General features: G+C 57.9%; 3 protein-coding genes across 12 annotated transcripts in view; all 3 read right to left on the reverse strand.

The window, feature by feature from the left end:
• The window catches only part of IFI30 (IFI30 lysosomal thiol reductase), a 3625-nt gene extending 1314 nt beyond the window's left edge, over nucleotides 1-2311 (reverse strand). The window contains exons 1-4 of the mRNA XM_034997122.1: nucleotides 2115-2311; nucleotides 748-918; nucleotides 592-666; nucleotides 246-338 (exon numbers count right to left, since the gene is read on the reverse strand). Of these exons, the coding sequence (XP_034853013.1) occupies nucleotides 246-338; nucleotides 592-666; nucleotides 748-918; nucleotides 2115-2240 (465 nt within the window). The 5' untranslated portion in view covers nucleotides 2241-2311. The remainder of the gene's footprint in view (nucleotides 1-245; nucleotides 339-591; nucleotides 667-747; nucleotides 919-2114) is intronic.
• A 2663-nt stretch (nucleotides 2312-4974) lies between these two features.
• PIK3R2 (phosphoinositide-3-kinase regulatory subunit 2) lies at nucleotides 4975-17611 on the reverse strand. The gene is made up of 16 exons (XM_034998620.1): nucleotides 17489-17611; nucleotides 14935-15678; nucleotides 12120-12212; nucleotides 11706-11756; nucleotides 11492-11623; nucleotides 11192-11402; nucleotides 10591-10676; nucleotides 10329-10437; nucleotides 10142-10240; nucleotides 9799-9979; nucleotides 9578-9703; nucleotides 8359-8501; nucleotides 7948-8124; nucleotides 6795-6866; nucleotides 6446-6616; nucleotides 4975-6076 (listed from the first exon to the last, which is right to left on the reverse strand). Exons 2-16 carry the CDS (start codon nucleotides 15254-15256, stop codon nucleotides 5869-5871), a joined length of 2181 nt encoding a protein of 726 aa, XP_034854511.1. The 5' UTR covers nucleotides 15257-15678; nucleotides 17489-17611; the 3' UTR covers nucleotides 4975-5868.
• Nucleotides 17612-17878: 267 nt separating this feature from the next.
• On the reverse strand, nucleotides 17879-56996 carry MAST3 (microtubule associated serine/threonine kinase 3). 10 transcript variants are annotated; one of them, XM_034998614.1, is made up of 28 exons: nucleotides 48901-49279; nucleotides 48511-48600; nucleotides 40412-40500; nucleotides 40260-40332; nucleotides 40059-40079; nucleotides 39454-39532; nucleotides 38847-39007; nucleotides 38590-38665; nucleotides 38091-38300; nucleotides 37907-38008; nucleotides 37519-37651; nucleotides 35910-35971; nucleotides 35429-35514; nucleotides 34381-34589; nucleotides 33567-33705; nucleotides 29288-29420; nucleotides 28894-29059; nucleotides 28224-28325; nucleotides 27423-27545; nucleotides 26436-26545; nucleotides 25399-25535; nucleotides 24449-24690; nucleotides 23742-23948; nucleotides 23223-23449; nucleotides 22640-22762; nucleotides 21892-22028; nucleotides 21602-21783; nucleotides 17880-20797 (listed from the first exon to the last, which is right to left on the reverse strand). In XM_034998614.1, exons 1-28 carry the CDS (start codon nucleotides 48945-48947, stop codon nucleotides 20265-20267), a joined length of 3999 nt encoding a protein of 1332 aa, XP_034854505.1. In that variant the 5' UTR covers nucleotides 48948-49279; the 3' UTR covers nucleotides 17880-20264. The 10 variants fall into 10 exon arrangements, with proteins under 10 accessions (XP_034854507.1, XP_034854510.1, XP_034854505.1 ...); XM_034998613.1 differs by lacking the exons at nucleotides 40059-40079; nucleotides 48901-49279 and adding exons at nucleotides 51097-51128; nucleotides 56935-56996 and having other exon boundaries at nucleotides 20265-20797; XM_034998616.1 differs by lacking the exons at nucleotides 48511-48600; nucleotides 48901-49279 and adding an exon at nucleotides 42972-43302 and having other exon boundaries at nucleotides 17879-20797; nucleotides 40260-40329.
• Nucleotides 56997-60948: the final 3952 nt, after the last annotated feature.

The raw sequence follows: 60948 nt of genomic DNA on the forward strand, positions 1-60948 counted from the left end.
TGAACATTTCTGTCCATCCAAGACCAGCTCAGAGGCACCTCCTCCAGGAAGCCCTCCTTGATCTACCCATGCTCCCCCAAAGATCTCTGTTCCCTTCCTTCAGAGATTTGAGGCGTCCAGAGGGAAGGCCATTTTTCTGGGGCTACACAGAGTGGTGGTCAGGCCAGGACCTGAACCTGGGTCTGTCTGGGAACAGGGAAGGCCAGGGTCTCCCAACCTGGGGCCAAGTGAGGGGTGTTGCTCACCGGTTTCAGATTTTTCTCCATGTCATCCATTTCCTCCATGCAGACAATGGTCAGGATGGCCAAGTTCTTCTCTAGCTGGTCCCACAGGCAGGCCTGTGGGATAGGGGGTGGACAGGCAAGGGCATGAAGCGGGCCCAGAGCAGCCCTAGGCCACTCTGCGAGTGATCACGGGTGTTCACCTAATGAAGCGGTGAACGGAGATGTGATTACAAAGGCACACAGGCAGAGGATGGAGCTGCTTCCAATCCCTTCTGAGCCTGGCTTTTTGCCTTCCTTACGATGGGCAGTCTCCCTCCCCCCCCCACCTCTGTGCTCCCACCACTCAGGTACCTTGGGGGCTGCTCACCTCCACCTTGTTCAGCTTGCATTCCTGCTCACCGTGCTGGCATGTGAACTCCCACCTGCTGCTGACATTTTGTTCCTGAAAGGCAGCTAGGTGAGTGCTGGCACCAGGTGCCCCCTTCCCTGGCCTAGTGCCTCGGTTTCCCCAGGACCAGCATACCTGGGCATTTCCATAGGGCACCAGTGTGACATTGAGGATCTCTAGGACCATCAGCCAGGTCGGGAAGAGTTCTCGGACCAGGAAGGCCCGGCAGCCGGGGCACAGCGTCTCGTAGTAGACGCTCACGTTGACAGGCGGGGCTTGTGACTTCCTGGGGCACAGGTCCCCAGCCTGTGCGAGAGGGAGGAAGGGGTGTGAAGGGAGCATCGCCCTGCTTGGTTCTCTTGCAGCTACAAACAGTAGGTGCTCCATCTTGCACTCCTTTCAGACGGTGCCAGGTAAAATCCTGACTCTCAGGCTTTACTGCATCCCTCAATCTTCCTCAATCTCAGTTTTGTTTTTTTTTTAAGATTTTATTTATTTATTTGACAGGGAGAGACACAGCGAGAGAGGGAACACAAGCAGGGGGAGTGGGAGAGGGTGAAGCAGGCCTCCCCCAGAGCAGGACCCTGGGATCATGACCTGAGCCGAAGGCAGACGCCTAACGACTGGGCCACCCAGGCGCCCCTCAATCTGTTTTTCCGCAAGATGGATGTGACAAAGACTTGCAAACAGTAGGCACTTAATTTATGAACAGCTCTTGCTTTCCTTCAGTTGAGGTGAAACCCCTCGCCCAGGGGAAATGTATGCAGTAAGGACTCAACGCATGCACATTTCTGGTCACTGCTCTCCATCCTGCCTTCTCGGAGATGCATACCACAGGAGACTAATGCATGCTCATTTGTTGCCACTTCATCCCTAGAGCCTTGGCCCTGAGCTGAGCGAGGCCCTACACTTGGGCTGACCCCTTATTTATTCTTCCTCTCAAGGGGCCCAAGTGAACCCCCTCCGAAGCCCTACTGCTGAGGCGGCGCCTAATATGTGCTGACTTCCGGTTTCAGCTGCCGGGCGGCAGGCAGCCAGTGCCGGTGCAGGCGAAAGCAAGTGGCTCAGCCTCCGGGCCATGCGCTTGCCCCGCACCACAAACACGCGAGCTCTTCCCTGGCCGAAAGGCACTCGGGAAGCAGCACCCGGAAGGTCGGTGCCACGGGCCCACTTCTCTGGGCTTCCCCTGCACCCCGAAAGGAAACTCCTTCCCGCCCCAGATGAACACTGTAGGAGCTCAGCGCACCCTCGGGCGGGGCGGGCGGGGACGGGGTGGGGGACAGCTGAGTGTCAGACGCGAGATGGGGAAGTGAAACGACTCGGATTGGGGCCACAGCGCCGGGGGGTTTTCGGTGCCGACCCGGGGCAGCGTCCCCCCGCCCCGAACCCCGCTCTTTCCCGGCAAAATCTGGGGAGAGGGGAGGAGCCGCCGCTCCCGCAGCACCCCGCTGCCCGGGCGCCCGGGCCCGCTGTCCCCATACCCGCCGCGTTGCCGTCCCTACCTCGCAGGCGGCCGCCCCCTCGGGGAGGGTTTCCAGCGGGGACGCCCGCGCCGCCGCGGGGACCTCCGGCGGCAGCAGCAGCAGCAGCAGGAAAGGCAGGAACGGAAGGAGTGGCGACGAGGCCATCACAGCGGAGCGAGGGAGCGGAGGCTGGAGCAGCGGCCAGGCAAGGAGCCGCCTTTAACCCGGCGGTGGCCCAGCCCCCCCGGCCGGACCCGCCTCCCGGGGGCCCACGCCCCTGGGGGCTGGGTCGGGCGTCCCTCGGGGTCGACTGGCCTGCCTGGGCCCCCTTCCAACCTGGCCCGCATCCTCACTCCCGCCAGGTGCCGGGCCCGAAGTCACGAGGCCGCGGCGCCGCCCTCCCCCGCGCCCCCCGCTCCGACCCCTCCGGGCCAGCAGGGCCGCCCGGTCATGTGAGGCTGGGGCCAGAGCGCCGCGAGCCGAGATTAGGTGGCGGCTTCAGAGACACGGAGACACAGGGACGCAGAGAGAGACGGGAGGGTCTCGCCGCGCCCGCCCCGCGGACCGCCCTGGGGGCGGCCGGGGTGAACCAGGCCCCCCCCCCCCCGGGGCGGGGGGGGGCCCCCCCCCCCCCCCCCCCGCCCCCCCGGGGGGGGGGGGGGGGGGACCCCGGCCCCCCCCCCCCCGTTCCTAGCGTGGGCACCTCGCCTCGCAACCCTGCCCTCTTACGGCGGCTGATCCCCTGCCGGAGAGTGGGCCCCCTCCCGCCACCTGCCCCTGGCGCCCCCTCCTCGTCTCAGGCTCCCCAGCCCCGACGCTGCAGTCCCACCAAGCGTGGTCGCGCGGGGCTGACTCAGGCGGCGCCACCGCTGAGCGAGAAGCAGAAGCCAGCGCCGGTCCTGGCGCTTCTTGGTCCTCGCAGCCCTCGGGGGCGGGGGTGGGGGGCATAAAGAAAGCTGGCTCCTCCTTTCCAGCATCCAAAGCTGGAGGGGGTGGGGGTGGGCGTGGGGGTGGGCAAGCAGGCCCGCAGGGAACTCCCGCGGGAGGAGAGAAGCCCCGGGTTGGGGCAGTCATTACCTGAAGCCTATACTGTGTACAGGGGGTAGGCTGGGGGGGTTGGGGGTGTGGGGCGCAAACCTGCTGGAGTCACCTGGACCCGGTTTGCCTCTGGATCGTACTGGGCACCTCAGGCGATGGACCCTCAGCTTCCCTTTCTGTCAAATGGGGATAAGAGTGAAGTTTGGGGGGGCGCCTGGGTGGCTCAGTCGGTTAAGCGACTGCTTTCGGCTCAGGTCGTGATCCTGGAGTCCCGCATCCGGCTCCCTGCTCGGCAGGGAGCCTGCTTCTCCCTCTGGCCCTCCCCCCTCTCATGTGCTCTCTCTCTCAAATAAACAAAATCTAAAAAAAAAAAAGAGCGAAGTTTGGGGAATAAAGCCACAGGGAGGGCTCAGAGCCAGAGGGAGAGTTGCCCCAGGCTGGGGTGGGGGTGGGGGGCACCGCTGGAAAAGTGTTGGCCCAGGACAGTAACCAGGCAGAGAATAGCCCGCCCAAAGGCGTGCAGGCTGGGATGGTGAGGGAGTAACCCAGATGTTCAGACTTTGCAGGGCCTCAAATGCCAGGCGTGACACAGGACCTGATCCCATGGGAGGAAACGCCCACACCTGGCCCAGATTGTATCAGAGGCCCCAGCTCCCCCGCTCCTGCGTCTTCTTCCGGAGTGGGGGAAGTCCCCGCTCATTTGATTGTCTGGCCCTCAAGAGACTTCCCCTAGGGGGTGGGAGAAGCAACTATTGACCCTACTTGGTCAGAGGAATCTGAGGATCAGAGGTGGGGGATGACCTTCCCAAGGAGACACGGCTGGTGGTTGAGAGCAGACACCTGAGGACGCCATGTGAGGACACGTGGGCTGTTATCTTCTGTCTGCAGGCTCAGCCGGCTGGGGTCATGGGATCTAGAAAGTGACCTTTATCCTGTGTCCCCCTGTGTCTCCCTGTAGGAGTGGGTGAAGCCTGCAGGGCAGGCAGCATCTGGGCTGGGGTTACTCGTGGGGCACCTCCTGACCTGGGCACACAGCAGGGGCAGCACCTGGAAAGGCCCGCGGGCTCTGAGGCCAGGGGAGGCAGCTCCGTTCCTCTGAGAGCCCAGTGGGGGAGAAATGGATCAGAGGGCAGCTTTGTTCATTTACCCCCGGCTGCCATGGGCATGCTGGGCCCTGACAGGTGCGGTATGGGGAGAGGAGAGGGCCAAGGCTTAGTCTTCTAAGGAGGGAAGGGCCGAGAGACGGGGACCCTGGGGAGAGGAGGGTGATGAATGGTCCAGGTCAAAGACACCATGAGGCCCCAAGTCGATGTCCCCTGGGACCTGGCAGCCTGGCTGTCAGGGGCAGGTGTGGAGAGAGGGGGTCAGAGGAGAGTCAGCGGGGAGGGGCCGGCACTGAAGGCATTAAGGACATGGGGGCCCTCTCTGGGCAGCAGGGGAGGGGTCGTGCTACTGACCCCACCTGGTAATGAAGAAGCTGCACATCAGAGGGGAGGGGACTTTCCCGAGAGCCTGGCTGGTGGCTGAGTGCTGGGACTCAAGCCTGAGGGGCCGGGGCGGGGGTGCAGCCTGGGCACTGGTGAGAAGCTGGGTTGGAGTCTGGAGTGCCTGGAGCAGGCCATGCTGTAGGGCTGAGCTCAGGGTTTGAGCCTCTCTGTCCTGGCACCTTGGGCAGGTCTCTCACCTTCTCCGGTCACAAGCAGCTAAACTGGGTGGTGGTGGTGGGGGGTGAGGGTTGTCGGCCTTCCTTGGTTCCCTGGAATTATAAACCCAGGGGCCAGATCTGTGTGACCCTGGGAATGCCGGGGTCCCCAGCACACCGTGGCCTTGGAGAAGCCCCGCCATCAACAAGAGAAGCATCCACATGTTCCAGGTTTTATATCCATATCAATATCAACGTACCATACAAAAGCTGCCCGCCAGCCTAGCTGGGCAGGCAGGAGGGGGGGTCCGCGGGTAGTGTAGAAAACCAGGGCTCTCGTCCCAAAAGAGGAGAGAAAAAAGGGCTTTACAGTCAAGAAAAAATACAATCAGAACCTAACATGATCGGGGAGAAGCCTTGAGCCTCCATCGAGTGGAAGTGCTGTGGGCAGTGGTGCGACCGGCATGCGGGCAGCCCCGCTTCTGGGAGGCCTGTCGCCGGGTGGGGCCGGTTCCCCCGTTTATTTTTAATTCTTTTCTTTTTGGGGGGTTACTTCTTGGCAGTGGCCCCTTTTTGGGGACAACCAAGTGGTGGTTTCACTTCAGGGTTTGGAGGGGAAGTTGGGGTCTGTGGGGCGGGTCCCGCCCGGCCCAGAATATCCCGGCCGAGGTGGTTCTTAGAAGTAGCCAAGTAAAGTTCCTTCCTGCCGTGACCCCAGGTCTATGGCTTAAAAATCGGGGCACCCAGGCTGGGGCCGCACAGCCCAGGGGCCTCTGTAAACATGGCAGGTGCGGCCAGGTGGGTCTTCGGGGACCCTGGCGGGGGGGGCGGCTCTGGTGGGCAGGGCATGGCGTTCGGGGTGGCCCGAGGGCGGTGCCCACGGGAGAGGGGCGTATGGGGCCGGGGAGGCAGGACCCCCAACCCGGAGACACGGAGGGACAGAGAGGAGGACAGACGGACGGGGAGGGGAGGAGACAGAGTGACAGGGAGAGACGGAGAGAGGCTCAGACAGAGAGAAATGGAGAGAGAGACAGACAGACAGACGGAAAACCCCAAAGACGGAGCCCTCCAGGCCGCGCAGGGGCGCCTCGGCTGGGCGCGGGCGCGCGGCCGTCAGCGGGCGGCGGGCGGGGGCCCGGGCCCGGGGGCGCGCACCGGGTGGGCGAGCGTGACGGCGAGCGCGTCGTTGTGCTGCACTAGCGAGGCGTGCTGGTAGTGCAGGACCAGCTCCTTCAGCGAGCCGTACAGGTTGTAGGGCTCCGCGAAGCCGAAGCCCGTGGCCGTGCGGTAGATGACGCAGTGCTTGGTGTCGCCGTCCACCCTGCGGGCGCAGGCACAGGGGCCGACGGTCGGGGGGCTGGCGGCGGCTCCCGCAGGGGCTCTCCCCGCTCCTGCTCTCCCCTCCCGCCCCGCAGGTGACCTCCGCTCGGGACTCGCATCGCCCCACTTCCCGGACCCCAACCTGGTCCAGATGCCGGCACGTCCTGCCCGAACGCTGCCCTTGCTTCCTCCCTCGCCCCCCAACAAGCCCTCGGGCGGGCGGCAGCCATGGCGGCGGCGGGCGGGCGGGGCTCCTTCCTGGCCGTTCTTCCCAGAGTCCAGCCCACGGCAGGTGCTCCATGAGAGCGGTCAGGAGTGTGCAGACCCCCCAGCCCCCCGCTCGCTCTGGGCGCCCCCACCAGGCACTCACACCACGGAGCAGGCATAGCAGCCCCGCTGGCTGCTCTCCCGGATGAGGAAGGTACCATCCCGCTTGCCACTCAGCATTTCCTCAGCCTGTGTCCGGTTGATCTTGCCCACATACCACGTGCGTTCCTCATGGTGGGGGAGGTCATCCTCATCCTCCATCAGCGCATACTGGCTGTGCGGGAAGCAGGGAGGGGACCCGGTCATTCACCCCCCCAAGCCTCTGAGGCTCCCCGGCCGCGTGGACGACGCTCCTTCCCTGGTGAACTCCTACTCATTCTGCAAAACCCACTGAAAACGGTCCCTCCTCTGGGATGCCTTCCCTGGCCCCCATCAGGTAGGTGTTCACTTACTCCTCAGTCTCATTTTTGATCCCCAACCACTCGTTGATTTTCTTCTGTCGGGCGCCCTTCTGGGTAAGCCACCTGGAGGAAGAGGAAAGGTGGGCTCGTTCCGCTCTGCTGGTAGGGGAACAGAGGCTGTAGCACAGGCCCGCTAGCCCAGGGTGGGCCAGTGCAGCCTGGCCGGAGCCAAGGGAGGACGTCCGAGGGCCGGTTCTCGGTGCAATGCCGCCAGTTGCCACGAGGGGTCAGCCTCGGCTTGGTCAAGGAAAGCTTGAACCTGGGGGCCTTCCAGGGAACGCCCTACTTATTACTGTGTGTCTGTTAACCCTTATTGAACCCCCAGAATGCGCCATTCCAGCAAGGTCTTTATCACTACCAGAGGCTTAGGACTGAGGGCTGCACGGCAGTGTGCCTTCACACAGGGCAGCTGTCTGTCCTGTACCTCAGTTTCCCTCAGCTGTTAAGGGGCAACTTTATTTTATTTTTTATTTTTTTTTAAGATTTTATTTATTTATTTGACAGAGAGAGAGAGATCACAAGTAAGCAGACACGCAGGCAGGCAGAGGGAGAGGGAGAAGCAGGCTCCCCGCAGAGCAGGGAGCCCGATACGGGGCTCGATCTCAGGACCCTGGGATCATGACCTGAGCCGAAGGCAGACTGCTCAACCGATTGAGCCACCCAGTCGCCCCAAGGGGCAACTTTACAAAGAACTTTGAGAAGACAGAGTGAGCTCATGTGCACAGGGCACCCAGCACAGAGCCTGGCGCATGGCAGGGCCGTGGAGGCATCTAAGGCAGTGGTTCAGCGGGCAGGGGTGGGATTTGAGCCCAGGCTGGCGCTGCTGGGGCCCTAGCATGTGCGGGGTCATACAGCTGGCATTCACGGAGTGGATCCTGGTGGAGGCTCCCAATGACCCAGCCCCGTGGGAGCAGTGGTCCCATTTCACGGACAACTAGGAGGCTGGGGCCAACCCATAGGGAGCCCTGCCGAGGGGGCCAGGAGGGGCCTGATTGAGAGGGAGGGGGCTCGGGGACAGGTGAGGGGTCTCAGGGGCAAGGTGGGGCCACTTGGAGAAAACACTAGTGAGACACCGGCAGAGATCACCTCACCAAATGGCCCTGAACCGAGGGGCCCGCAGGTGAGCCCGGAGCCAGGCACTCACACGAGGTACTGGTCTCGGATCTTGCGCAGCTGCATGAGGTCTGGCTTGAGGCTGTTCATGCGCTTGTCGATCTCTCGGTTGTCTGAGGCCTGTGCCCGCAGCTCGTGCTCCAGCTTTGTGCGACTCTCATGGATCTCGGCGATGCGAGACTTGAGCCGCTCGGAGTTCAGCAGGATCCTGTGGGAGGAGCGGCTCTGAGGCCTCAGATGGCTCCCAGCCTCTAAGCCTTTGCACATGCTGATTTCCCGGATTTCTTTTTAGTGAACTCTTATTCATCCATCAAAGCCCATTTCAAATGACCCCCCCTCCTGGAACTCAGGATGCCCCATGTTTCCTTTCTTTCCCCACTTGCACTGCCCCAGATCAGGGTGGGGCAGGGCAGGGCAGGGCAGGGCAGAGGAGCTGACTCACCTCTGCATCTCTTTCTCATTGCCCTCACGTCGGAAGCGCTCCAGATATTCCTTGCTACACTTCTCTTGCGTCTGGCCCTGCTCTTCAAAGATCTTGATGGTCTCATTGAAGGCTTCAATTGCTGTGCGCTTCATCTGCAGTTCCTGCGGGAAGGGGGTGAATCTTAGTTTCTGACAAGACTCCTTACAAGTCCCTCATGAGGGATGAAGGCAGATTCCAACTCTAATATGGAGACTTTGCTCAAGCTGTTCCCTCTATCAGGTGCATTATTCCTCTAGCTCCTACTGTACTGAACAAACTCCTATTCAGCCTTCAGAACCCCATTCCCCAAACCCAGTCTTCCTTTAGATCCTCTTTTGGGTACCTTACCAACAACTGGATCTGTTAGCACTGCTGGGAATTAAAGACAAATCTAGTTCCGACATACAGTTCGTGGGGCTCCCTCTCAGGGTAGATGCTTCGCGGAGTACTTTCTATACATCATCTTGTAGAACCTGCCAATAGCCTCCTACAAAGTCAGAACTATTAATGGGGAAACCGAGACTCGGGGACCCTACGTCACTGCCAAGATTCTGATGTTCATAACCAATCCCAGACAGGCATCTTGTCTACTCAGAGCCTCCGTTGATCCATCGGGTAAAACGGAGACAAGAAAGAAATTTCTTGGGGATAACAGGGGGGATGGAGGTATTCTCTGCCTGAGATGGGACGTTTTGTCTGAATAAGCTACATCCCAACTTACGAAAGTAATTTATTTATTTATTTATTTATTTATTTTTACGAAAGTAATTTATTAACAGAGTCCTCATGTGATAAAGCCGTCCTCCCCCTTCCCTGTTTTAAAAGACGCTGCCCTTTCCCATGACCTCCTGACTCTTTGTCTCTATCAACTCTTGTCAGGTTATTAGCTAGCACTTTGAGTAACATCCAGGTTCAAGGGCAGGGAGAAACAGACCATGGCCCCAGTTTACAGTTCCACATGGGGCAAGTGAGGCCCAGGGAGCCACAGAGGCTCAAGGAGACACCTCCTAGGTCCTGACTCAGCTGCTCCCAGGGGGCTGGCTGGTGCTTTCTCATCAGTTCTTTCTTTCTCTCTCTTTTTTTTTTTAAAACACTGATTTGTTTTTAGGGCAGCCCAGGCGCTACATGGCTGCTCTGTGACCTGGAAGCAGATGTCTGTCCCCAGGGCCTCGCCACTGCCCCTCCGTGCCTGTGGTACCTGGGAGGAGCGGGTGTACTCTTCATAGAGCTGGTCATACTCGCGGCTCTTATCCTGGTACTGCTGGTGGTAGACTTTGAGCTGGGCACCCACCGCCTCCACACTGTCCTCCTTGACGATCTGGTCCTGGGGACACCCGGTGTGATCAGAGAAGCTGCCCGGGACACTTAGGCCCGAGGCTGGCGCCGCCCTCCTTGGCTGCCACCCCCCGGGCCACAGACCTGCTGGTACTTGGACACGGGGTAGAGGAGCCGGGTGTCCAGCTTGGCATTGTACTGGGCCAGTGACTCATGGCGGTAGTGGGTGATGAGGTCCACAACGGAGCAGAAGGTGAGTGGCTCTGAGAAGCCATAGTGCCCGTCGCGGTGGAAGACCTTAATCAGCTTGTTGTTCCCGCCTTTCCTGGGGTGCGGGTGGGGAGGGGTCAGCAGCCAGGGGGACCCCCAGCCATCCTGGCTGACACTGCACATTTCCCACTCCCCATGCCACCCCCGGTCCTTCTGACCTGGTGGCGTCCCTCCCAGCTCTCACACCCAGTCACCCCCTGAAGGGACAGGCCCCCACCTGAGGGTCAGTGTGTACTCCCCCTGGATCTTGCTAGACGCATCTCGGACCAGAAAGGTGCCATCAGGCGTGTCCCGGAGCTTCTCATTCACCTCCTCTCTGTGGGGACACCCAGGATTGGGATGCCCACCCAGAGACCCTGCCCTTCAGGCCCTGCTCGCCACGTGGCCCCATCCCACAACCCTACCTGGAGATGTCACCCCAGTACCACTCAGCGTCCTGCAGGGAGGGCGGGCTCCCCCCATTGGCCAGGCCTGCAGGAGCAGGCTTTGCCTTGGGAGGTTTAGGCGGCAGAGCTGGGGGACAGGAAAACAAATGCATATTGAGTACCGACTGTATACTGTGGCTGGCTCCTACTGCAACAGAGCCTGTGGATACCGGCAGGGCCCCAAGTCAGCATTCAAGGCTCCCGACAATAAGAGATAATACGGGGAGGGGGGGGGGGTCACCTGGGGGTGCGACCTCCTGCTCCTCCAGATGTTCCTGAAGCAACTTCTCCACCAGCAGCACCGGGAAGTCAGGGCTGGACTCAGTCCTGGGGGGAAGGGGAGTGTAGTGTGTGGGGCCTGACGTGCACCCGGTCCTGCACTATGTGTGCACGCTTGGGGCAGATGTACGGGAAAGCACGGGTAGGGAAGAAGGGCAGACGACAGGCAGGTGTAGGAGGCCAACTCCTGTTTATGTACATGAAGCGAGCACTCAATAAATGTTCATACAACGAACGCATAGAGGCCAGCACCTGCGGTGTGTGTGTGGGGGGGTGGTGGGGAGAAGTGAAGGTACGCGTACCCCTCACGTGCCTTCTCTCTGGTCTAGGTCTCATTCCTCCGTCTCAGGCCTGCTGGGGTCTTCCTGGAGCCCAGGTCCCAGCCTTGCTATCCTATCAGTCCTGCTATCACAACAGTTCTGGCCTCTTACCCCCAGGGCCCTGTTCATACTCCTTTAAGTGGGTCTGGACTCCCGCCCGGGGCCAAGGCTCCCGGCCCTGCCTCCATTTAAAGCCCCGCCCCTCGCTCGGCGGGCCGGGGCCCCGCCCCTCCGGCCGCTCACCCGTCGGGCGCGCCCCCTGGCGGCGGCGAGGGAGGCGGCGCGCGCAGCAGCAGCGGCCCGAAGGTGGCGCCCAGGGCTCGCACGGCGGTGCCCGGAGCGGGAGCGCGCCGGGCCACCCGGCCCAGGTGCTGGAGCAGGAAGCGCAGCGTGAGCGCGCGGTGCAGCGGCAGCGTCGGGGGCTCCAGCGCCGGCCCCACCGGCCCCGCGGGCTCTGCGGACAGACGGCCAGGGCAGGGTGAGCCGGGGCCGGCGCCCGTCCGCCCCGGCCCCCTCCCCACCCGGGCTTCCCGCGAGGCTCACCCCGCAGGGCCCGGCGCGCCTCGGCCGCGGCCTCGGGAGTCACGAGGGGCGCGGGCAGTGCCAGCAGGAAGCCCTTGACGCCGTCTGTCAGGGCTGCGGTGTCCCACTGCTCCACGTCGCTCAGGGACCAGTCTGCGGGTGCAGGGGGACATGTCGGTCGTGATGTCCAGGCCGGCTGTCCCTCCAACCCCTGCCCATCGAAGCTTCCCCTCACCTGTGCGCAGGGCGGGCAGCTCAGGCCTGTAGAGGGATTCGCTGTCTAGCCCTGGGGAGAAAGGGGAAGGGGTGGTTCAGCTCTACCCCAGGTGGCAAGCCCAGCCCTCAGAGGCTTCCTGGAGCCCTTGTGGGGCCTGGGATGGCTACTCAACCTCCCAGAGATAATTGGGGCCGGGAGGGGTAAGGGAGAGAGATGGTGCCAGAGGGCACAGTACATGCAATGGTGGGTCTGGTGACCATATTCCCATCCACATCCTAGGAGTCACTACTGCCCCAACTCAACACGGAGGCCCAGAGCATCCAAGCTCAGCTTCTTTCCATGCAGAGTGAGTCTGGCAGCCCCATGAGGGGAGGAGTTGCCCATCAACAGAGGTAAGCAAGCAGCATACTGGGGTTGTAGGCTGAGGCTCACCTGTCCGCTCAATGGCCTCCACCAGCTTCACCAGGATGGGGGGAGCCACATCAGGTGGGGAGAACTGCTCTGGCAGGTCGGGGAGTGTGAGGCCTGGCAGAAGGGGAGAGCATGTTGGTGGGGTTCCCTGGAAGGACCCCAGTCCCTTTCTTTGCATGTTGGACCTCAGCTTGGGCAGCTCCAGGTAGGGTCTGGTCTAGGCAAGTGCCTGGCATCTGTACCACCATCCCAGGGAAGCCAAAACCTGGCTGGAGGGGCTGGGAGGGCCGAGTTGGTGGTAAACAATTTTCTGGGTTAAAATATCCGTTTACACAACTTCAGAGACCAGGTATAGTGGGTTGATTAGTGTCCCTCAAAATGATACGTCCACATCTTAATCCCTGATACCTGTGACTGTGATCTTACTATGCAGATATAATTAAAGTAAGAATTCTGAGACAAGATCTGAGACTTAGGGCTCGCAATCCAATGACTGGTGTCTTTATAAGAAGAGAAGGCCATGTGAGGACAGAGGCAGAGATTGGGGTGATGTGGCTGCAAGCCGAGGAACACCTGGAGGTACTAGAAGCTGGAAGAAGCAAAGAACCATCCACTCCGAGAACCTCCAGAGGGAGCACGGCCCCGCCGACACCTTGATTTTGGACTTCGGGCCAGAACAGCAGGCAGGTACACTGTTGCTTAAAGCCACCGAGCTTGTGGGAGTTCAGGAGAGCAGGTTTAGGGTGCTGCCATTGCTTGCTGTGCAACCTGGGGCCCAGGACCCACCATCTCTGCGCCTCGGTCTCCTCAGGTAAGAAACTGGCTCCCGGTGTCCTCTCTCCCTCCTTAGGGCGAACAACAAAGCGGTTGAAAAGAATAAAAGGACAAAATCCCTCTGCGGGTTAGAACACCTCAGTCCAAGGGCCTTCCTCCATTCTCTAAGTCATCTTGTTTTAAAAAAAAGTATTACCCCCCGTTTTAAAAATGCTGAAACCCTTCCCAGCGGGTGCCAGGGGCCTTCCCGGCCCTGCGTTTCTCGCTCCACCGGGCCCTTTGTGTGCAGGCTCCGGCCGACGGCAGGGACGCCCTGGCATACAGCAGGGGCAAGCCCAGGCCTGCAGGGCCTCCTTGAGTGATGGGCCAGGTGGTGCCTCAAGCTGGAGAAAGGCCCAGTTAAGTCAAAAACGCTGAAGGAAAAAAAAGAGAGAGAGAACAAGGGGAGAGGAGGTGGGTGATGGGGGGGAGGGGACAGTTCTGAAATCTGCCTGTGACGAGTTTGCAAAACGGGGAGGGAAGACTCATCAGAACATGTGTCACCCCCATTTTATGGATCGGGAACTGAGGCTGAGAGAGGGAGCAACCTCCCTCTGGGGGGCCCAGGTGACACGGACGTTCTGCTCTCGGCTCCCGGTGTAGGGTCGAATGGAGGAAACACAGGTGGCCACAGCATGTTGCTGGGTGGTCCTAGGACCCCGGAGGGGCAGGGCCTGAACGTGCAAAGGACCAAGCCTTCTGGCTGCCAGATGAGGAAACTGAGGCCGGGGCAGGGCTGGCCCCAGCTGCTGTCACACAGCTCTGGAGGATTTGGAGGGCGGGGCTGGGCAGCCACCCAGAGTGGGCATGTGTGTAGAAGCTGGATCGGGGCCAGGCAGAGGAGGGAGGTGGCTGTTACCAGGGGGAGAGGCAGATTTTGGCTGGGAGCCCGGATGGGGCCGCCTCCTGCTCCTCCAGGCTGAGGCGGGACTTAGGCCCCGGCCCTGGAGGCACCAGATGCTGCAAACCCTCGCCTCGGTGCTTCCCATCTGGCCCTATGCTGTGGGGCTCTGGCGTGACCCTCTTGGGGCACCAGTGTCCCTCTAGCCCCAAACCAGGCAGGCCAAAGGTTGGGGCCATGGCGCTTCCCAGGGCCTTGGCCTTCACTGGGGAATGGACCCCGAATGAGTGGTTTGACCCCTTTGCACCTCGGTCTCCCCATCTGTACACGGGGCCTCCCTGGGTTGCTGTGAAGGTTGGAGCAGACTACCAGGCACTCGGCACTTAGCCTCCTTCCCACAAGCTGAGCCTCAGTTTCCCTGGCTGGAACCCATGCGCTCTGCCCAGCATACAGCAATTTCCACATACACTCAGTGCCCTCAATTCTTCACTCCTAGCACATCCCTTGGAAGTGTAGATGGCCAAGGGTCTTTGGGGAGGGATGTGCGGTCCTCATACCCCAGTGTGCTGCATGGCCTCGAGGGATCATCCCATCCTGTTTTGGCTTTGTGGCTTCCTTCATTTTGGTTACCTGGTTAGGTAACAAAGGGGGTTTCTCAAGGGACCCTATCTGCAAAACTGAGGGATGAAGCTAAATTGAACCTCTGAATCCTACTGAACGCTCCCCACTGTCCTCAAAATCAATCCCACAGAATCTCTGAGGCACAGCCCCCATTGCCCTTCCCTTCCCACTCGACTCCACTGGCTGTTCCCCAAACCTGCCATTACAGTCCTACCTCGCAGCCTCTGTCTTTGCTGTGCGTGCTGCCTGGAGCCCTTCACCCCCAGCTCTCCCCATGTGAGGCTCCTTCCTCACAGCATTTTTCATTACCTAATCACATTCTTGTCACTTCTTGAACCAGGAGCCCCACAAGGGCAGGGGCCAGGCCTATGTCCGCCACTGTGTTCCCAGTGCCACGATTTGAGCCCAGCCCTTGACAGCAGCGTAGTCAACACTTATCGACTGACCAAATGTGCTTATTCCTCCTCCCCTGGAAGACGTGCCATTGCCTCACTAGAAAGAAGAGGAAACTGAGGGTCTGAGGGGACCCCGTCCCTGCCAGGGTCCCTGCCTGCTGCTCACCTGGCTCAGGGGGCCCATCCCGGGGCCTGGCGGGCAGTGGGCGGGGGCCACGTGGACGAGGGCCAGGCCGGGCCAGGGCTACAGGACCCAGGAACTCGACGTAGGTGCCGGGGAAGTCACCTCGTTGTCGCGTGCGCTCATTGAGGCCAGGCATCCAGCCCACGCTCTGTGGGCAGCGCTCGTTGCCCTCAGCCACGCCCAGCACCTGCAGGGCTGCCCGGCTCACCACCAGCACGTCGCCCGGCAGCAGCTCCAGGTCCTCCGGCCGCTCCCGGCGGAATGGGTACAGTGCGCGGTACTGGAAGCCCTCAGCACCGGCCATGGCTGGGCAGGGTGGGGTCTGGACGGTCAAGCTGTTGCTCGGGGCCCCAGTGGCCCCATCAGCTGGGGCGAGGGCCGGGAGGGTCGGCTGAGTCGGCTTGGGGCACCGAGACCACTATTTCTACTGAGAAGTTACAGGTGACCACGGGGGTCACTCATGCCTTGCTTCCCACCATTATTCCATGACCCTGACATGGGTCATTCATTGCTCGGTCCACCATTCGTCAACTGGTGGGAGGGGGTCGGCAGCGTGGTCTCAGCTCACTCAGCCGCTGCGTCCCCCCTCACTCCGTAGGGCAGGGCCAGGCTGCTCACTCCCTCACATGGGGGGCCATCGGCGCCCGAGGCTGGCGGCTCTTCCGGCTGCGCCAGACGAGGGGGCCGAGGGCACAGGCTGTCACCATGCTTGGCCAGGACGCCGACCTAGGGGGAGATGGGCAGGGTGGCATCAGCCAGGTTGGGCTCCTCCCACCCCCACCCCAGAGATGGGCCCAAATATGGGGTCAGAATCCCCTGACTCACTAGGTAACCTTGGGCCAGTCCTAGCTCCTCTCTAGGCTTGTTTCCCCAGCTGTAAAATGGGTGTAACAACAGCCCTCCCTTGGGGTCACTGGGAGCAGAGCTTCCAAGAACCTGCCCCAGGCATAACGCATGCTCAGTAAATAAGCTCTTCATTGCCCCTTCATTAGAGATGGAGAAACTGAGGCTCAGAGCAGGGAGGTCTTTGTTGGACCACTCAGTGGGCCAGGAAGCCAGGACTCATAAACCGAGATCCACCCAACCTCAAGGCCCAGAATGGATCGCAGGAGGTAGCAGCCACATGGCTAGATAGTTATACCCAGAGTGGGTGGAGTGTGATGGGGAATGCTCAGGGTACTGTGGGAGCCTGGAGGAGGGGCCGGGCCAGCTGAGCACAGAAGGAGGCAGTAAGGAAGCAAAGAGGTAGGAAAGCAGGTCCAGGCAGAGGCCCCAGCACAGGCAAAGGACTAAGAAGTGAGTCCAAGGTCTCTGCAGGGGAGAAATGAAGTGGGGGGATGGTGTTCCGGCTTGGCTAAATGAAGGGCCTAGAACAGGATCTCAAAACACGTGGGGAGGTCATGGGAGACCAAGGGGACCTTGGCCCCAAGGCAGACATGGAGCCAGGACAGCGTGAATGGGAGATGGGCATCACAGCTGCCAAGGGGGGAGGCTGCTGGATGCAGGGCAATGCTCAAGCCCCAGGAGCCCCAAGTCTTGGGGAAACAGCCCACCCCAGACAGCCTTCCCAGTGTCAGCCCTGCAGGTGCGGTTCTCCTGAGACTGGGTGGTGGGGGAGGGCGTGCTTTTCTAGGGGGCGGGTCTTCACAGAGGACAGGAGACAGCACTGGCTAGAGGAAATAGTGCGTGCAAAGGCTTGACAGCGGGAAGTTGCTTGCCAAGAGTTCAGGGTGGCTCTATGAAAGCCACCAAGCCACCACGCTGGTCCTCGAGTACCAGTTAGAGAGTGGGCTTTATCCCCCTGACCACGAGAGCCCCAGAAGGTGTCGGAGCAGGGAGCAGAGGCTCCACATTCCAGGGCGCCCAAACTTACCCGCTTCCTGGCCTCCCGTACTCCCATTCTACAGGTGGGGAAACTGAGGCCCAGTGAGGGGACATCCAGGAAACCACCTGGATCCGCTTGCCTGCCCGCCTCCGCGCTCCAGCATGCACAGGTTTGCACACGCCCCGGTGTGTGCGCCCGGGGAACCAGCGCTCCCCGAATCCAAAAGGCGGGGTGGAGGGGCCAGGCCTGGCCAGGGGCTGGCCGGCTGGACGCAGGGCCCGCGCGCGCTCACGCGTGTTCAGACGCGCACTCGGGCCTGCGTGGACCCGGCAGCCTAGCCCGGGGAACGGAAGTGGAGTCGACCCCCGATCCTCCTGCATCCCACTATGTCCCACACAATGCCTGGTGCCCCTTATTACTGCTCGACGCTCCACTCCAGGCAGGGCCTCCTTCCATTCGGGGCCGCAGCCCCAGTCCCTTATCTCGGCCTGGGGGTACCCCGTTCCTGTCCCACGGTCCCGGGCAGGCAGCACTGGTGCTAGGTCCAGCCCGAGGCCTCCCTCCCGTTCCCTGGGGCCCCCAGTTCCCGCGGGGCGCGATGCAGCTCGGCGCTCGCGTTCTGACTTCCACCTCGGCCCCACACTCCACTTAGGAGCCCCGCATTTGAGCGCACCCCAGCCCGGCCTGCCACGCCGGCCGGCCTGGACTTACCTGGTCGCGGCCACCACCGCCGCCGAGGCCGCCGTCACACCGAGCCGAGCCCGACCCGTGGCTCCACCGCGGCCGCCGTCGCCGCAGCCGCGGGATCCCCGCCTCCGCCACCGCCGCCGCGGTTCCGAACAGCCGGGCCCGCCCCCGGCGGAAATGGCCGAGCGCATTCGGGCCGGGCGGGTGAAGCTAGGTGGAGGCGGAGCCTCGAGACGTCCGAGTATTTCCGGAAAGAACCGAACATACTCCCGCGGGACTGGCGGGTAGAAGATGCCCCGAGATCGCCGATCATTTCCGGAGACAGCCGAGTGCAATCGAGTCAGCTAAGCCTTTCCCTAAGCTCGGCTGGGCTTTGAGATGCCCGAGCGATTCCGGAAATCGCCGAGTGCCTTCCAGCTGGACTGATGGAACAGAGGCTGAGCCTCCGGACTGCGGAGAGTTTGGGAAAGAACCGAGTATGCTTGGACCCAGATAGAGGCCCTGGAAGTTTAGACCCAGAGGCTGACCACTAACTTCCCGAAATTGCCAAGAATGGATGACTCCAAAGGGCGAGTGAGGCGGCCCCGAGCTCAGGGGAAGAGGAGAGACGTTAGGGTGGGAAAGGAGCTCGCCACAGAAAGCTGAGCTTTTCGGGAAAGCGGAACAGGCCGGGGTTGAAAGCGTTTCCATGGCAGCCTAGAGCGTCCGGAAACAGCTGAACGAACTGCAGCCCTGCGAGCGCGAGAGCACGCCCAGGGCCCAGATGCGGACGATTGTTTCCGGAAATAGCCGAAGACACTCGGAAACGGGGGGGGCGTGGTCAAAGGTTTCTGGTGCTACCAAGAGCTCAGGAAGTAACCCAAAGCACTCGAGCTGGGCTGGGTTGGGGGATTGGGGCGGGGGTGGGGTGGTATGGGGCACAGTCCAAACAAAAACCTGTATAGAAAGGACACAAAGATGGTTTATTTATTTTATTAACACAGCTCAGGGCCCCAGATCGGTGTCTGGATGAAGATTTTAAGGGCAGAGCCTATGGTGGGTACTCAGGGAGAGGGCAGCAGGAGGCCAGGGGCCTGAGAAGGCATCAGGGAGATAATCCCATTGGTGAACTCCTATGCAGCCTTCAAAACCCCTTCAAATGAAGCCAGTTTTCACCCTGTCCCCACCGCACTCTTCCCTTACCCCTTTCTTTGCCCCTCACAAATCCAGACATTGGACCTCCTCTTTGTAAATGTGGGCTTTTATTCACGGTCAGCTCCAGGATGGAAAGAGGGAGCAAGTCATGCACAGCCTTGGTCTAGCTCCAACACCAGCCAGTGCTGGGTGGGGGTCTCTGGGAGGGATGCAAAGTGGGCTGCAGTGCCTGGAAAGTGCCCTCACCATGTGGGGCACAGTGATCTTGCCAGGCACCTCCAAACAGGAAATGGAGGTTCTGTCTGACATGCCTAGTGGGTCACATAGCATCCTAGGGAAGAAAGCTGGAAATGGAGTCAGCTGTATCTGGCACCAGACTCTCCTCCATTCAAGCTCCCTTGTTGACAAGGCCCACCAAAGGGCCTGGCTGCATGATTTTTACCAGGTGATTGTGGGACAAGTCTCCACCCCTCACCAGGCCTCAGTTACTTGTCTGTAAAAAGGGGGATGACGACACCACCTGCAGCCTTCTCAAGGCTGGCTGAGGGAGAAGCCACAAGTAAAAGCGTTTGGCATAGAGTAGATGCTTAATAAATAGTCATTGGGATTAGTTTTTGTAAACACAAGGAAACTGAGGCACAGAGCGGGAAAGCCATTTCCCCAGAGCCACACAGGGAAGCCAAGATTCAAACTTGGGCCCCATTGCTCCCCAGTTGGGTTTTCTCACTTGAATTTCATTCTAGGAAGGCTGTGACACATTGAGGGACACCCCGTGGGGTGTATCAGACACATCATGGTCAAGGGCTCACCCTGGTGGGCATTAAGCACATGAAATCTTGTGCAGGGCGGACATTCTTTTCCTGCCCTGGTAGTACCCTTGGAGTCCTGAGTCTCCCTCCCAGGGCATCAGTGTCACCCTGTGGGATGGGTGACCCCTCTGCCTAGATCTGGTGAACTCCTACTCATCCATGAAAGTCCCAGTTCCCACACCCCCTCCTCCAAGCTGAAGCCTTCAGGACTAGAAGTAAACTCTAGCAAGACTGGCCTAGGGATGGAGGCTATGATAGTGAGAAGTAGCTTTCAGAATCCAGTCCATCATCGAGATTGCTTGTTTTGTGGGAGAGGGGAATCATTTGTAGACTCTCCAAGTCACATCCAAACTGGGCCCGGACAGGTAAGCTTGCCTGTATCCCCTCAAATCAGTGGGTGTTGGGCCAGGATGGGATCAAGTAACACACAAAAAACTAAAAAATACAGAAAACCTAGAAAACACGAACATACATGACTTGTCCAAGTGCTTCCTTCTCAGCCCAGGGGGCAGCGTCTGCAAATGGGGTCCCAGGTGCAAGGGGCAGGACCCGGGCAGCCGCCTTCACAGTGGCGGCTCAGTCTACCTATCGCTTATAAAAAGTAATAAATTAGTCGCAGGGATTTGCTGCTATTTACAATGCCACCCTTGTCCCCCATTCCTGCCCCTACGGCCCCTGATCTGTACCAGAACAGAGGGAGGTGCCGTTTCCGCCTTCCAGTAAGGACCGAGATGGCTTCTCGCCTTCCAGGTGTCATAGTCTGGTGGCTCAGTCTCCATCCAGAAGTCACTTTACGGAAAAAACATTGCACAAAAAAAGCCCAACTTCTAGGCCAGGGAGAGGCCAGGTGGGAGGGATCAGTCCTTCCCGGCAGGTCCAAGGGCTCCCAGCACAGCCTCTGCGCCCTCCACGGCAATCTGTGGTACGGAGGTGAGCGGCCCGGTGGCCTCCTCGGGCGGCTCATCAAAGCTCACCTCCTGCACAGCCTCCTGCTTCTTGAAGGAGTCTCGGCGCTCGGACAGGTGTAGCCGCCGCATGACCACCAGCTCCGAGTCTGGCCCGCGGCCGCGGCGTCCCAGCTCCCCATCCAGCCGTTCACCCGAACCCAGCTTGTCAGCTGACTGGCCCCGGCGCAACCTCGGAGACCGGGCGGGCGCGGGTGGGTGTCCGGGGAGGGGTGAGGGTGAGCGGGGTGGGGGCACAGGCACGGGTGGGCAGGCCAGTGGGGAGGGCGGGATACTGCTGGTAGACTTGCGGCGACCGGTCTTGGGGCGGGGTGGCCCGAGCTTGGCGGCCAGGCCATGCAGGGAGCTAGGGCGGGTGTGGCCAGCGGCGGCGGGAGAGGCAGGGCTGCTGGAGCTCGGGGAGGCACTGGGAGGGGATGCCGTGTCTGTGGAGGACAGATGAGGGTCAGGGCCACCAGCCTCCATGTGGGGCCGTGGGGCTGAGCGCACCTGCCAAAGCCCACGTCCTTCCCCGTGGCCACCCAGCATGCCTGCTTTTCTTGTTTCCTGTTCCGTGTGCAAGTTGTTCCCTGGTGAACTCCTACTCAGCCATCAAAGCCCTAGTTCCTATCCACCCGTTTCACATCTAATGACCTACCACTCAAAGGGCCAAAGATACGCTCCACCCCATGAAGTCAGGGTGAGCCAGAGGGGTAGCAACTGGGGTGCCCAGGCCTCCTGGAGGCCCTCCCTGCTTCCCCTTTGGGTTGCCCCAGCCTGTTCCTCCCTTCAGCTGGATGCTAACCCAGTGGGGCTGGGGGTGTCTGTGTCTGGCTGTCTCACAGACTGGGGGTGCTCAGCATTGGGCCAAATCACCATCCTTTCCTGCCCCAGAATGATCTAAAACTCAGACCCCTCTAAAACATGCCCTCTCCAGCTCACACACCCTCCATGGCTCCCAACTGCCCACCAACGTAAGCCCAGCTCCTTGGCTTGACTCATCTCCCAACTTCCTCTCTCCCCTGCTTTCGTAACCCTCCTGCCCAGCCCTCTCTGTTCATGATGCTCCCTCTGCTGGGTACACTCTTCCCTGCTCTCATACCTGTCTCCTACCACCTCCAGGCTGCCCGGAAAGGCCCTTCTGGTCACCTCATTTCCCACATCATGTCATTCCCTCCTTTAAACCCTGCTGGCTCCCTCAGTGGAGCCAGGCACCACAGGCCTGAGCTGCCCTGGGGTGGCACACGTACCTGCTGGGGGATCAGGAGCTGGGCTGCGGCAAGGCGTGGTGGGGCTGGGGGAGAGGCTGTGGGTGGGTGACCCCGGGAGGCTTTCGCTGGATGACAGGGAGTGGTGGAGGCCGGAAGAGAAGCTGCGGCTGGTGTGTAGCACAGAGGACTGTTTTGAGATCTTCTTGAAGAGCGACTTCCGCCTGAGGGTGGGAAGCCCTGATGCTTCAGAACCCACGCCCCCAGTAGCCCGGGGAGCTGGCCCCCGGGTCCTCCACCAACACTCCGTGGAGGGCCCACCCGCCGCTCACCGGTCCTGTGTCTCCCGCCGGCGGCTCCGTTTGCTCCGGCGTGCCATGCGGCCCTTGGCCACATTCTTCCGGGCGGGGCCCACCTTGATGGAGGTGTTCTCCAGGGCGGTGGTCCGGAGGGCGATCTTGTTGCCGCTCTGCAGGAGGGATGGCGAGGGGTCACCTGGATGCCTCCCATCTAGGGAGCCACCCACCCATCCGCCTACCTCCTCATCCATCGAAGCCCCCGAGCCTATCTGCCCACTTCTCCCCTAATGACCCACCACCCGGTAGGCCAAAGGTACATGTCCGCCATCTGTCCGTCCGTGCAACGAGCTGCCCACCCACCCACCCACCCACCGGTCCTAGGAGCTATCCAAACAAGGCCCTGCCTCCTGGCCTGTGTCTGCCTCCCTACCGCCAGGCCTCAGCCCCGGAGGACGCCTGATCTGAGGAAGACGAAGACAGTACGGATATCCCCAGCCTCATACGGTCAGGGTGAGCCAGAGGGAGGGCCAAAAGTAGGGGAACCTGGGGGACTAAGAAGGAGGTACATCCTGGGCAGAGTGGAGGGGACATGCAAGGCCTGGAATTGGGCCCAGGTGTGGAAAGGTGTGGTTCCAGGGCGAGAACCTCAGCATCAGGGGCTGTCAGGGGGTCAGAGGAGCAAACCAGAGGGTAGGCAGTGGGGACAGATCGAGGGCCCTGAGGATGGACAGGGGATAGGGGTTCTGGGAGCCCCCAGGGTGGGCAGTGGTGGGCGCTGTACCTTCAGCAGCAGCTCCACGACATCCATGTGCACCAGCCCCAGGACTGACTCCCCGTTGATGTGGGTGATGAGGTCCCCGGCTCGCAGGCCCGCCTCCTGGGCGGGGCTTCCCTCCTCCACATTCTGGGGGTGAGGGTGGATGGTAGCGTCAGTGCTCTGAGGCCCCGCAGCTGGAGACCCCTTGCCAGCTGGGTCAGCCATGGGACCCCAACAAGCTGCTGCCTCCTGTGCTGTTTCCTTGACCTTGGGGGCTGTTCAGAGAGTGACTGGTGGGGCGGGAACAGGCCCTGGGCTGGGAGGAGGCAGGACGACACTCCCACTGTGCATCTGTGGGCAGGGGCTAGGAGCTTCATGCCCAGCTGAGGTCTCTAACCCTCTGTCCATCCCTGTCCATCTTGCCCAAGCCCCTCCCCCTAAGGAAGAGGGACCGCAAAGATCCAGGTGGCACCAGCCCCCTGCCCTGGGTGGGAGGGAGCTGCAGGCAATGAGACTAGAAAGTGCAGCTCCAACAGTGAAGCATCTTCCCAGGGGGAAGCCAGACTCAAACCAGGTCCTGCTCTTCCTGCTCACCAGACCAACCTACCCAGACAACGTGGTGCACGGTGTAGACATCGCTGTCGCCCATGTAGACGCGGATGGCCCGCAGGCTGAAGCCGTACTTCTTGCCTGAGCTGTGGATGACAATGGGGGGCCGCAGGCTGCCACACACGGGGGACGGGTCTCGGCTTGGAGAGGAGTCTCGGGACGATGGGTTTGAGGACAGCGAGCGTGGGGACAGAGGGCTCATGAGGGGGCCGCCGCTGCCGTCATCTGCAGGACCAGGGTTGGGAGGGGGTCACTCCCTGGCAGGGACTAGGGCCAGGAGGGCAGCCCCCCACCAAGCTGATCACTCTGGCTGCTTTCCTGTTGTTCCAATGCCCCCAGCACACCCCCCCCCCCCCCCGCCTGGCCTTTGCACATGCAGTGCCCTCTGCCGGGAATGCCAGTCCCCCAGCTCTCCCTGGGGCTAGCCGCTTCCCCCGTCCCGTGGCACGGCCCCAACCCAGGGGTCAAAACAGACATGGACAGACAGGCGAAGACAAGGCTGGGCCACGCGCGGTACCGGCTGTGATGATGAGGGACAGGGCGGACACTGAGGCAGACTTGGGCACGCGGCCCCCGCTGGGGGACACCCGAGACTTCTCGGGAGCTGGGTCCCTTGAGCCCCCAAGGCGGCGGCCCCGACCAGCATCCAGGGCCCGCGGTGTCGAGTGTCGCGCACCAGTGCTGTTGCTTCGTAGGCGTGCGTGGCTGAGGGCGGCTGTGTCGGCTAGGGGTCAGCAAGGTTGGCGGTCAGCCTGGCCGCTCTCGCCACCCCGCCCCCTGCCCTCGGGAGGCAAAGCCCCTTCCTCCCTGGTCAGCGTGTACACCGTTCAGCCTCCTCCTGGCCTTTCTTCAGGCAGTTCCCCCTTCCTACACTTGCTTCCTGCCCTGCTCTCCCTGGAAAGCTCCACTCTTCAAGTCCCCTCCTCTAAGAAGCCTTCCCCCACCCCTCAGACCCCTACACCCCTCTCAGAGCTCCCCAACCTCATCCCCTTCTCCGGTCCCATCCTGACCCCATGAAGCTGGGGGTATCATCCCTAGACTGGGAGTAACACTGAGGCCTGAGGCCTCTCTGGAGCCCTGGCCTCTCCTATCTTAAGGCATTTGTTAGACAAGCAAATGGTCTCTCTGTAGAGCTCCTACTCAGCCTTCAAACCCCATCTCAAATAGTCCCTCCTCTGGGAAACTTTCTACAATACGATCCCTCCCATCCGGGACCTCACCTACCAGAAAGGCTTGAGGGCTTGGGCATCACTGGGGTGGCTGCTGGGGGTGGATCAGGCTCCCCCAGAATGAAGATGGGCCTCTTGGGGCCTGCAGAGGCTGGGCTGGCTCCCTCATCCTCTGATGAGAAGGCAAACTTGGGCATTGTGTCCAGGATAATAGTATTCAAGAGAGATGGGCTAGGGCCCCGCTCAGGCTGGGAAGATGACTGGCAGGAAGAACCAGAGGATGTCCAGGACCTCAGTCTGCAGCAGAGGAGAGCCAAAGTCACACTTGCCAGGTATCCTCGCCCCAGGACACCCAGTCACCCCTAGTGGCCATATTTTAACTCTCAGCTTAGAAACAGGTAATTTGTAAATGCGGGGTGAATTCCCTCAGCATGCTCGGTCCTGTCTGCCCAGAGAATTTCTGTCTGTCTTTTATTATTATTTTTTTAAAGATTTTATTTATTTATTTGACAGAGACGCAAGCAGGGGGAGTGGGAGAGGGAGAAGCAGACTTCCCACTGAGCAGGGAGCCTGACATGGGGCTCAATCCCAGGACCCCGGGATCATGACCTGAGCCGAAGGCAGATGCTTAACTGACTGAGCCACCCAGGCGCCCCTCTGTCTGTCTTTTAAAAACCCAGCTTCCAACACCCCTCCGTTAGCAGACATTGATTATTTTTCTGTTGAGTCTGGTGTTTGAAGAATGAACAGGAGTTCGTCAGCAAAGGGTATTCTGGAACAGGGCAAGCAAAAGTCTAGCAGTATGACCGCGCAGTTGCTCTATGCTCGGTGTGGTCTGGGGCACAAAGCCAGGGGGCCACGTTGGCGGGGCTCTGACACGCCAGCCCACGCGTTTGATCCTTTCCGACTGGGCCACGGGAAGCTCTCTCCAGCATTAGACCTTGTGGTCCCCCCCTCCCGGCAGGCTTGGTGGCTGGATCTGCGCACGCTCCCCAGCCCACCTACCGGATCTCCACGCTCAAGCGGCGGCCGGACTCGCCCTCACCGCTGCGCTCCCACCCTTCCTCCCGGTCCTCACTGAAGCTCCGCTCGGCGAAGGTTGGGGTGGGCTGGGCGGCCAGGAACTCGGAGCTGCTATAGACCTGGCAGCAACAGAATATAACGATAAGGACACGGAGACAGGCGGCCACACCCCTGGGGAAGAGCCGGCTTAGTTGAATGCTTCCTATAAGCCCGATGCTTCCTTGTGAGTCATTTCCTTCTATCCATGCTCGCCACATCCCTAAGAACAGAAGAGTCTTTAGCCCACTGTACAGATGGAGAAACTGAGGCTCAGAGGGCCCTGGCTACCAACGGGGCCACAGCCGGGGTTCCTGCTGCTGATCAGGATGCTCTGCGTGGGTCTCAGGCCCGCCAGCAGCACAGAAGGTTTTTTTCATCCAATTATAAACGAAGGAAGGCGCTTAAGCTGGTGAGGCTCTAAAGTAAGCAGTGAGAGAGCAGCACTGTTCACAAGCACCTCAACACAGGCACACCCCGAATGTCCATCGATGGAGGGGTAAACACAGTGTGGCCCATCCACGCAACGGAATAGCACTTGGCCATAAAGAGGAACCAAGCTCTGACACGGGTCGAAGACGTCGTGCTGAGCGCAAGAGATCAGACATGAAAGACCACATGTTGTATGATTCCACTTAGGTGAAAGATCCAGAATAGGCAAATCCAGAGACAGAAAGCAGATTGGTGGTTGCCAGGGGCCAGGGGAGGGGGGCAGGGGAGTGACTGCTCGTGGGGGCGGGGGTGATGGAAAGGTTCTAGAGCTAGACAGAGGTGATGGGTGTCCAACATTCTGAATGTACTAAATGGCGCTGAACTGTACAGTTTAAAATGGCTAGTGTGGTACATTTTATATGTATTCTTACCACAATAATAATTAAAAAAAAAAAAAGGTAGAAGAACACCCCACCCCCCGCCCCCCACCCCCCGCAGTGAACATCTTGCGGGTTTCCTGAGTGCTAGCTGTGTCTAGGCCCCGGGCCCACCTTGCTGAAGCGGTGGGAACAAGACGAGAACTGAGGGATCTCTGTGGATGACTCCTCGTCATTGGTCTCCTCATCCTCTGAGCCCAGGTGGCGGTAACGTTCCGAACGTGCTGGGGAGGGAAAGGCACGTGCAGCCCACCTGATGCCCACAGGCGGCCGCAAGGGCTGTGGGGTGATGTGGGAAGGGCGTCCCAGGCGGGGAGACACTGTCAGGGCAAAGGCATCGAGGTGGGACCATGGCTGGTGTATTTAGGGACCATAGGAGGCTTGAGTTGCAGAGTGAGTACCTGGCAATAAACAACCCAGCTGCATCCCTACGATCTACAGGATCGTGGGTGGGAATTCTTGTGTCTGACCCTCAGTCTTCTCACCCCTGAGATGGGTCACCCAAGAAGTAGGTAATACTGGGCATCTTAAAAGGATGCTCCCCATTTTACAGAAGAGGAAACAGATGCTCAGAGAGGACCTCTGACATGCCCAAGAGCACACAGCAAGGTCTGGAGGAGGTGCTGGAAACCGAGGGCATTTCATCTGCTTGGCTGGAGCCCCAAGTGGGCAGAGGAAGACTTGTCTGAGCCCACCCACAGTGTTGGAGGGGCTCCCCCCACAAAGCCCAGCAAAGCGCCCCACCCTTCTGTGTGACAGACAGGGCTCTGTGCCTGGTCAAGGTTGGACACTCAGGAGGCTGAACCTGCTAGGGATGCCAGGCCAGGGTCTGCCACACTCAGCGCCTCGGTTTCCCCTCCTGCAATCCAGAAGGATGCCGTGGCCTCCTGACCCCGGATGCACAGGAAACCAGCCGGGGGGGTGGGGGGGGGGGGGGGGGGGGGCAGCTACCAACAGACATGCTCTGATTTCTCAGAAAGCTCAGGAAGTCAGAAGCTCTAGGCTCAGGGCGAGGCAGTTGGGTGGAGACCCTGGCAGACACCCCACACCGTCTCAGGCAAATGTGGGACAGCAGAGTCCGCCCCCTTGACCCCTACTTACTGTCAAAGTAGCTGGTGTCGTCCTCAGCTTCAAGCTGTGGCACAAACTCAGCTTTGTGTCGCAGAAGCCCGGCCCAGTCCAGTGTCCAGAAGAAGGGGTGCTGCTTTACCTCGTGGGTGCCACCTACGGACATGCCCAGCTCAGCCCTGCAGCCCCCCGTCCCCACTGTCCCCTGGGTCAACTAGGAGCCCAAACTTGGCCAACACAGAACCATAAAGATGGCGAGGGGAGCAGCTGCTGTTTCAGCGTCTGAGGAGGGACGGAGCCGGGGCTAGAACCCAGGCCCTGCTCTTGCCTCTGCTGGATTCTGAGATCCCACCACCCGGAGAAACCCCAGAGCCCTAGGAGGGCTTCCTTCCCAGGCCTTTTCCATGCATTTCTACTCCATGGAGTAGACTGCGTGAAGGTATCCTGTTCCCCAGCCTGAGCCCTTGTGGTCCTCTCCAGTGGCTAGGCTTCATCATGAACGTGACCTGTAGTGGCTGGGTAATGGGGTGCTGCCATGGGTATTGAGTCTCAGTCCCTTAACCATTAATTAGGTGGCTAAGGAAATCGGAACAGTGGGATCCACTGGGCTGGGCCTTTGAGGACCTGAGGACACAGCCCATGATGACCTTGCAGGCTCCCATACTCAGCCTCAGTGCCCCTTGTCTGCATCAGACCCAGCTACCTGTTAGCTCCTGGTGAACTCCTATGTATCCTTCAAAACCCCAGCCCCAAGCCTCCCTCCTCTATGTAGTCTCTCGAGTTATTGCTTCCCCAGTCCCCATCCCACCCCCCTGCCCGCCCCCCATCACATACCAGTGCCCAGACGGTCCAGTGGGCTCTGTCGGAGCAGCCTGGTGATGAGGTCTTGGGCATCAGCTGGGAGGGCCTCATCCCCTTCTGGCCACATGATCTCATCTAAAATGAGGAGAGGGGAAAAAAAATTAAATTAAATTAAATTAATAAAATGAAATAAAATAGGAGGGGGAGTGAGAGGGTGAGGATAGCCCTTCATAGCACCTCCGACCACCTCCCCTCACTCACTGCACACCAAGCCATCGGCCTCCTCTGTTCCTTCAACACGCCAGGCTCAGTCCCACCTACAGCCTTTGCTCCGGCTGTACCCCTCCACCAGGGCCGTACCCCTCTTCTACTTCTGTGGCCCCCTCTTCTACTTCTGTGGCTCCCTCTTGCTCCTTCAGGCTTTGCTCACACTGTCACCTCAGCGAGGCCTCCGTGACCCCCTATTTAAGGCAGCCCCCACCACATCTGGTACCCCATCCTCTCCCCTCTTCCTGCTTTTTTTCCTTGGCATTTTTTTGTATCTGATGTTCGGTAATTTGCTTCTTGATCTCCCTCACTGTCTGTCTTGCCCTTGGCCACGTCCCCAGTGTCCGGTTGGGGCTAGGCACCCTGTAGGGGGGCTGCTGCCCAGAGCCCCAGTGGGGCCAAGACTTGAACCGCGGCCATGGTGGGGGAAACGCACCACTGACCACCTGGCCAAAGAGTTCCTCGGGGGTATCTCCGAAGAAAGGCACACAGCCCACCAGGAATTCATAGAGGACAACACCCATGGCCCACCAGTCCACCGGCTTCCCGTAGCCCTGGCGGAAGATCACCTCGGGCGCGATGTACTCAGGCGTCCCGCACACCTGGGTCAGGCAGAATGGGGAAAAGGAGGATGGCCTCCAACTCCAGAGAGGCCACGGGAGAGATGGAGAGGTCAAGGCCAGGCTGGGCACAGGGGTGGAGAGAATTATGGGGGAGGGGGAGCAGTTTATCTTCTCCTTTGTGCTGCAAAATCTCCCCAGGTCCTGAGGGTCAGGATCCAGACAGAGGGAGGTGGTCCCGCACCCACGGCCCCCTGCCCACCCGCACACCTGCTTGTCCACGAACTCCCGGGTGTCCTTCTCGATGTGGCCCTCGTAGAGGTTGGTGGCCATGCTCATGAGCCCAATCTTGGACAGGCCAAAGTCGGTCAGCTTGATGTGGCCAAGTGAGGTGATGAGTAGGCTGTGGGCGGGTGGGTGGTGCACTCAGGGCCGGGGGCCCGAGGTGCCTGGCCGCTCATGCCACCCCAGAACTCGGTGCCACCCCAGGTGGGCTGAGGTCCAGCCAGGGCAGCTTCACTCCCCGGAGGGGGTCTGAAAGAGCTTCCTGAACACAGGCACATTATCACAAGAACCAGTAGGTCTTGGGCGGTATTTCAAATCTGGCAAACATCTTGGTGCACCTACTGGATGCGTCCGCTGTCGCTGCTGAGCACCAACTGTATACTCCACTGTTCAAATACAAATTTCCTGAGAATCACTCCGTCTCCCAACTGTGTGTTAAAACGTCTGAACACCTACTGGGTGGATCTAAAATACATGTTTGTACATGTGTCCATTCTTTTTAACAAACTAGACGCTTTGCAAGCACTTATTGTTTACATTCCCTGTTGAACAATGAACATACTTTGAGCATCTGCCTATATACAGAAATCTTTCTGTGCACCTCATGAGGAGACCCACTTTTAAAAACTTGGACGCCTACCATGTACCCTGCTTTTCAAGTTTTCCCATCAGCTTAAGTACATACATGTTTTGCTAGGTGATAGAACCACATGGACCATCTTTATAAAGTCACATTTTTTTTTTTTAAGGTTTTATTTATTTGACAGAGAGAGACACACTGAGAGAGGGAACACAAGCAGGGGGAGCGGGAGAGGGAGAAGCAGGCTTCCCGCGGAGCAGGGAGCCCAATGCGGGGCTCGATCCCAGGACCCCGGGATCATGACCTGAGCCGAAGGCAGTCGCTTAACGACTGAGCCACCCAGGTGCCCCATAAAGTCACATTTTTATGTACCTCCTGGTACACGGGCTGCTTCATTTCTAGAGAACTCACTGTGTATATCCAAGCTGTTTGATAAACCCTTTATTTGGCACATCCTGTATACCTCGACTCTATAAAAAAAATAATTCTGTGCACCTACTATGTGCAGCCACTATTTTTAAAAATAAGAGACGTTTCTTGAGCAACTACTGCATACATCAACTGAGGAAAACCATTTGGGTGTAGCCCCCAGGTGCAGTTAAAACCAAGGGCTTGGGGTGCCTGGGTGGCTCAGTCGGTTAAGCGTCTGCCTTCGGCTCAGGTCATGGTCCCAGGGTCCTGGGATCGAGCCCCGCGTTGGGCTCCCTGCTCTGCAGGAAGCCTGCTTCTCCCTCTCCCACTCCGCCTGCTTGTGTTCCCTCTCTCGCTATCTCTCTCTCTGTCAAATAAATAAATAAAATCTTAAAAAAAAAACAAACAAACAAGGGCTTGGGGTGCCTGGGTGGCTCAGTCGGTTAAGCAGTCTGCCTTCGGCTCAGGTCATGGTCCCAGGGTCCTGGGATCGAGCCCCGCCTCAGGCTCCCTGCTCAGCGGGAAGCCTGATTTTCCCTCTGCTGCTCCCCCTGCTTGTGTTCCCTGTCTCACTGTGTCTCACTGTCAAATAAATAAATAAAATCTTTAAAAAAAACAAAATAAAAATAAAATAAAATTTAAAAAAATATCAAAAACCAAGGGCTTAGGCAGCCCTGGGGCCATCGACTGTTAAGACAACCAATACTTCTGGAGTTCCTATGGGCACATGCCTGTCTAAAAAACGTTCACCTCTTGAATACCGACTATATGAGCTATTTAAGAAAAATGTTTTCCTTCTTAGAAATGAAATGCTATGATGCCGGGGATATGCTTCAAATGACCCATCCTGGGGGGAGCGGGGAGCTGGAAGTGGGAGCAAGCAGGACTGGGTGAGTGTTGGAAGCTGCAGGATCAGGATAGATGTGGGGAGTAGACGGCGGGGGCACTGGACCCTTCTGTTCTGGGCTGAACTGTGTATCCCCAAATTCTCATGTGGAAGTCCTCACCCCCAGGAACTACAAATATGACCTAATTTTTTTTTTTTAAAGATTTTATTTATTTATTTGAGAGAGAGAATGAGATAGAGAGCATGAGAGCGGGGAGGGTCAGAGAGAGAAGCAGACTCCCTGCTGATCAGGGAGCCCGACGTGGGACTCGATCCCGGGACTCCAGGATCATGACCTGAGCCGAAGGCAGTCGCTTGACCAACTGAGCCACCCAGGCGCCCTGACCTAATTTGGAGGGACGATGGTCATGTGACTAGTTAAATGAGGACGTCCTAGAACATAGTGGTCCCTCATTCAATAGGACTGGTGTCCTTATGACAAGGGGACATGTGGACACAGACATGCAGAGGGAGGACACCACGTGAAGGCCGGAGTGATGCTGCCACGAGCCATGAAATCACCAGAAGCTGGGGGAGAGACCTGAAAGAGATCCTTCCCTGGCACCTCCAGAGGCAGCCGTGCTGATACCTTGATCTTGGACTTCTGGCCTCCAGGACTGTGAGAATACACTTCTGTGGCTTCAGCTGCCTAGTCCGTGCTACTTTGCTCTGATGGCCCTAGCAAGTGAATGCACCTTCTCTTGACTTCGGGATGTATTTGAAATCTTCCAAAGTGAAAAAAAATTTTTTTTTTCTCGAGCACCTGTTATGTGTGCCCACGTCCCTGAGCCCTCTGGGGCTGGACACTTGCCTGAGCCTTTTTGCAGATGAGGGTCCCGAGCCTGGGAGGGGCGGGTCCTGCTTTGGGGTTTAACCTGACACGCTCGGGAGACCCCACCCCACTCTAGGATGATCCACAGAGTTCTGCTGGGCACAGGGCATCCTTAGGGTGTTGAACACAGAGGTCCAGGGATACAACAGGTGCCAAATACACACTTTATCTTCTGAGTTGCTGGCAAACTACGAGATGCCCTGGAAACAGGCAGGGCTCTTAACGCTTCTGTTCACACCTCCACCGAGCAAGTATCTTCATCTGAGAAAGGGACAGTAGGTGCTCCGTGTTGCTCTCAAAACAAAAACTTTAATACAAAGGCAGCTGAAGTGTTCTGCGCCTGGCACACAGCCATCGCCTAATAACTGTTCCTCTAATCACCTTATACAAAGCTGGTGCCCCATGAGTTTACGCACCAGATTTAAAAAAATGTGCTTTATAAATCCAAAGGGGTCATCACTGTGAGAGGAGTTAGTCATACTGCCATCTGGGTTCCTGAAAACGAGCACATGTCTAGGTATACAGCAGCTGCCAAATACACATCTGCTTTGTTTTCTAAGCTACTCACAAACTGCAAGATGCCTGAAAACACGCAGGCTCTTGACATTTCTGTTCACACCTCCACGAGGCCAGAACCCGAGAAACTTGAGGTTCTTGCCTGGTATCCACAGGGCACGTGATATAAGAACAGCCCCTGGGGGCACCTGGGTGGCTCAGTTATTAAGCGTCTGCCTTCGGCTCAGGTCATGGTCCCAGGGTCCTGGGATCGAGCCCCGCATCGGGCTCCCTGCTCGGCGGGAAGCCTGCTTCTCCCTCTCCCACTCCCCCTGCTTGTGTTCCCTCTCTTGCTGTCTCTCTCTCTGTCAAATAAATAAATAAAATCTTTAAAAAAAAAAAAAAAAGAACAGCCCCTGGCTCTATGAATAGCAGGTGCTCAATTAATGCAGGCAAGAATGCCTTGCAAATTATGTAGGGGTTACAAAGCATAAAGGATTATTCACACATGTGTCTTACAGTCACCCATAGAGGACCCGGCATGCAGCAGGTGCTTCTTAGGTGCTAGAGTAAAATAAACCTCCTGAGGCTCTCAATAAACACGTTCTCTTCCTTTCTTGCCTGCACGAACATACAACAGGTGCTCAAGACATGCACGGTCCCTTCCTTCACATGTAAGGTCTTGCAAAGGGCATATCCCTGCTCCCAGTATACAGATGGTGCCTCCTAAGTGCACGTTCTCTCCCCTTGGAGCAGCAGCTCTGTGAGTGCACAGTCCCTTCCCCTGTGTATTTTGTGCATCCTAAAGGGCACATTCTCTTTGCCTGGCAGCCCCTCCATAAATGGACTATCCTTCCCTTGCATACAACAGGTGCCTACTAAGTACCTGATCTCCTCTGTACACACCAGGTGCCCAGCATTGCCACTGTTCTGTGTCTTCCTGTCACCAGGGGCCCCAGGGGCCAGCAGAATCCAGACAGGCGGGGCTCTGCGAAGCCCCACACCCCAATCAGAGGCGCTGCTCCCCCCTTCTCCCGCCCCAAGGCCCCAGGCTGCTCACTTGTCAGGCTTGAGGTCACGGTGCACAATGCCATAGTTGTGTAAGTATTCGAGTGCCAGCACCGTCTCGGCGAAGTACATGCGGGCCATGTCCACGGGCAGTGGGCCCATGTTCTTCAGGAGCGTGGCACAGTCGCCGCCTGTGGGGGGCGCAGATGCATTCACAGAGGCCCTGGGCTCTATAGCCTCGCCCTGGGGCTTCCAGGACCACTCAACCTCCTGCAAAACCTCCCCAGTCTGTACTGAAACAAGGTGGGGAACCAAGTGGGGCAGGAGGGAGGGCAGATCTCGACTCCTGATTCTCCCCCTGGAAGGACAGCAGCTCCGTAAGGGCACAGTCCCTTACCCTGTACACAGCTGGTGCCTCCTAAGTGCTCGTTCCCTCTCCTTGCATAGAAGCACCACGATCAACACACACCGCTGCACTCACCTGAAGGGCCTGCTCATTCTTAAACAGCAAACTTGCTCCCACAACTCCTCTTCCTGGCCCCCAACCATCCTGGCCCTTCCAACCCCCACCTCCCTCCCTTCCCTGCTCTTACTTCTGGCCTTCAGGCCTCTGCTCACTAGTACCCCCTGCCAAAGGTGTCCATCCTTATCCTATCCCCCAGGGTCCTATTCTCACACTCCTCTTTAGCTCCCTCAGCCCCAACCCCGCAGGATGGGCCCCTACACCACAGACTGAGGGTCCCCCAAGGCAGGCCGGGACCCCTTGGAGGACAGAGCAGACCCCAGCTTGGTCAAAGGATGGACTATCTTTTGGGTAGAGGGTGAGCTCCCCGTCACCGTAGGCATACAAGCCCTCGAGACCGCACCTTCCACATACTCCATGACCATACACAAGTGGCGCCGGGTCTCGAAGGAGCAGAACATGCTGACCACAAATGGGTTCTCGGCAAAGGTGAGGATGTCACGCTCCACAAAGACCTGCTGGATCTGGTTGCGAAGAATCAGGTTCTGCTTGTTGATCTTCTTGATGGCAAAGCGCTGCCGTGTGTCTCGGTGCCGCACCAGGTAGACAGCCCTGGGGGAGCCGGGGTCACTGAGGCTGGACACTGAGCCCCCGCAGGCAGTGGGGCCTGGCCTGGGCCCAGAACCCAACCAGCCAGGCCTTTGCCCTTGCTGTGCCCTACATCCGGGACACCCTTTCTCCTTCCCCAGCCCCTCTCCAAAAGCAGCCCCCCTATGGGTCTAAGCTGCCCCTCCCTGGTGTCACATCGAGAAGCCAAAGATGGCCCCTAGGTTACTTCTTCACAGTAGATGAAGACCCTTTAGCTCAAAAGCCCCCCGGCACCAGGCTCAAATTGCTTTATGTAGAGGTGAAATGAGCAGATTTTGAACCTTTTAGAGCTTGCCAAGTTTATCTAGTAAAACTGCCTCGAACTGACTAGCTATCTGTAAGATAAACCCTGGGGGCTATGAAGACCCCAAGCTGCTACTGCCTTTCGGAGCTGTCTGACCCAGACTCCTGGCCACCCTGCTGAGTGACATCACCTAGACGCATAAGCCCCCTCTCTAGTCCCCCCGCTGGATAGTCTTATGCTGTGCAGGACTCCCCCTCCCACCCCACCTCCACGCAAATCCATCAAAGTGGCACTAAGATAATGCTCACTGCATGCCCCTGCTGCCGCACGGCCATCTTTTTCCTTGCGTGGTCCCGAAATACCTACAACTCCCTGTACTTGGGGCAGGTAACGGCCTAGACCATGGATGAGGCTGTCTGAGGCCCTGGCCTGGCCGTACCGCATCTCTACTTCCCTCATCAGGCCTCAGTTTCCTATCTCCACACTCAGGGGCCACCTGGACCTCAGTCATCCCCTTGGGCATCTGAGAAATGGGTCTATGGGGGACCCGAGGACTTACCCGTAGGCCCCGTTGCTAATGAGTTTGATGGTCTCGAAGTCGTTCTCACATGGCTTCCTCCGTGATGGGCCGATGAGGGCACGGCTCTAGGGGGCAAGAAGGGGTCAGGGTCCTGCCCCACCTCAGAGTAGGCCAGGCTCTCCCTTCCCTCGAGTCCCAACCACTGGGCCTCGCGTCTGATGCTACTTCCTCCTTCCAAATTTCTCCAGCTCAGCTTCTGAGTTCCTGAGCTTTGGCTCAAGCCATGTTTTCCTTCCAGAAAACTCCTATACATCCTCCCAAACTCCCCTTTCCGGTGCCCCCTCCAGTCTGCAACCACCATGGCAGGGTAGTCTCACTTGCCTTTACCTTCTCCCTAAAGTCTGGCATTAATAAGCACCTAGTATATGCAAAACCTCAACAAACCCAGCCCCTCCCATGGCCTCCTGGTCTACCTTGAAAAGAACAAGACAGGTGGGAGCATCACAGCTCTGTGACTTACCTCCGGGGACTCAGGTGCTGGAGGCTGTCCTTCCTCTTCCAGGTGACTCAGAGGCACCATCTCTGTAAGACAAGGGAGGAGCCTCAAATGGGGCCTCCATGCCCTGCCCCTCGATCCCCCAGAGATTTCCCACGGCTTCCAAGGCTCATCCTGGGCTGGGGACATGGTGCCTCCCTGACCAGTTCCCATGATACCATCATTGAGCCCCTACGATGTCCAGGTCTTGGCCAAACCCAGGAGACCAGACTAAGCAATGGCTGAGGAACCTTCTAGAAGGACCAGTGGGAAGCCCAGCCTCTGAATGGCACAGCTGTCATCCTGGCTCCAAGCCTTGGGCCTGTTAACACAGGCTGTGACATGGGCCCTCTGGGTTTTGGCTCCGAATATCCTCCTCAGCTTAGGGTGTGGCCCAGAGGGAGCCCCCCCTGCCCCCTGCAATTTTCTGGCCCTAGGGCTTGGCAGAGGGGTGGTCCCGAGTGAGCGGTTGATGAACATGAACCATGATGATGGCAATAAAGACAGAGTCTCACAGTCACGGGACAGGGCTGGGATGGGACAGTGGAGTCTCACGGGCGAAGGAGGCCTGGGTTTGAATGCAGCCCCTTTCACTCTGTGGGTTCCCCCAGGGGGGCACTGGATAGATGATCTGCCCCATAGTCTCAGCTGCCAACTGCCTGGCCACTTTCTGCCTCCTCTGACCCTGGGGCCACCCACAGCGCCACCTGCATTATCTCCACTGGATAGCCGAATACAGCCGTGGCCACACAGCAAATCTGTAAGTGGTCTGGCCTTGGGCCCACTGAGGTCTGAACCCCTGTTCAACCTCATCTACCCAGAGCCTCAGTCTTCCCAGCTTTAAATGGGGACAATGGCAGCTCGGTCCCAGGGTTAACACAGCAATGACGCTGGGTAGACACTGGCCCCAGCGCAAAGCCCTGCCAACCCCATCGCCTCCTCCCGGCTTCCCTCCTTCCTTGGCTCTAGCCACACCCCTCCTCCCGCTGTTCTGCCCACGCACCAGGCATGGTTCCACCGCAGGGCCTTTGCGTTCACCCTTCCCCCTGCCTGGTTCACTGCCTCTCTTCCCCAGATCTGTACCTGGTCACCTCTCCATCCGCCAGCACTCAGCTTACACATCGACCTTTCACCAGAGCCGCCTGTGACCACACCTGGACGAGGCCAGGTCGATGCTCCCCGAGTACCACATCTCAGTTCTCCTGCCTCAGCTGTCTGAGGGGAGTTCTTGACCAGCCTGGTCCAGCCCACGGGTCACCCTGTCTGACTCCGAGTCTACCTCCTGGGCCACAGTCAGATGACATCAGGCAAGTATTTCATGAGATAATAGCAATGCTATTGCTCATGGTAGCTCCCTGGTCCATCTTAACTCGGCATCGGAGGCCCCAGCAGGTCGGAGGGTCTGGCGTGTGGCTGCCTGCCGCAGGAACCCCAGCGCACCTTCCCACAGTGCGCCCTGCAGGTGGCCGAGGGCAGGGCCCCAGAGAGACGAAGGACAGTATGGCAGCTGTGAAGTCAACGGGCTTGGGTTCGAATCACAGCTCTGCCCCAGCCTCTCCTTGGGTTTTCTCTTTCCACTCCCCTGTCAGCTCACCCTCGAGGGGGTCCTTAGCCAGGCCCAGCTGCCCGATGATGTACTGCGGCAGGTCCGTCTTGATGCCCTGGCCCTCTCGGGCCTGGCCCTCGGCAGCCTCCAGCAGGTGATAAAACTCCTCGGGGTCAAACTCCTGGGGGTGCAGAGAGGCTGGTCAGCCGGGGCTCAGTCTCACCTGCAGGCCTTGGCACATGCTGTTCCCTCTGTCCAGAGCAGCCCGAGGGGCGGCTCCAGCTCTCCCCCCCGAGTCTCAGCGCCTGACCCTTCCCTGGGGAAAGAAGCCCAGCCCAGCCTGGAGGTGCCCTGTGTGCCTCTCAAACCTCTACCCCAGGGGCACTGTCTCCTGTACCTTGGCAGGACCGTCACCCGGCCGTGTGTGGAGACTCACCAGGCACTCAAGGAGCCTCGCTGGCCTCGAGATGATGATGAGCAGCTTCCGGACAAGCTGGACGATGAAGCCGACCTCCTCACTGTCCGAGCGCTCGTGGGCCTGGGGGCAGTGCTAGTGTCACTTGCAGGTCCTGGGCCCTGGCCTGCCCGGGGACCCCTACACCTCCCCCACTCCCACGCACATCTTGCAGCAGCCTCTCCAGCTTCTCCTGCATCTCCAGGAAGTAACGGGAGGTGACGAGCGCCTCTCCAGACTTGGCCAGGCAGTCGCGGGCCAGCTCGATGATCTGGTGGTGGATGAAGCCCAGGACGCCATCGGCCAGTGCCAGCCGGGCACCGGGCGCAAACGCAGCCAGGAACTCCTGCAGACGGCCTTCCATCTGTGCCGTAGCCTGGGCAGGGTGGACGGGGCAACCTGGTCATTGGAGGGGGTTGGGGAGCAACACACAGATGGGGGCAAGAGACACAGCTGCAGGGAAAGACGTGGCGATGGGGTCAGAGAACTGGGGGGAGGGGAGAAGCAATATGCCTAGGTTGGGGGGGGGCGGTGGTTTGAGACAGAGAGATAGGGACAGACAGAAATGGGACAGAGGGGGATATAGAGCCAAGAAGACAGAATGCCACGGAGGGACAACAACATGGAGGGGAGTTAGGGCTGGTCCAGCCATCGGCACTGCCCACCTTGGGGAACCTCTCCCGGTACACATGATTCATCATGACGATTTCATTGTCGAAGGTCCCTGTTGTGCGTCCTGGGCTGCGGGGGGGTGGACGACACACAGTCAGCTTGTGACATGGAACCAGAGACCCAGTCCAGGGGAGGGTCAAGGATCAGAGGCCAGGCTTGGACAGGGTCAGGGACAGACATAGAGGAAGAGCCACAATGTGGGCCCCAAAGCCGGCCCAGGGAGGGGCTGGGGTCAGAGGTCAAGACCCACCTGAGGCTGCGGGAACGGGGGCGAAGGTGGGGTGAGCGGTTGCCGCCCTCCTCGTCAGCCACGCTCTCTGAGCTGCGGAAATGCTTGGACAGGAAGCATAGTTCATCCGGCGTCGGTTGGAAAGGAAGCTGGTGGAGGCGCTCCCGGGAGGATGAGCTCGACTGGCAGGAGGGGGTATCAGGGCCACGAGTTCACAGTCAGCGCCAAAGCCAGAACCCCAGCATTACCTGTCGAGGCCTAGGCTGCCTGCTGGTCACTGGATGGTAATACACTCCTGCCTGGCTCCTATGCATCCCTCAAAACCCTAGCTCTGATGCCCCCTCCTCCAGCAAGCCTCCCTGCCTGCACCCTAGGCAACCCCAAGACTCCCTCTGGCCAGGCACTAACCCCGTGGGACAAGGATGTCTGTGTCCTCCAGACTGGGGGCTCCTTGGGACTGAAGCTGGGTCTTTTCAGGGACCCATACATTGCCCAGAATGGGGCACAAAGGGGGCAGCCAGGATGTTGGCTGACTGGACAACTATCCAACACCTTGATAAAAACCAAAGACGTGTCCCGCCCCACCTCGCACCCGCCTGTCTGCTGGCCAAGGTGGGACTGTGGGTACCGAGACGGTGGAGCTGGGCGTGTTGGTTCCATAGCCAGAAGATGGGAGGGATGCAAGGGACCATCTTCTGCCGTCAGCCCTAGAGAGGAGAACCAGAATAGTTGGAAGGAAGGCACGGCCCCCAGGGTTTGTGGGGACTAAAGACAGATACCATGGCTGGCAGATTCTGGCCCCGTTGGAGGAAGAATCTTCTGAAAAGGCTGAGAACAGAGATTCAAGGTGAACAAGTCTGCTATGTGTTTTCTCCTCATCCTTCAGACATCTCCTCTGGGAAGTCCTCCCTGACCCAGCTGCCAATGCATACCCCATCAAACTCCGACTTCTCTGAGTTGCAGCTGCTGGGATACATGCTGATCACCCCCACCAGATTGAGGACTCCCCAAAGGCCAGAGTCCAGCTTCCCCTTCCTCGGCCCCCAGCATAGGGTATGGCCCATGGTAAGTACTGAATAAATGTTACAGAGTGAATGAGTGACATTTAAGCGTCCCGATACACAACAGGTCCTTCACCAGCTGTTATTAAGTGAATTCATGACTTTTAGTGAGTTAATAGTTTTTAGACTGAAAGGCGTGCCCTCCTCCTCCCCAAGGGCTCCCTGAAATTACCTGTCCACGCGCGGGATGTGGCTGCAGAAGGCCGTGCATGTTTGCCAGGGGCAGAAGCCAGAGGGAGAGACCACCACGGGGCAGGGGATAGGGAAGGTGAAAAAGTGAATGAGGAGGCAGGCCCAGCCACCAAGCACATGCCCCTGCCTGTCCCCTCACCAGCTGTGCTAACACCATCCCTCAAAGCCAGTGACCACTCACCTTCGGGCAAAGGGGAAGTTCACAGCAGACGCGGCTGAGAAGTTCCGAGGACTATCCAGGGGGCTGTTGCCTGCTGGGGAGGAGGCGGGGGACACTGAGTCAGAGGGGGTAAAGACAGGACGCCGCCCCTGCATGCTTGTTCCCGCACTCACCTGTGGGGACGGAGAGCGGAGACAGGGGCCGGGAAAGGGTCGGTGAGGGCGTTCCTACCACGAGGCTTTTGCGGTTCCCACTGCGGCAGCTGTCGGGAGAGGCGGGGACGGAGTCAGGCGCTGGCCCAGGCCTCCGGGCTCAGAGGACCACGTGCCCAGGCCAGAGCACACATATGGCCACACATACGGCTTTGGGGCAGGACGAGAAGCTAGGTGTGACCACTGCCACTCTGGCCCCAGCTGGATGCCCACACGGCCCCAAGCTCAGCCTTTGAGGCCTGGGATAGCCATTTTTGACAAATATTACCTATTATTAAGATTACGGTGGTTATTATTGGTGGTGGCACCAGGCACTTCCGGCCTCCTGATGGACCCTGCCCATGTCCAGGAGCTCCTGGCTCACCTTCTCACGCTTCTGTGTTCACGATCCCACCCCCACACCTTTGCCTATACCGTGCCCACTGCCAGGAGCACTGACAAATAAGGCCAAGGGTGGAGAAGACCCTGGAGCCCACTGGGAATTGAGGCAGGTCCCCACTCCATCCCATGCAACCCTTCCCAGGCCCATGGCCCCAAATGTCTTGGCAACCCTCCTCCGCCGGATCCCCCCAAAATGCCAACATGACCCTTAAAAACCCTCAAGTCAGCATCTTGCAGCTAGGTCCCATCCGACTTAACTTTTGCCCAGGCATTTCCCTCCCTCCATCCCAGTTCCCTTCTTCCAGACCGCCCCCCCAACCCAGGCCACCCCCACCCTGGCCCAGCCTCTCCCACCTGTGCCCCAGCCCCAACCCCCCACCCTGGCAGAGGGAAATTGAGAGCAACCCCGTCTTCCCTCCCTCCCTGGTGCGGTCGCCCAGCAACAGCTCTGCCTGCTCTCGACAAGAGCATCAGCCCACATACTCTGAGCCGCCAACGCAGCTCAGTGGCTCAGGGAGGAAGAGATGAAATCTCAGGGCCTCACGGCCAGGAATGGTGTCCCAGGCAGAAGGCACAGTGCAGGCTAAGGCACGGGACAGCATGGTCAGCAACCGACCGAGGCAACAAGACATCCAGCCTGTCCACGGCTCCAGGTGCAGCTGCCCTTCTGAGCCTCAGTTTCCCCATCTGTATACCTTGCAAGGTGCCGGGAAGATTTGATGAACTACATACACAGTGTTCAGCTTTGGGCCCAGCACTGGGTAGACTGCAGTGGGCATGTACAGTGTCGTCTCTCTCCCCACAACTCCTGCAGGGCCTAGGACGCACAGCGGGAGGGCAGGCAATGCCTCCCCAGTGAAGTCAGTCACCGTTTGCCCATCCCAACAGCCCCGGAGGTGGGAGAGACCACCTGCACCCATTTCCCAGCCTAGGAAACTGAGGCCACAGATGTCAACAGCCGCAGGGAACTGTCCTGTTCGTCTGATGTGCAGAAGCAAAAGTGAAACCCGCAGGTTCCTGCAAAACTTCCTGCCAACAACCCCCCGCCCCCCATATAGCCGCCAGTCCCACATCCTCTCCCAGCTCTCATCTGGGTCCTCAGCCCCACGCTGCACCATTTGTCACAGCAGCAGCCTTGGGGAAATACTTGGCCCACCTCCCTCTTGTGCTCAGGTGGGGCCTTCTTGAAAACACAGCCATATCTGAGGTCTCAGAGGGGAACCTGGGCGTCATTTGTTCACTTGCGAGCATCGGTCAAGTGTCCACTATTTGCTCAGCCCTCCCTGGAGAAGGCCCACGACCCTGAGAAGCTGCCTGGCCATTCAATAAACACCCATGTGGGACAACACAGAGTGAGAATATGGCAGGAAACACTGGCCTGAGGCCAGCTGCCCCCACCTGATCCCTGAGGTGCCCCTAAGACCTCTGTAACTCCACAGGACCCGGGAGAAGAGTCTAAGCCCTGAACCTAGTATTTGGGGTCCTTTAGCAGCTGCTGTCCCTGCCCCGCCTTTGCCTGTGCTCCCCTCTACGAATGCCCCAAAGAGAACAGAGAGGTTAAGGAACTGCCTGAGGTCACACAGCCAGGCAGTGGCTGAGCTGGAATTTGGACCCAAGTCCTGTAAAGTCCACAGCCCTTACTTGGCCTTTGCTTTTCAGAAAGGGAAACAGAGACTCCAAGACAGGCCAGGCTTTGCTGTGGTTAAACCCAGTATTTTTCCCGATTTACCCACTCCTGCCACGCCACCTGCACGCCAGCCTCGTGCAGCAAATATCTGCTTCTGAAACAATATTTCCGCTGACGGGGCCCCGGGGACAGACTAGCTTCAGTTTTTCCAAGAAGATCCTCCCCAGGTCTGCCCAGGCCTAGAGACCCGGGTTCGAATTCTGACTCGGTCCCAACTCCTTGCTTCCTGTGTCACCACCCTAGCTGCGACCCTGGCAGGCAGACATCCAACTCCGGGTAACAGGGCGAAAGGAGGGTGTCTGGGCCCCTAGCGAATACCTTGATCCCAAAGCGTCCACCCTCTTCCCCCTACCGCCACACACAGCGGCCCTCGCCACGCCGCCGGGGTATACTTCTGGCAACTCGTGTTTGCTTGGCCGGCCGCCGCGCCTTTGCCCGCACGGTGCCCCCTACCTCTTGGAGCGCTGCAGCAGCGCGCCCTTGGCAAGGCGGCTCCGGTGGCCCGGCGCAGCCACCGCCGTCCAGTAGCTGGGGTCGGACATGCTGCTTCTCTTTGTGCCGCCGCCGCCGCCCGAGACCCAGGAGGCGCGGGGGCGCAGCCGGCGGCGGCGGGGCGCGAACCTCCGCGGCCGGATTGGCCCCGGGAGCCCCGCGGAGCGGGGCAGAGGGTGCGCGCCGCGGGGCTGGGGGTAGGGGGCGAGGAGGAAGCGCGCGCCCCAGAGCGCGGCCGGGAACCCCGCCCAGGCGAGCGCGGGGGCGGGGCCTTTCGGGGGCGGGGCCCTTCGGGGCGGGGCGAGCGACGCGGAAGCGAGGCTGGCGGACCCGCGTGCTGCCTAGTGGGCTGGGCGTTGCCAGGGCCGCGGGCGGAGGGGCGGGGCGTTGCCAGGGCTGCTAGCAGCGGGGGCGGGGCGTTGGCGCCTCGTAGGTTAGGCCGTGGAACTTGGCCCCTTTCCCTGGAAATGTAAATCTGTTCACGTCCCCTTTTCCCTCTGTCCCCCCCGCGCTAACCCATTCTGAGTGGGGCACTTGAGAACTATCCAACGGCCTGGCCTGGCTCATGCTACCGCGCCCACGCTGGCTCCACTCCTCGGAACGTCCTTCCTGCCTGGCAAAATCCAGGGTCCCCTCTCCCAGGGAGCCTTTTCTTGTGTCTGGCTCTGTCTTCCCAAGGGTCCCAGCATCTCCCAGCACTAGACTGCCAGAAAGAGCATGTTTAGCAAACTGAGTCAGAGCATCTGACATGCTCTGCCTGTCTGTGTGATGGAAAGGCCATCAGCCTGGCTACAGTCAGGACTCCGCGGACACCTAATTTAACTTCTCACGCCTGTCTTCTCAGTTGTAAGATGGGAGGGGAACCGGGTTGCAAGGTGGCACCCACAGTGCCTGATACATGTTTGATAAATGTTAGTGTCAGGCTAACTTCCAGGCCTCTGCTTCTCCATCTAGAGATGTCCCTTCATGAAAATGGAATCAAATCAGAGGCACCAAAAGTGCTGGGCGTACAGTACCTGCTCACCATAGAAATAGGACTGCCTCACACAGTAGGCAGTGAATTAATGCTTCTTCCTCTCATGACAGTCCCAGAAGGCAGGGATAGTGTCACCCTAATGGTGGCCCCTTCCCAGGCCACATGACACTTCGGGAACCAACCCAAGAGGCCTGACGCTGAAGCCCAGATCCCACATCTGAGTAGAGAAGGCATAGAGAGGTGCTCCTGCCTGGTGTGTAACCCTAACTCTCCCCAACCCTCTTGCCACAAGTTTGCTTCTCAGATCTCTCAAGAGACTCCCCACCCTATCTTCATGGCCAGTGTCACTCTCAGGTATCTCCTGGGTGTGTCCCCCAGAATGCTCTCCATCTCCAGGTCCCCCAGGCCTGGGTCTCAAACACCCATATCTGGTCATTCACTCACTCAACATGAGTACCTACTGTGTGCCTGACCTTGTGCTAAACCCTGAGGACCCTGTCCTCAGAGGCCCCAAGTCTGGTTGAAGAGGCAGAGAGGAAACTGGACACAACGAAATGATCGAGGTAATTTCGAACCCTGAAGTCAAGGAAGGAAAGGAAAGAGGCAACAATGGCAAAGGATGACCTTAGCCCGGAGGCCTCTCTGAGGAAGTGACGCTATAGCCAGCCGAGACATTGAGAAGGAAGAGGAGCCAGCCATGGAAACAGTGTTCCAGGCAGAGGGCACAGCTTGGGCAAAGGCCCTGAGACAGGACTGAGGGGAAGATGCCAGCAGGGCTTACCATGTAAGCCTTGTGCATTGCAAGAGGAATGCAATTGTACAGTGGAAGCAATGGGGAGCCATGGAGGATGTGTGAGCAGGGGAGGAGTGTGATCTGAACTGTTTGTCAGCTCCCCCACCTCCATGTCTGCCATGGGGAACAGGAGCTATCAGGGGCAGGAATACAGATGGCAGGAAGCTAGTGAGACGTTGTGACAGGGTCTGGGGGGGGGGGGGACTGAGGCCTGGACCAGGGTGAAGCTGTGGAGAGAAGTGGGTAGATTCTGGACTTGTTTTGAGGCCAATGGATGGGCCCTGCCGAGGGGCCAGATGTGGAAGGGAGGAGGGAAGCGGTCACTTCTGACCCTTAGGTATTCCATCTGAGCCACAGGCCAGGGACAGGGCCTCCTGCGTGCAGGGAATGCAAGATCCCACAGGTCTGGGGACCCAGGGAGGGACAGAGTCATGGTCTCGTGTCACCCTATGCTGACATGCTGTGCCCACGAACCCTCCCCACCACGTGTGCCAGGGACACACTGCTGCACAGTCAGGAAAGGAACTACCCTGCTCAATCCCAGCTGTGGCCGCACCCTGCACTGCCTACATGCCCCGCATTACGCCCACTGCTCTGGCATCCCCAGCAGCCACTTCTCCCACGCCCATCTGGCCTCGGTTTCCTCCTCTGCAGAACAGGGCTGCAGCTGACAATCCAGAGTGCCTGTGGCCACGGCAAAGGCCTCCCATGAAAGGCTGAGCCACTGATCTCTGGCACCAGCCCACTGCCCACCACATCCTGTCTCTCCCCGGCTCACACACCCTCCATGGCTCCTCACTGCTTTTACAGCAAAACCACACTTCTGGGTGAATCCCTCTCCGAGGGCTCAGATCCTAACCCTGTCTGCGACTCAGGATCTGCCCCCCTCTGCTGGTGCTGATGACTGTGTAAATGGCAAAGCCACAGTGAGCATACAGAACCCGACCCCCAACCCTTTCTTGGTCTGACCAGCCCAGCCCTTCTCACCTGCCCATGTACTGTCCGCACCCCTCCCAGCCCCAACCGCTATATGGTTTTTAGTACCCTGGAGAGAAAAATGCAAATTATTCCTCTCTTTGGCATTCAAGGCCTTAGAGGGAACAGGCTTCTGACAATGCCTTTTGTTGTGACCTTGTCAGAGAGGGCCAAACTCGTGGCCTTCCTCAGTTACCTCCCACCCACCACCCCCACCCCCACCACCGGCAGAGCCCTCCTACCTACTTCCCATGTGTCCATGCCACAAGCATTAACTGAGCATCTGCTGTATACCAAGCCCTGCCCTAGGATAGAGGACAGATCCAGGTCTGGTCCTCAAGGGGCTCCCAAGCCTCTGGGTGAGAAAAACAACCCAATAATCACATAAGAAAACATGGAAATCACTTCCATGATGCAGTGTCCATGAGGGAAATGGACAGGCGTAATGGATGTAATTGGGGCTTGGGAGACCCTGAATGGGGGGCTGTGGTTTGGAAAAGTTTCCTATCTGGGGGCTTGATAGAGACTTGACAAATGAAGAAAGGAGGAAAAGGAGGCAATGGAGCTCTGGGCTGAGGGGCAGCACGTGCAAAGGCCCTGAGATTGGACCAGCTTGTGTTCTGGCAGCCCAGGAAGTCTCATGGCTAGAGGAGCGTGAGCCAGATGGGGAGATAGACAGGGAGGAGGTAGGGGGGTCACAGGGGCCAGACTCACGGGGCCTCAGAGGCTGAGGGAACAAATGTGGGCTTATTCCTAGGGTGCTTGGGGCAGGGGAGGCAGGGACCCATTTCCTTGGCTGGCCCAAAGTGATGTGGTTCTGCTGCCCTCTGGTGGTGGGTGAGGAGGCTTTTCTGCTCAGAGCACCAAACACTCTGCCTCCATTTGCTCCTGGTTAAAACTGGCTCAGCTGTTCACAACAGGTCCCTCCCCTCATCCGGTAACTCTCAGGAGGGTAGAGGCCAAGGAGGTGGTAGGGGCCAAGGAGTCAGTGTCAGATTTGGCCTGATACTCTCTCCCAGGGTGCCCCTGGACAACATACTCTTAAGTCCTGAGTTTCCTCCTCTCCTAAAAAGGGGGTAGAGCAGCCCCTTCCTCCCACTGGACACCCCGACCTGGTCCAGCCCCCACCATCTCCTACCCAGATATTGTCCTAGCCACCTCCCTGACTCTGCCACCTCCATTACTGTCACCTGCCCCCAGCAGACCTTTCTTTCCCCAAAGCAGCCACAGAGGCTTTAAAAATCTTGGTCCTGGGGAACCTGGGTGGCTCAGTTGGTTAATGCCTGCCTTTGGCTCGGGTCGTGGTCCCGGGGTCCTGGGGTCGAGCCCCCCAACGGGCTCCCTGCTCGGCGGGGAGTCTGCTTCTCCCTCTCCTCCCCACTCAGGCTCTCTGTCACTATTTCTGTCTCTCTCTCTCAAATAAATAAAATCTTTAAAAAAAAAAAAATCTTGGGGGCGGCTGGGTGGCTTAGTCATTAAGCGTCTGCCTTCAGCTCAGGTCATGATCCCAGAGTCTTGGGATCGAGCCCCGCATCAGGGTCCCTGCTCAGCGGAGAGTCTGCTTCTCCCTCTCCAGCTCCCCCTGCTTGTGCTCTGTCAAATAAATAAATAAAATCTTAAAATAAAATAAAATAAAATAAAACACCACCTCCCCCAAGAGGTCACCATCTGAATGTATCCTATTTGTCCACTCACTTCTTTATTGCCCACCTCCTGAGAGCTGACTGAGAGCCCCTTGAAGGAGGGGCTATGTCCGTCTTGTTCACAGCTATGCCCTTAGCACCTGGCTTGCAGTAGGTGCCCACTTAATGAAGGTAACTATCTGTTACCCAGCACCCAGTGTGGGCGCCAAATTGTTCTCTCTTCTCCCCATTAAAGGTCTGTGGAAAGAATCTAAGCAGCTCATTCATACTAAGGTATAAATGATTAATGGGCCCTGGAATTCTAGACATCACTGACTCACACCTCCGTCGCCTCCCTGAACTTTTCCCAAGCCGTGCAAAGAGCCCGTGATAATCCTGATAGTCCCTCCTGTATGGGGGGTGAGACCCTGTGATGGGCCAGGCACGGAGGGCGGCTCAAACCCTCAGTAGACGCTGGTAGCCATGCTGGCCCTGATACTTAGTCCCCAGATGTACTGAACCAGGAGAACTGGTGTCTCCTCTCTGAGCCTCGGTTTCCCCAGCTGAGAAATGGGGTCAGGAAGGGCACCTCCCTCCCGGGGTTGTGGAGGAAACAGAAGGTATCTGGTACAGACCTGGCACCCAGTCAGGCTGGCTCTTCCTCCCTACGGCACTTTGCCCGGTTCAGTGCATCGGGCTGTCATGGTGAACTGTCAGCCCTGGTGTGTGTGTGTGTGTGTGTGTGTGTACATTCAGAGGGAGGAGCTTTCCAACCAGCTGAGCTGGGTGTGGGAAAGGCCCCTGAGGTCCTAGCTGATTCAGTAGGGAGGGCCCAGAGCAGCCTGGGAACCCAGCACCTGTCTCAGGGATGTCCTTGGGCAACATCCCAAGTTCTGGCCTCACCTTGGCCACCTGTCGGATGGAGGACCTGTTGGCTAGGGCTGAAAATGGAATTTCCCTTTCAAGGTCCTAGTGTGCACAGCAGTTTCATTTTATGGAGGGGTAAACTGAGGCCCAGGGAGGTGATGTCACCAACACACAGTACCTTGGTGAGGAGGCTGGGTCTAGGCGGCTTCCAAGGCTCTGGGGTGCCAGGGCAATGTCCAAGCCCCGCCCCCATGTGCTGTCACTTACCTCCAGGGGTGCAGGCCCAACGAGGGGCTGCAGGGGCTGCAGGGGCTGCTGGGGCTCAGCAAAGATGGGCTCTGGCTGCTCGGAGACAGACTGCAAAGAAAGAGGCCAGGGACGGTGAACCTGGTGGTGGCCCCTGCGTGTGGCCAAATCCGGAGAGGGACCAGGACTTAAGTTCCCTCAGGGAGAAGGGGCCCCAAAGCCAGGAATTCTGGGTCTCTCACAGGCCGAGAGGGCGGGGCCTGACTGATGACCCCGGAGGGCACCCTGGAGGGCTCCCCGGAGGCGGCGGTGCGACTCTGGGCGACTTAAACAGAGACGCGGGGGAAGGGTGGTTGTCCGTCTGCTTCTCTCCCCCCACCCTATTTCCCCCCTTCTCCGACAAGGACTCACTCGAGGGTCAGCGCCGGGATGTGCAGCTTGTCCCTGCGAGACTTCATGCCGAGGCCGGGGCTGCGTCTATGCGGCCGGGTGCCAAAACCCCCCTTGTGGCCCCCGAACCCCGATCGTGGTGCGATCGGACAGACCCACAGACGCGGACGTGGGGACAGCACGCCTGGCGGGCGCGACCGACGCGGCGCTGAGGCTGGGCCGCTGGGGGCGCGGGGGGCGGGCTCTCTCCTCCTCGGGGCGGGGCTCGGAGCCCCGCATCTGCGCGCAGGCCCAGCCCAGCAGGAAAAGTCGGGTTGCGCGAGGCTGGAGTCGCGGGTGCCACCCCCTCCCGGAGAGCGACGCCAAGGCTGCCGGGTCTCGAGCCCCCGGGCTGCGCGGCCGGAGAGGAAGGGCGGTCACTGTCTCCCAGATTGGCAATATTGCTCCATCGTCTGGCCCCGCCCCTTCCCGGCTGCGGCCGGGTCTCTGCCCTCGCCCCGCCCCCGGGGAGGGGTCTCTCGCACCCGGGATCTGAGCGCGTCCTGCCCCTGTTCTCCCACCCCTAGCAGCTCAGCGCGGCGTTCGGGGCCCCTCGCGGCGGTCTCAGCATCCCGGCGCACACCAGAGGCCGGGTCCACGCCTCCAGGGCTTTGCTTCACCGGGTTCCCTCTGTCAGGAGCGTCGTCCGCCTCACCCACATCCGAGTTCAGTCCCACGGGCCCCTTTTTCGCGGAGCCATCCCTAAACAACGACCCATGGCTCCCCGAGTCCCACCCTCGCTTTTGCCCAGCGCAGGTCCCAAGAGTCCGGGGTTGTTTGTGTCTGGCTATGGCCCCCTTGACACCCCACTTGGACCCAGTCAGGAACACGGCAGGTAGCAGAGAGTAGACAACCCTCAGGGAGTCTCTGTCCTCGTCCTGCCCCGTAGCCCAGGACTTTGCCCTCCATGGTTCTGACTTTTTCATGTCCACCACCCCGCCCCCAGCCTGGGCAAAGGCCAGGGACAGTGCCCGCCTTCTGGTCAATGTCGGAGCCCTGCCCCTACTGGGCCCCTCAGGCTCCTCCCCACCAGCTGCACTATCCCCAGTCCAACGAGAACAGATGGTCTGGGCTTGGGGGCCAGTCTGACCCCATCCCCAACATCAGATTTCAAACTCTCATCCAACCCCCAGGACCTCCCCCTTCTCCTCTCCCTCTACCTCCCCTGTGCTCTCTTCATTCCCCTGTGCTACCCCTGTCTCCATGGTGTTCTTCCAATGCCAAGCTGGTTTGCACCCCAGGACCTTTGCCCATGCTCTTCCCTCTAGCTGGAAGGCCGTTCCCCTCGGATTTTCCCCCTTGCCTCTGCCTCCTTTTCCAGATCTAGGCTCAAATGTCACCTCCTCCAAGAGGCCCCACATCTTCAGGGCTAAAGCTGCCCCCTAGCCCCTCTGTCTGTCTCTCTTTAATTTCTCCCCTGCATAATATCACTTCACCATCACTCTTCCCAAGAGAGTGTGAGCTCATGGACAGGGTCCAGCATTGGACCCCGTCTCTGGGTCCCCCATGCCTGGAACAGGGCCTGGCACACGGTAGGCACTCAAAAAAAGTTTGTTAAGTGGGTGATTTCACTGCGGGGCAAAAGAATTCCCACCCCTCAGGCCAACACAGCCCCCAAAGAGGGGGTGTCTGCACTCACACACCTCTAGACCACCAGCACAAGGCAAACCCCTCCCTGTCCTGGGCTTTGATTTCCCATCGGTAAACCAGCAAAGGCACTGACCAAAATATTCCGTGAGCTTTTGGGATCCAAAAATGCCAACCTACAGACAAACGCTAATGAGACCCTGAAGGATACACTTTTATACCTGTGTTCCCCAAGAGTGAGCGCCCCATCATGGGAGGCATGCAAGCTGGTTCCAGGATACTTGGCTGGAATTCTATAGTTTGGGCTCTAGATGCGAGACAGTTTTCTCTTTTCCAGGCTGGATGCCCTTGTGTCAGTGGTACAACCCTACTGCACTTCTGTTTCCTCAATTGCAAACTGGCAGTGGGCTTCCCAGCTTGTGAGAGCCAAGTGAAGCACTTCTGAAGCATTTTGTAAACACTGGGAAAGGATCAAGGTGAGAAGCTTTGTTATAATTATTAAATAAATTCACAGTTTGGAGGCTGCTGCTGAAAAATCTGTGCCCAGGACCACAGGGCCCGGCCCAGCCCACTGGCCTTAGATGAACTCACCCACGTCCCCGGCGTGGTAGGCTCAGCTCCTTCTGCAATGAGAGGAAACAGGGGTCATTCCCGAGGAGACAAGCCCTTCACATCCTTGGCCCTCCATTCACCTCTCCCCCGCCCCCCGCCGCCACCCCGTTGGCCCCTTGATCACCCAGCTCCAGACAATGCCTCCTTTCTGCTGCCCCACACATTGGGCTCTGCCCTGCCTCAGAGCCTTTGCACCAGCTGTGTGTTCTGCCAGGACTGCCTTCCCTCCCCACTGGTGCTAGTTAATTGCACATCATCCCTCAGCTCAGGCATCCCTTCCTCCTGGAAGCCCTCCCAGACTCCCAGTCACCTCCCTGCCCAGCTCATACCCTACTTGCACTAAAAAGAGCTTCATTATTTTAAATAACAAATTAGTTATATTTATAAGGAAGTATGTCAATAGTGGCTAAATACTAACAATCTATTGAGGAAAGGAAAACTCTTGACTCATCCTCACCCTGCCCCCTCCCAGATCTGAAAGCCATTCCCCCCCGCACCTATGCAGATCTGTGTCCTGGGAGCCAGTGGAGGGTGGGGGCCCTGACCCGTGACTCCCTATTGAAGACCCTTTTAGAGCTCAAAAGCTGACTTGCATCAACCCTGGGTGTCCTCACCAGGGCAAAAAGTCCTGCACTTGGGGTCCACGGTGACCCCAGAGTCCATGCTCAAATGTGGCTCACCCAAGAAGGTTTTTAAATTCTCAGAAGGCCGTGTAGCACCAGTTTAGAATCTGGGGATACTCAGACCTGGGTCCAGATCTACTTATTATCTATTCCTTCCTAGCTGTGGGACCTTAAGCAAGTAACTTGTACTATCTGTGCTTTGATTTTCCCATCTATAATGTGGAGGGGTCCAGGGTAATAATGATCCAGGAGGGGTCCAGGGTAATAATGATCAGTTAGTATTACTGTTGCTTTTGTGTGTTGCTGTGTTATTGTTGAGCTCAGCCAAGGCCTAGGCGGACTATCATAATACCTGATATATTTTACATTTACTGAGTCGCCTACTACAGACCAGGAGCAGGGGCCATTTTACAGGCTGGGAAACTGAGGCGCAGAGGGAAGCCAGCTGCCCATGTCTCTTGGCAGAGAGAAGGTGGGGAATCCAGGTCTCTGGACATCCCTCCTCCCCTCACCCCCCGCCCCAACACACACACACGCCAGGGCGGTCGCGTCGAGGACACAGGACTATTTTTACCTAGGTGGGCTCTGGGCTGCCCACATCCAGAGCGGGGCGTTCACCATGGCAACCACTGACGTCATCGGCCTCCGCAGCCAATTCGAGAGGGCCGGAAGCTGCCCCCCACAGGATGGGGCTGGGAGAGGTTGGCTGGGTCCCCCAGCTGGGGAAGGGGAGGAGGGTCCACAGGATTGGGGTGTCACCCCGAGGCCTGACCCCAGCTACCTTGAGCCCACAAAACAAAACCGAGCTGTTCAAGATGGGAAGAGGTGGACCTGCCATCCTGAGATGTTTCTGTCTGCCTGAATGAATACCTCTGGGGACTGAGAGCTCACTATCATTCAGGGCAAGTGATCATAGTCCCAGGAACTACCGCCACCATTAAGGCCTCCTTCAGCCCCCTCCAGTTGTTTTGGGATCTTATGCCTGCTTACCCCTCTCCTCTAACCTGTGAAAGAGTGAGGAGTTGGAATCTGAGCCCAGGGCTACTTGCTGCACCCCTCCCACCATCCCAACCATTTCCTTCCAAAGCCCGGCAGTCCTGGGTTCCCAGGCAAGCGCCCCCTCATCTGAGCTGTGTGACCCCCGCCAAGCAATCTCACACCTCTGTGCCTCAGTTTCTTCATTTGGAAAGCCTCCTGGTGACACAAGGTCCTGGAAGGAATCCAGTAGCAAGCCAAGGGCCTGGCACTGGGGGAGGCTTCGATAAATCAGAGCCAAGACAGTGAATTTTGTGAGGTTAATAATTACCACCAATTGAACCACAAATTTTAATTTGCTTCCAAAATACAAAAAGATGTGAAGTGGCAGAGAGAATAGAGGGAATGTCGGCAGCCCCCTGCAAAGGCTCTGTGGAAAGCTAGGGCCACATGGAACTCTCTCGGCACCGCCCCCGGACCCTCTGCTCCCAGAGCCATCTGCTTCCGCCTTCAGCCCCCTCTTTGCAGGCTGTTCCCCAAGGAGTGACTCCCGCATAGACTGGGGTAGGTGGGGGCCCAATCCCTTGGAACTGCCCTTTAAAGATAATATTTACGGCATCCTCTTCTGTTCTTGGCTGGGCTGGGCAATGCTGCCTTCCAGCCAGAAGCCTCAGCTCCATCCCGAGGAACCCCCAATCTGGAGAAGACAGAGCAGGGAATGGACACCCCCATACTGGAGGCATTAGTGGGGACCCGGGGGGAGAGAAGGGGCTGGAGGGGGGGGAGCCAAGAGGCTTCCTAGAGGGGGGTGTCAAGCTAATGGGAATCTGTAGGGTGGAGGTGGGACTCAGCCCAGTTGGCACCAAGCCCCATGGGAAGTTGGCAGCTGCAGTGAAGGGAGTGAGAAGTCAGCAGGGACCCCATAGCACCAGCCTGAGGGCTTTGGGAGGAAGAGAATAAGTGGAAGTGGGCCACGAGGAGGCAGGATGGACCTTCAAGGGAACCCCTCCAGCAGCAGCAGAGACAAAGTTCAGACACAAGCTTTGGCCACCTTCACTGCCCCTGGATTTGGGCACCTGGGGTTTTCAAATTCTGTCCTTTGTGAAGCAAAGGTCCAAGCGGGAGATGATAAAAAATAATGATAAAATAATACGAATAGAAGCTGTAGCAATAAGTTTGCATGAACTAGCACCTAGAAACACTGCACAGAAGACGGAGCTTAAGCCAACCCAGGAAGGCCCAGGTGCCGGCTCTTGCCCAAGGCAAACTGGTGGTCGGAGGGCCAGACCAGGGCCTGTTCACCACCTCCCAGCACACAGCCAACTGCGCGTCCCACATTGGCACAACCAGACCGGCCAGCATGCCCAGAGCTGTTGCCTGGACTGCTCAGTCAGCAACTGACCCGAGTCCCCTCCGCTTCCTCAGGCTTTTATGAATTGACTCTTTGACCTTTGGCGAGGGTTAGCCTCCAGAGTATCGGATTGGCTCTGACCAGTAGGCTGCCACCTGCTTGGCGGGGGGTGGGGGTTCTCCTGGGCCCATTAACAGAGCTCCAGTTAAGGGACTGTAGAGCGAATGCCCCAAACCGAGGCCCTCAACATTTTGATACCCACAGGCGCCAGACTGGCTAGAATTCTAAATCTCTTACTCTCCCTCTCAGATCCTCAGTTTCCCCCTTTGAAAGAGGAGGCTAATGATAGCACTGATCTCTTGCGCTGTTAGGAGAATTAAATGCATGTTCAGTGGTTAGCATTTGTAGGTGCCCGTTAATGTGAGCCGTTATTTATACTAATACTATTATTTTCAAAAATTATTTTCATCGTCTGGGGCGCCTGGGTGGCTCCGTCGGTTGAGTGTTTCTGACTCTTGATTTTAGCTCAGGTCACCACCTCTGGGTGGTGGGATTGAGCCCCGCATCCGGCTCCAGTGCGAAGTCGGCTTGTCCCTCACCCCCTGTTCCTCCCCCCACTCATGCTCTCTCTCTAAATTAAATAAGATATTTAGATTTTATTTATTTATTTGAGAAAGAGCGAGAGAGAGAGCACAGGCAGGGGGAGCGGCAGGCAGAGGGAGAGGGAAAGGCAGGCTCCCCGCTGAGCAGAGAGCCTGCCATTTTATTTTATTTTATTTTATTTATTTAAAATCTAAAAATATATATGTATTTTCATTGTCTCCTACTTCGTCGTTCACTCCGGGCCCCTCCCTAGCTTCTGGCCCCCTCTCTGCCCTCCACCGGCTCCAGAGGAGTCTTTCAAAGCCCTCAGATCTGGTTGTGTCCTCCCCTGCTCCAGCACTTTCCATAGCTCCCAGTCACCCTAGGGGGGAAGCCTAAGCTCGTCAAAATCAGGGCTGGAAGCTCCTGAAGCAGACTGTGCCCTCTCACAGCCCCAGCTCTAGCGCTAAGAAATGGCTTCTAGTTTTCCCATATAACACATAGAGTTACATGCTTCTGGGCCTTTGCACAGGCTGTGCACCCTCTGCCCAGAATTCCCTCGCCCACCTGGGCCATCCCTACTTGTCCCTCTGCCTCCATGGAGTAAGGCCTGCTAGTGCAGGGCTGGTCTGGAGGGGGAGCCAGACCTGTCTGGGTTCAAATCCTGACTCTGTCACCTACATGCTGTGACACCTCAACAGTGGCTACGCTTCTCTGAGCCTCAGTTTCCCCTTGTGTAGCATGGGACTCGTCATCAGGATACGGATGCCTCCCCCCCACGGAACAGGCCCCCACTTCCTGACGTCAGCAGCGCCCCCATTCGCCTACCCGATGGCAGTTTCTCTATTTTAAGAGGCTGCGGGCGGGGCTTGAGTCTAACTGGGGCTCGGGGCGGGGCCTGTCCCCCCACAACACCCCACTCCTCACCGCCCCCTCCTCTACGCCCAGGCCCCTCGCGGCTGCCTCTGGCCTCGAACTTTCCCCTTTCGGCCCCCTCCCCCCGCCACACCGAGCAGGGGTGGTGAGGTGGTGGGGGTGTTTCTGCCCTGCAGCTCTGGCCCTGCCCTCCCTGACCCACCTCCCACCCCGTCCTTCCTAGGTTTTAGCTTCCCTCAGATTAGCTTCCCTTAGACGCTTCTATTTCTCCATACACCCACCCCCACCTGCCCCGCCACCCGCGTCTGCAAGGCCACCCAGCAACGCTGGGTTCAGGCGCCTTCTCCAAGTGTGCCTGAGCGTCCCACACTGCAGCTGACCACTCCCTGGGGTCCCCGCTGCTCAGGCGTCTGTTTGCCCCAACAGGCTGGGAGATCCAGGGGAGCGGTTTCAGAGGGTCAACGCCGCTGCCTCTCCCCTGCCGAGCACACAGCAGGCACTCAATACGTGTTTGTTGGGTAAATGATGCATTCTCTGGTTCCCGACCTGCAACCTGGGAGCTTCTTAAAGGTGTGGTCTAAGTCCCAGAGGGAACTGGCTAGATCACCTTAATTCCCAGAAAGGTCAAAGAAGTTGCCCACCGGGGTCACATGGCCCCCTGCGTGGGTTCGAATTCTGACACCCCTGTTCTTACCTCCTGGTAACTCGGCTTCCCAAACACAAATCCAGGGCCAGAGGTCAGAAAAGGAGGGCCCTTACGGCAAATGGGGAAACTGAGGCCCGGAGAAGCAAAAGTGGTTCCCGCCCTCCCCTCCCCCCCAAACTGCCGCAGCTATTGGCAGTGCTCTGTGCAACAGAGAGCTACTTAAGGCCGCCGGACTGAATCCCTGTTGGGCCACCTCGAGTTTGTGACTTTTCCAGACTCAAGCCTCAGTTTCCTTGTCTGACAGATGGGCGCCTGGACAGCCCCAACCTTCCCCGGCTCACCTTAGGGGTGATCTGAGGCTGAGGCGCGGTGGCTCAGCAAAGGCACGAGGCAGGTAATAATACACATTAATTAATATTAATATATCACTAGTAAAAACATTAATACAAGGATGAACATATGGTGAGCGCGCAAAGACTGCTGTTGCTCATATTATTATTAGAGCAGCTGGTGGGAAGGGGCGCAGCCCTCAGCACCCTTCTCCCACGCTAGCGCTTGGAGCCTCAGTTTCCCCATATGCCAAACGGGGTATATCCCCTTCCCTCCAGGCAAAAAGCGCTTTGAGAAACGGGTGGGCAGAAGGCGCGACCGGAGCGCGCGCCCCGCCTTCCTCATCAGTTTCTCCGGACGCCGAAGCCCCGCCCCTGGCACCCAGGCCAGGTCTACTCTGCTGTGCCCTCCGCCCGCCCACGCAGGGGCCTCACCTGGAGCCCTCGGCGCCGCAGGAGGCTCGGCTCGTCCATGGCCCGCTAGTCCGCACCGCCGGGCCTGCCCCCGGCCCCGCCCCAACCTGCCAAGCCCCGCCGCCCCGCGCCATTGGTCAAGCCGGTCAGCTGATGTGGCCTGGCCCCGCCCCCCTCGGAACCCTCCTGGAAGGGCCCCGCCTCCACTGGATCGCCGGACCGCCCTTCCAGGCCCCACCCTACCCCCCCAGCAAAGATGAAAACTTTTTTTTTTTTCAATGACTCCTCCTAGATGAGAACATTATCATCCCCATTTTGCAGATGAAGAAACTGAGGCTCCTAGAAGTTAATTAATGTGCCCAGGGCACACAACAGGGCTGGTTCTAGGGTGAGGTGAATTCCATTCAAAATTTAAGAGAGCCCACAAATATCAGTAATTAAGAGACACAAGATTTTAATACGATAGTATAAAGAATCTCAACTAATGCAAAAGATGTGTGATGAACTAAACATCACAATTTCAAATAAAGACAGTATCAGACTCTGCCCTTACATGACACTGCCTCTCTTGTTTCACCCTAATCCTGGCCCTAGTCCCAATAAAACTTTATTTACAAGAACAGGTGGCCACTGTTGTTGTTGCCCGTTTCTGTTTTGAGGATGGCTGCTTTTGCCAAGCCAGCTGGGCACCTGGCTAAGTGCCTCATGAAGACCACCTTTCACAGGTATCTGTTGATAATTGGTCAGCTCCACTTTGCAAAAGGGAAACTGAGGCAGGGAAAAGCCCAAAGTCCCAAGACGACATCCGTGTTCTCTCTTTCACTGGGACTCCCACTGTCTCTGCCGTGGCAGGTTCCCTTGGCTACCCCACTGTTGGACCTAGGCCTTACAGTATCTTCTCAGGCTGGAGGAGACCCTAGGGAGGGCCCTGTTGCCTTTGAGGTTCTTACAGGCTCCTACCAAATAACAATGGCCAGATTGAGCACATAAACATACAGGACACCCTGACAACACTTGTTTTTCGCATACACATTTTAAAATTGACATATAATTTGCACACCATAAAATACATCTTTTTATTTTTTTAAATTTATTTTTAAAGATTTTATTTATTTGACAGAGAGAGACACAGCGAGAGAGGGAACACAAGCAGGGGGAGCGGGAGAGGGAGAAGCAGGCTTCCCGCGGAGCAGGGAGCCTGATGCGGGGCTCGATCCCAGGACCCTGGGATCATGACCTGAGCCGAAGGCAGACGCTTAACGACTGAGCCACCCAGGCACCCCTTATTTATTTATTTTAAATGTACCTTTTTATTCTATTGTATATAGTATACAATGGAATATTATACAGCCATCAAAAAATGAAATCTTGCCATTTGCAACGACGTGGATGGAACTAGAGGGTATTATGCTAAGCTAAACAAGTCAATCAGAGAAAGACAATTGTCATATGATCTCACTGATATGTGGAATTTGAGAAACAAGACAGGATCATAGGGGAAGGGAGGGAAAAATGAAACAAGACGAATCCAGAGAGGGAGACACACCATAAGAGACTCTTAATCTCGGGAAACAAACTGAGGGTTGCTGGAGTGGAGGAGGGATGGGGTGGCTGGATAATGGACACTGGGGAGGGTATGTGCTATGGTGAGCACTGTGAATTGTGTAAGACTGATGAATCACAAGGGTACCTGGGTGGCTCAGTTGTTAAGCATCTGCCTTCGGCTCAGGTCATGATCCCAGGGTCCTGGGTTCCAGCCCCGCGTTGGACTCCCTGCTCCACGGGAAGCCTGCTTCTCCCTCTCCCACTCTCCCTGCTTGTGTTCCCTCTCTCGCTGTGTCTCTCTCTGTCAAATAAATAAATAAATAAAATCTTTAAAAAAAGAAAAAAGACTGATGAATCACAGACCTGTACCCCTGAAACAAGTAATACATTATATGTTAATAAAAAGTAAAAATAAATAAAAATAAAGTGTACCTCTTAGAAGAATACCATTCAGTGGTTTTTAACATATTCTCAAAGTTGTGTAATCATCACCACTATCTTTTTTTTTATAGATTTTATTTATTTATTTGAGAGAGAGAGAATGAGAGACAGAGAGCATGAGAGGGAAGAGGATCAGAGGGAGAGGCAGACCCCCCACTGAGCAGGGAGCCCGATGTGGGACTCGATCCCGGGACTCCAGGATCATGACCTGAGCCGAAGGCAGTCGCTCAACCAACTGAGCCACCCAGGCGCCCCTCATCACCACTATCTAATCCCAGAACATTTCATCAACCCTAAAAGAAAACCTTTACCCATGAGCAGTCACCATCCTCCCTCTCCAGCCCCTGGCAACCACCAATCTGCTTTCTGTCTGTATGGGTTTGTCTGTTCCGGACATTTCATATACATGGAATCATACAACACGTGGCCTTTTGTGTCTGGCTTCTTTCGCTCAGTACGTTTTCAAGGTTCATCCATGTCATAGCTTGAATCAGTGCTTCATTCCTTTTTTCTGGCTGAATAACATTCCATTGTGTGGGTGGACCACATTTTGTTTCTTCATTCATCTGTTAATGGACAGTTGAGTTTTCCCACTTTTTGGCTATTGTGAATAGTGCTGCTATGAACATTCACACACAAGTTATTGTGTGGACATATGCTTTCAGTGCTCTTGGGTTTACACTTAGGAGTAGAATTCCTGGCTCATATGGTAACTCTTTATTTCAGACTTTTTCAAAAACTGCCAGACTGTTATGGGCAGTCCAAAGCAGCCGCTGTCATGGGCTGAGTAGCATTCTTCCAAAACTTGTATGTTGAAATCCTCACCATCCGTACTTCAGAATGTGGCTATATTTGGAGATAGGGCCTTTATGGGTTTTTTAAAAAATATATTTTATTTATTTATTTGAGAGAGAGCACAAGGGGGTGGGGCAGAGGGAGAGGGAGAAGCATTTATGTATTTATTTGGGAGAGAGAGCACGAGTCGGGGGGTGGGTGGTGGGCAGAGGGAGTAGGAGAAGCAGACTTCCCGCTGAGCAGGGAGCCCGATGCGGGGCTCGATCCCAGGACCCTGAGATGGTGACCTGAACCGAAGGCAGACGCTTAACCAACTGAACCACCCAGGTGCCCAGAGATAGGACCTTCAAAGAGGTAAGTAAGGTAAAATGAGGTTATTTGGGTGGATCCTAGTCCATTATATGGTGTCTTTATAAGAAGAGATGAGGACACAGACCCGCACAGAGGGAAGATCATGTGAACATATAGGAAGACGCCATTTGCAAGCCAGGGAGAAAGCCCCAGAAGAAACCAAACCTACCAACATCTTGATCTCGGACTCCTAGCCTCCAGAACTGTAAGGAAATACATTTCTTTTTTTTTTTTTTTAAGACTTTATTTATTTATTTGAGAGAGAGAGAATGAGAGACAGAAAGCAGGAGAGGGAGGAGGGTCAGAGGGAGAAGCAGACTCCCAACCGAGCAGGGAGCCCGATGCGGGACTCGATCCCGGGACTCCAGGACCATGACCTGAGCCGAAGGCAGTCGCTTAACCAACTGAGCCACCCAGGCGCCCCAGGAAATACATTTCTTATTGAAGCTACTCAGTGTCTTTGTTGCGGCTACCCTAGCAAACTAGTGCAGCCACCCAGTTAAGTTTAATTTCAGATAAACAATGAATACTTTTCCAGTATATGTCCCATGCAATCTTTGGCAAACGGATATGCTAAAAACTTATGTGTTGTTTATCCGAAACTCTAATTTAATTGGGCATGTTCTATCTGGCAACCCTTTGATAAATGGACTTCAGGCTGTAGCTTGCCTACCCCAAGCGATGGGAAGCTCACACCTTAGAGTGACCAATGGCTCATCTGTGGTTTGTTCTGACCAAAAGTTCTCCTTGAGTCCAAACTGGGGTGGACATGTGACCTAGAGACATTCTTTTTTTGAAGATTTTATTTATTCATTTGAGAGAGAGGGAACACAAGCAGGAGGCAGAGGGAGAGGGAGAAGCAGACTGCCCGCTGAGCCAGGAGCCCTACGTGGGGCTCGATCC

The sequence above is a fragment of the Mirounga leonina genome, unplaced genomic scaffold (assembly GCF_011800145.1).
Source record: "Mirounga leonina isolate KUSES-001 unplaced genomic scaffold, KU_Mleo_1.0 Mir_94, whole genome shotgun sequence".
Lineage (NCBI taxonomy): Eukaryota > Metazoa > Chordata > Mammalia > Carnivora > Phocidae > Mirounga > Mirounga leonina.

Bases quoted from the DNA above. Each gene is read 5' to 3' on its own strand.
- PIK3R2 (XM_034998620.1), bottom strand. From the start codon at position 15,256: ATGGCCGGTGCTGAGGGCTTCCAGTACCGCGCACTGTACCCATTCCGC. The intron at 8,125-8,358 runs GTGAGTCAGCTC...CTCCTCCCACAG, and splicing joins AATGAGAAAGAGATGCAGAG to GATCCTGCTGAACTCCGAGC. The intron at 6,867-7,947 runs GTGAGTGCCTGG...CTCTTCCTCCAG, and splicing joins ATCCGAGACCAGTACCTCGT to GTGGCTTACCCAGAAGGGCG.
- MAST3 (XM_034998609.1), bottom strand. From the start codon at position 41,949: ATGGTGCAGCGTGGGGCTGAGGACCCAGATGAGAGCTGGGAGAGGATG. The intron at 39,533-40,058 runs GTAATTTCAGGG...TCTCCTCTCTAG, and splicing joins CACATCCCGCGCGTGGACAG to GGCTGACGGCAGAAGATGGT. The intron at 35,972-37,518 runs GTGAGCTGACAG...CTTGTCTTACAG, and splicing joins GGCTAAGGACCCCCTCGAGG to AGATGGTGCCTCTGAGTCAC.